Raw genomic sequence first — 72,089 nt, 5'->3', positions numbered from 1 at the left:
TAAGCCAAAAAATGGAGGAACTAGGGCTTAGAAACTTAGGCCTTTGATTGAGGATTTGGAAGACCATTTGTGGTCGGATTTTGAAACTTTTGATATGTATGAACTCGTGGGGAGATAAGAAATCTAATAATGTAAAATTTATCGAATTTCGAGATGTGGGCCCGGGGGGCGGGTTTTGGTAATTACGGGATTTGCATGGTTTTTCGATTATTTCCGAGTGGGCTTTGTCCCTTTAGCATATTTTGATGATTACGTTCTGATTTTTGGTAGATTCGGAGCATCCAGATACCAATTCGAGGGGCAAAAGCATTGCGAGCTAGAATTTGGGCCGGATTGAGGTGAGTAATGATTTTAAATGCTGTCCTGAGGGTATGAAACCCCAAATTACACATCGTTCGGCTATGTTGAGGTGACGCACACGCTAGATGACGAGCGTGGGGTCGTGCACCGTTGGGGATTGTGACTTAGTCCATCCGGAATGACTGTTTTACTGTGTATTTGATAGCTAATTGTTTGATATAATTATGTTTTGGGGTAAATGCCATATTTGGGCTTCGTGCCAACTGTTTGGACCCTTAGGGGATCTTTACTGATATTTTTCCTCACTAATTGATTTCATACTTGTGCTCAGTCACGCCATATTTTACTGTTTTCAAAACTCAACCATGTTACTCTGTTTTAAACACTTTAAATGATATTTTAAAAGATATTTTGAGCTGAGCATCACGTTTACTGTTGCTCGAGGGGCTTATGAGATTCTGACTGAGTAAGGCCGAGGGCCTGTATTGTGAGGTTACTTTTGGGTCGGGCTGCACGTCGCAGCGGTGATATACTGATTATGATAATAAGGCCGAGGGCCTGAGATTGTACGCCACGAGGTGGCTTGTGATTGATATGAGGCCGAGCGCCTGTTTATGATGCCACGAGATGGCTTGATATTGCGCTTGGGCCGCAAGGGGCCCCTCTCGGAGTCTGTACACCCCCAGTGAGCGCGGTACCCATTGTGATATGAGATATAGCCCGAGGGGCTGGTATTATTCTGTGATATTGCCGGAGGGGCTGATTCTGTTATTATTGTGCCCGAGGGGCGGTTCTTATGTGTTTACCTTTTCTAGCTGCATTTCCTTTATTTGTTTAACTGCTTAAAAGGTGTTTTATGAGATTTCACTGTTTAATTGTATTTACTGATTTTATTCTACTTCTTATAGCTTATTGTTGTGTTTAACGTGATTTTATATCGCTCAGCCTTCATTTATTGTTATTACTCACTGAGTTGGAGTACTCACTTTACTCCCTGCACCCCTGTGTGCTGATTCGGGCGCTACAGGTCCTGCTAGCGAGGGTTGAGAGCTGTCCAACAGATTTCCGGAGATTCACTAGGTAGCTGCCCGGCGGTTCGTAGCCCAGTGCATTCTCCCTCTATCTTATTTCCTTTCCGATTCAGTTATGTAGTGGTGGAGTAGACTTTCGAACTTGTAGTATTATTTTAGATGCTCATAACTGGTGACACCCCGATGTCGGGCTGTGTTGGTTTTAATTCTGCAATTTGTATTGTTCTCTGTTTGTTTTGGGATTTTTTATTCATTTAAAGACTTAATATTTATTAGTTTTGGTTGCTTTAAATGAATTGGGAATGTGTCGGCTAGCCTTGTCTTCACGAGAGGCACCATCACGATCGGGTCCGGGTTTAGGGTCGTGACACCTGTATTTGATACCTACTGTGAAAACTACTTAGAGCATGATCAACTCAATTTATCAACAACTTCTCCCTACAATGATGCCAGTGTTTTATGTTTAAGAATGATGCCAGACCTAAAGCAATTTTTACAATGTGGCTACAACTACAAGGGAGACTAGCTACAACACATTTACTGGTGAAGTGGGGATTAGTAGTGGACACTACATGCACGCTATGCCAGAATCAACAGGAAGCAAGAGACCATCGTTTTGCTGAATGTAAATTTACTAAAGCTATATGGAGGAAAATGCAGCAATGGCTACAATGGCTACCAACAAAAGGAATACAAGTGCAGACTTGGAACCAGCACACATAATGGGCTATTCAAAAAGCCAAAGGGAAATCACAGCAAGCCCAAATTTTCAGAATGGTGTATGCTGAGTATATATATGCTATATGGATGGAAAGGAACCATAGAATTTTTGAAAAGAAGTATCGGAGCTGGAAAACAATTGCGCGTGAAGTCACTTACATCTGTCATGTAAGAGCAGCCCCAAGAGTCAAGATTTTGCTACAGAGTTTTATGTTTTAATTTCCAGTTGCGAAATGACTTGTATAGAGTAGAGAGTTACTGATTTGGTAGATTTTAGACAGCTAATTGTGTTTGGTCAGCTATGATTTTGTACAATTTTCAAAGGTGATTAATACAAAAAGTTTAGTTATCAAAAAAAAATAAAAAATAGTGGCAGTTATAGTGGTGGAGGGAAAGAAAATTTAAATTGTGAAAAAATAAATAGAGGGAGGGGTAAAATAGATTAGGGACATTGAGGTGTCATGCCACATGATCCAGGGGCGGCTCAAGCACTTTAGTGGCCGAAAGCCAAAATTTATTTGGAGGCCTTAAATTTTAAAAAAAATTCCAAAAAAAATTACTAGTTCTAAGTTTTTGAGATACAAAATTATTAATAATTTTTTTTTTTTTGCTATCAACTTCGTCTAATAATCCTTTTTCGAATGATAATATAGCCAACTCACTTAATCTTTCTTGAGAAAATTTGATCTTGCGTAAGATTTTATCAAATTTATTTTTAAAAAACTTCTTTCCGCCGAGGCAACTGTTAATATTATTTTATAAGAAATATAAGCATTAGAAAAGAATAAAATATTTTTACTTGATTGAATATGTTGATTAGAGTATTAATTTCCGTTGGTACTATATTTTTAAACAATTTTAATTTGGAATAAGTCTAAACCATCAGTATCATAGTGACTACTGGATATTTTAAGAAACATTCAAGGTTAAGAGAATAATTTTTTAAATTTTCATCATTAATGATCTCAAATTTTACCACTAAATTTTTTGAACTGTTGAACTTTAAATTCATAGGAGAAAGAAAATAAGATAGAAATAAAAGAGAAAATATATAATCTTACGAGAGAAGCAAAAAAGAAAGATTCTGACTTCAAAAATTTATAACTATTAATACATCCCATAATAATAATTCTAATATTGATGGTTTATTCACAAATCTTGCAAAATTATCTTTTCTTTTGTATGATTTTTTTATTTACTAAAAGTACTCAATATATTTTTTCTAAAGAAAACCTATAAATCTATTATTGCTAAAAAATGGGGCCCCCAATATTTGGAGGCCTAAAGCAAGTGCCTTACTTGCTTCACCATAAAGTCGGCACTGGTGACATCCACCTCATCAAATGTCAGTGCTACTTAGGATTGAATGTCGACCTTGAACAAACTTAACGGAAGAAGAACCAATAATATTACGGCAAGCGTATATTTGGACCTAATATAACGAATGATATATTTAAACCTTTTTTCCTAATACAGGGGTATATTTGACCCTTTGCCGTTAATTTTTTTAGCTAAATACACGGAAGAAATATGGGAAAACATATTAAACAGGTTGGGGGCAATAGAGATACCGCTGACTGCACATGAAGTGTGCACTACCTGGAGGCGACTATGCAAGGATTCTTCCATGTAGCATGTCGCTGACATATCGAACTTCTGTGACTTCAACGACTGTGACGTGAGTTATGACTTCAAAGAAATGTGTTGCCACGCGGTTGGTCGCAGCCAATGTGTACTAGTTATCTTCAGCATTGTTTTCTACGCCACAAACAAGTTTCTTGCCTATGTAGCAATGCATAAAGGTAATTTCTGGCTTCTGTAATATGAGTCTTCTGTTTTCACTGTCATTGCGGCATTGTATAAAAATGCCCTTTTTCGAGAAATTTTTATAGGGAGAGTAGCCGGAACAACTTCCTACACCACATGGAACTAGACCGGAAAACCATCAACAAGTTATGGGAAGAGTTCCTTAGCGACACTTCTTTTATAGCAAGGGAGGGGAATTATACGAGGATTTGGCTAGAAAAATGGACAGGAGTTCATACATTGAAGAAAGCTTTTCCAATTATACTCAGAATTGCCGGCCATCGAAATTCATCTATTGCCCAACATAGAGATGGTAGTTTCAGGGATCTAAGACTAAAGAGGGACTTATTGTTTACCGTAAAACAATACAGTTGAATTTATTACGTGGTTTATAGATAAGCAAATTGATTTGATACCAAAACAATAAATTAATTAAAAAAAAAGTAATTGGAATCGAAAAAAATAGCAAGCCTGGTTTCGGACGTAAGGCTTCCGTAAACAGCGACAAAAGCAATATTAGACAAAAAAAATAAAGTTATATTATTCAGCTTGATAGTAAAATGTAGCATAGGTTTTGCCAGAAATTTTATGTGTTACAATGGTTGTTCAAATCTCTTTTTATAGCTATACCTAGGGAATACGATCCTAGAATCAAACCCCTCTTAAATGACAATAATGGGGACCATTGATGAATGTGTAACGACGAACTATGAATGCCAAAAATCTCCTACAATATCTGCATATTTATTACTAAGGAATATTCCTCATTAAATTCCATCTGATGACAAACATTTGTTTGCCTTCGTTGACTGTGTTCCCTTCGGGATCTACCCGATACCAGCCGAAGCCGATGTCCTCAGTCTTGGTTCCCACTTGCTTCACATTCCGTCCGCCTCCGATTTCACGTGTTTGTAATCATTCGAGTATTTAATATAAACTAATTTTATCCTATACAGATAGCCCCCTTGCTTTCTAGTGGCACATTGTTTTATCATCGGGAAGTTGGTGAAGATTCCTTTCTTGGCGAAATTTTTTTTGAACCCTTCTGAAAAGTTCTGATGCTTAATAAGAACGTATCTTCGCATTTAATACCCCGAACATGTGTTACTCCACGATATAACAATATTTTTGTCGGTTCTCAAGGTAATCATTGCCATGATTTTAGGCGCCTATATCTTTACTTATACGCCTCATTCTTCTTCTTTTACTTCTAACAACTTCATAAGCGTTCTTAAATTCTTTACACTTAACTCTCTGCTTCTTTTATCTCTCTTTGTTCTTGTTCAAAAAACTTTATCATCTTCTTATCATTATGGCTTCTTCTAAATTTTTCAAGAACTCTGGTCTTCTCTTCAGTGGGGGCCCAAAGAGGAGAAAAGATAAAGAGGTTGATGTTGATGTCGATCCTCCTATTGTGAGCATCATCATACCTAAACACCTGAACATTGCCAAAAATTTCGAAGAGAAATTCCCTACTTCAAAACCTCGAACTTGGGTTGTTGGTAAATACCTTTCTTCTATTCACCCTTCCCATATCCCTACTGTGAAGGAAGATCGTGACTGCCCCCTAAATATTATTGCTCCTACCTGGTGGAGCGGGTGATCTTCACTAAGAAGGGTTTTATGTATGTTTACATGTATGCCTTCACTTTGAGTTTATTTTATTTGAGCGGGGGACTTGACCCCGTAATTTTAGAGTTGTGCCACCGGTACTAGGTATGTTTGGCTCAGGTGGGCCCTTCGGTGTGGGGAACGATGGCTTGTCTGTAGCGGCTGTGACGCGCCCCCTTTTTCCCTCTTTGTATCGAAAAATCGGGTTTATGACATTTTGGGTATAGGACAACTCATTCCTTTAGGGAACTGGGTTTTGCAATTTTGAAGAGTCGCGACCTAATGATTTAAGGTGCATTAGGACACCTATAAGGTTCACTTCTAAGTTTGTTTGATAACCAGAGATAGGGTAAGGGCTTGAAATTATCTTGGGGTGAAGGTGTTAGGCACCCCTCAGGATCCACTAGTGTGGTTCCCGGCCAGATAGTTATTTGTGAATTTGTGCAATTAACAAGTAAAAAAATAAGGCTCAAATAAGAGGGGATTTTAATACACAAGTGTTTGGAAGTGATGAAAGTAAAACAAAGTTTGCAAAGCAATCATTAAAGGGCTGATTTTGAAAAGAAGTTGCAATTCTATAAATATTTAAAGGAAAAGAAAGAGGAGGGGGAGGTCCTAGGTTTATTTGCAATATAGATCACATCAATGCAATACCCGGTAATCACTCCTCGAGAGAGGGTATACACGTGGTATTAGCGCACCGGTCATCATATCCATATCTACCCTTTCCACCCCGTCGAGGTACTAAAGCGCAAATTGGTCTCGACCACTATTGCATGCTATTACCCGTCCCATTCCTATCAGTCCCGGAGGCACTTAGGACTACTATTCCTAAAGGGGAGGGATATTAGGCTGACTTTGAGGTTTCAAAAGGTGAAAAAGCTAGGGCGACATACAAAACACATAGGATTGCACATTAAGGGGGACCATGTAAACACCAAAAAGGCTCATGTATACCTCCTCAAGCAAAGCACATAAATAGCATGACTTATACACAATCAAGGCCATAATTTAAAGTACTAAGACAGGGGAATTTTAGTTGTTGAAGCAGACCAATTTATTACATAACTCAGATAAGAAGTCCGAATCAGGCCTGCGTGCTGGTTGTAGCAATTATTAATTAACAAAGGCGGATTCAGTTTTATTATTGTTATAACCTAAGGCTTGCCTAGGTGTTTGGGTGAGATCCTATAAACACGATATCTATTACCAATTCAGAACGGGGCAAAGCAGTAACAAATTCTAGAATAAACGATTTTAAATCGTATAAACATGCTTACTAAACCGTATTAATAGGAAGGGAGAGAGTCGTTGAAAATTAGTTCAGAACAGTGAGAGTTAGGCTGATTTTAGACTAGACTGGTTTCAGACGATGACATCTGTTATTGCTGATATTAAATCCTATAGACATGATATCTATTATTGCTGATTTTAATTTCTATAGACATGATATCTAGTTGAACGTGAAATGAAGCAGGCAGGATTTACTTGAAATTCCTATAGGCATGATTTCTATGAAAAGGTACTTATTTTAGATGCCGGATTATAACCAATAGGATCCTAAGAACATGGTGTCTAAGTGTGGTAATAAACATGCAGAACTTAAGACAAATCCTATAGGCATGTTGTCTAAATGCTGAATTTAAAACAGGTCCTATAGACAGGTTCTCTAAATGCAGACAAGTCCAATAGGCATATTACCTAAATACTGAGTTAATCATAAAAAAAAAAAATAGGCCCTAAAGGCATGATCTCTACCCTTCTAATAGTTAAGCATGCACAATTACCCAGCCCTTTTTCACTAACCAACCCCAAATGTTTATTACAAATTATTACAGACCAAAATAATGAATTACATAAAAAAAATGTAAAAAAAAAAGAAGAAGTTACAACCATAGGAAGCCTGATTCTGACTTCCTCTCTGAGTTATGGAACAAAACACCTCAAATGCCAACTTGTTTCCTTTCTCAGACCTGGGTGTGTCAAAGTTCCCAAAGGGTCTCAAGGGACCCCGGGCAGTGCTTACACCCAAGTTTTCATAACCAGATAAAGATGAGTGCCGTTTGGGAGGGCCAACCCTTATGTGTCCAAGTTCAGAAGGAGCTCATGGGTCCCAAGGCAAGGCTCACACAAGAGGGGCAGAACCTAAGTCTACGAATATAATGGAAGTACAGGAACAAAGATTTAAAATTGGGTGGAGAATAGAGAGGGGTAAGGGTGATTGGAAAATAGTAGTAGTACAGCTAACATTACACAGAATCATCACTTTCATTCAAAGGGGTCAAGGGTTTGGGAATTCGTTGCAGGGAGTATATGACCTTAGGAAGGGGCCAGGTTTGGGCATGTACAACAATAGATGGTGCTGCCATGCCCATATGCCAGCCTGAGAACACAACACATAGAGAGGATGTGAAGCATATGACCCTAAGAAGGGGTCATGTTTGGGGTCATGCACAACAATGTATAATGCTGACATGCCCCCAAACCAACCAAGGGATACAAACACATAGGGGATATGGGGGTTTGGGGTTCATAAGTCAGAATAAGTGACTGATAGAGTTCGTACATAAGGAAAGCAGTAATTTAGAAGAGAAAGGGGCAGATTACAGTATGCTCAGTAATGGAAGTTGATTAAACACAAGCAGGAAACAGGCAAGGGTAAAGGAAATAGTAAGGAAACATGTTGTTGTTGATGCTGGAAAATTAATTAGAACATACCAGTAAAGAGGCAAATGCAGAAAGAAAAGTAAGCAAATTCCCCACAGCCTAGCCTTGGCTTTCAGCCGACTAGACAAGGCAGCAACACAAGTAGCAATAGAGAAAAGAGGGAGAGTTTTTAGTGAGGTGTGTGTTCTGAACTCAAGTGTTTCGTTCCTTGTGTTCGTGTGTTTGAAAAAAGAGGGATGCAGGGTATTTATAGCCTTTTTTGAAAACGAGTGAAGGAAGGTAATAAGTAAAGTTTTAATACAAATATAGAAACAATCTCCACTAAGAATCAATTACCCAAGTGACTCCCATTAATTAAGAATAACTGTTTAACGGGTAGTAACAGATTCAAATAAGGAAAGAGATCAGTTTAGAGACAGACTGATTATTGCCATAAAAGGAGTAGTAAAAACATTAAGTAAGCAATCAAGTCTAAGTACAGAAATATGCTTATTTTGGAAATAGATTCAGCAAGGTAAATATACAAATAATGGGAAAAGAATCAATCAATTTTGAACGGGCGAGTGAAATCAGGGTTCATAAAAAGGGAAACTTTAGAAATCAGTCACAAGATGAAGATCAATCAAGGAAAAAACTTCAGCATATAAATAAAGTGAACAAGGTCATCAGACATGCGAGGTCAAGCACATTGGCAAAAGAGATAATCACAAGCATACAGTAGTGGCAGATATAAGCCAGGGTTCAGTAGTAAAGTAAACATTCGAAGCATAGTAATCAAGTAGGTCAAATCGAAAATTTTATGGTTATTTTGATCTTTTAACTTGCACTTTAAATAAATATACCAAATTTGAGAGGTCTATATGCACTCTAAATGGGTGTTATGCATCGAAATGAAATCAGATGAATTGTTAAATACTTAAATTTAGTTCATTATTCATTCATGACTTAAAAGGAAGCACATTTCAAAGCTTATTTTCAATAGGCAATGGAAGATGAAAGCAATTATGAGTGAAAAAGATGCGTTGCATGAAGTCCAAGAGTCACTTTCCATTTATATGGCCATCTAAACGGCTCCCACTTTTCTATTTATTTTAATTTTATTTTTTATTTGCATTAATTTTTTTCTTTTGTTATCTTTTGAAGAATGCTTATTTATATTTTTGCACAAGAAGTTTCTTAAAATAATGCTTGTTTGAAGCATAAAATAGTCTCAAACTTTTAATGTCATTTTGGTCTTCATACTTATAATATAATATAATAATACTTATAATATAATATAATGATATGATGTCTTTAAAGTGGCAAAAAATAGTGTAAAGGTTATTGCTTAGGTAGAAGGTCCTCATTCGGTAAAATTATACATTCTAACTCCTAGAGAAAATTTAAATACCAAATTATTTACTAGTTAGTTTTACATGTCACAATTTCTATTTAAAAAATCATAAAAGAAATTGTTCGACTCTCTATGTAGTCACATAGAATAGGGGACAAATAAAATATTAGGATTAGTGGTGTTTAAGTCGAACCGAAAAAATGCACCAAATAGAAAATTCAAATTAAACCGATAAAAGTTCCGTTTTGGTTTGGTTTAGTTCGGTATTGAATAAAAAAAATCTAAACCATACCGACATAAAATATACAAAATTTATATATGTACTTCTAAAATTTATATAGTATTTTAATTTTTAAAATGTCCAAAATATTTGTGATCCTCTCATAGGATGTTATTTAACAAAGCTATAGTGCATTTATTTTTATTTAATTTAAACAATGTTTGATCCTAACTTGTATCGTCTCTTTCTTATTAAGTGTTATTAAAATATTGCAATTTTTTTCCTACCATATCCATATGTCAAGATCTATCAAATTCTTATATCTTTTTCGAATTTAAGTGGGGAGCCTTGATGGAAGCTAAAGCGCAAGAGTTGGGAGTCAAGCTGTTGACTATGGGGGCTTGGAGGAGTAGTGAGGATTTAAGCGCTATGTGGACCACGACTGCGCAGTGCATTAGGGAAGCCGTGAGAGAGGTATTAGGGGTCTCAAAGGGTTACTCTGGTGGTCATAAGGGAGAATGGTGGTGGAATGGAGAGGTGCAAGGAAAAGTGAAAACCAAAAAAGCAGCATATCTGAAGCTAGCGGAAAGTGTAGGCGAGGAGGAGAAGAGGGTCAATAGGGAGCATTATAAGTTGGCTAAGAAAGAGGATAAGCTAGCAGTTACGCCGGCCAAGACTGCAAGTTTTAGTCATTTCTATGAGGAACTCGAGGGTCGAGGTGGGGATAAGAGGTTGTTCAGGTTAGCCATGGCGCGTGAAAGGAAGGCGCATGACTTGGACCAAGTGAAGTGCATCAAGAACGAAGAAGATAGAGTTTTTTTGGATGAGGGGCTTATCCGTCGGAGATGGAAGACCTACTTCCATAGTCTCTTGAATGAGGAGGGGGACAACAGCATTGTACTGGGTGATTTGGAACTCTACGGGAGTCGTTGTGACTTAGGGTATTGTAGGCAGATTAGAGTTGATGAAGTTGAGGGGGCTATGCGTAAGATGACCAGGGGAAAAGCGACCGGGCCAGATGAAATTCCGGTGGAGTTTTGAAATAGTGCGGACAAGGAAGGCTTGGAATGGCTCACTAAGTTATTTAATGTCATTTTTAGAACGAAAAAGATGCCCGAAAAGTGGAGGTGTGGAGCATGATGGCTCCTGTATATAAGAACAAGGGTGATATCCAAAATTGCAATAACTATCGGGGTATCAAGCTTCTTAGCCATACTATGAAAGTCTGGGAGAGAGTTGTCACGACCTAAAATCCGTTAAAGGTCATGATGGCGCCGGACACGACTATCAGGCGAGCCAACACTAAATAGTTAATTAAGTTCTCATTTTTATATTTTTGAGATCATAAATTTCCTTCAACTTAACTGGTAAAAGATGAACTTTACAAAATAATAATAATATTTTCCAATTTCAATACTGAATATCCCATAATCATCCCAGAACCCGGTGTCACTAGTGCATGAGCATTTACTAGAAATTAAAATAAAATACAATAACTGTCCAGAATATAAATTTGGACAGAAAAGAAAAATACAAGTACTCTGAAGGAGACTTTGCTGGCTGCGGATCATCTCATAAGATACAGCTCACTTAAGTCCCCATATCAACCATGCCGCTGCACCCACATGGCCACTAGACGTACATGTGCATGTACAACAAAATTTACACCAAGTGTAGTATGAGTACGAAAATAATATGTACCCAGTAAGTATTCAGTCTAATCTCGAAGAAGTAGTGATGAGAGGTCGACTCCGACACTTACTATGGCCAACAATAATATACCGATAATATGATAAATTATGAATTCTTTAAGGTGACTGTAAAATCAATAACATGAATCATGTAAGCAATTATTTTCATCTTTTAACAATTTATATCTCCGGCCAATGAGGCCACATCAACTATCAAAAATTTCAAAACAGTCAATTACGTCATGCGGAAATCATGCCGAGGTCGTACGGCCCGACCCAATATAATATTTAAATTGTACACTACCGAGGGTCGAGCGGCACGAACCATAGATGCATTTATTTACCTCGCTCGCAAATCATACATGCGACGCGGTCAAATATAAATTTAAAAAATTACCCCGCTCGCAGATCATACATGCAACGCGGTTAAATTTAAATTTAAGGAGTTTCCCCACTTGCGGATCATATTTGCGACGCGGTCAAATATAAATTTATCATTAAATCATAACCCTTTCTTGATTCTTTTCAAAATAAAGACAATTCAACTTGAAACTTTTAAATCCTTAAAAATCCTCAACTTAGTTCCATTTGATACAATTAATAAATATAATCAAGTAATGGTGTCCACAAAGCATAGTGTAAACCTAAAACTACCCAGACATAAACAGGAATTGTAGCTACGTACGGACTCCTGTCACCTCGTGCGTACGTAGCCCCCCACAAATAGAAGTACAAAATCGAATCATTTCACTTATGGGGTAAATTTCCTCTTACAAGGTTAAAAAGGACACTTACCTCGCTCCGAAGTTCCATAATCGGCTCCAACATCACTCTAACACCTCAAACCGGTGTCCGTCACTCCAAAACTAGTCAAGCAATGTGCAAACAATAAAAATATACTCCCTCCGTTCCAATTTATGTGAACCTGTTTGACTGGGCACAAAGCTTAAGAAAAAATAAAGACTTTTGAAATTTGTGGTCCTAAACAAGTCAAAAAGGGGCCCAGAATATTTGTGTGGTTATAAAAGTTTCTCATTAAGGGTAGAATTATAAGTTTAAGCTAAATTATTTTCAAATTTAGAAAGGAGTCATTCTTTTTTGGAACGGACCAAAAAAGAAATAGGTTCACATAAACTGGAACGGAGGGAGTACTCTAATACTCATAATAAATCAATTTGTAACAACTCCTAACTCCGCTCAAAAAGTCAATAAAGTCAACCCTCGAGCCCGCATGCCCATATTCCAAAAATTATTAAAATTAAATATTATCCATAACTCATATGGTCTATATCCATAAATTTCATCCAATTTCGTCCATGAATCGACCCTCAAATCACGGATTTACCATTTTTCAACTTCGGGGCTCAAAATCCCAATTTCTACAATCCAAACACGGATAAAAATAGAAACCAACAGAAATAATCATGGAGAAACACCAAAATAAAGGTCAGATATTTACACCCCCCCCCCCCCTTTTGAGACGAGAACAACACTACAAAAATCACCTCAAACGGATCTCTAGAACTCAAGATATGCCCAAACTACTAAAATTCTCGGTTTAAAACACTATCCAGGCGATTTTTCTTCATCGCCTTCGCGGGAGACCTTCGCGTTCGCGAAGAGCGATTTTTTGCGTTAACCGGTTAACCCAGAAATCCTTCTTCGCGTTCGCGGAACGTCTCTCGCGTTCGCGAAGAACAAATCTTCGCACGAGAAACCAGCAATTTTGTCCGACACGGAAACGGACATAACTCTCTCATACGATATCAAAATTCGATGATTCTTGTTGCGATGGATCCATAATTAGGATACGAATCTAATGGTTCAATCCAATCACAAATCAAAGGTCTTTTGCTCCAAAGAAACGACGCCAAAACATCAAATAAGAGTGCGATACAACCCAAACACCTCCGAAACACACCCGAGGCCCCCGATATCCCATCTTATCACACAAACCAGCCCTATAACATAACGCGGACCTGCTCGAGGCCTCAAATCACATCAAACAACATCAAAATCATGAATCGCACCCCAATTCAAGCTTAATGAACTTTAGAACTTCCAACTTCCACATTTGATGCCGAAACCTATCAAATCACGTCCGATTGATCTCAAATTTTGCACACAAGTCACATTTGACATCACGGACCTACTCCAACTGCCGGAATCGGAATCCAACCTCGATATAAAAAAGTCCACCCCGGTCAAACTCCTCAAAAACCTTCAAATTTCTAACTTTCGCCAAATGACCCCAAAATGACCTGCGGACCTCCGAATCGACTTTCGGACATGCTTCAACCACCGAATCACCATACGGAGCTATTACTAGACTCGGAATCCCAAACAGACATCGATAACATTGAAATACACTTCAACCCAAATTTATGAAATTCTTCCAAAATGCTAACTTCCACAATAGGTTCCGAAACGCTTCCGAGTCATTCAAAACCCGATCCAGACATACACCCAAGTCCAAAATTATCATACAAACTTGTTGGAACCTTCAAATCCCGATTCTGAGGTCGTTTACTCAAAATCCAACCTTAGTCAGAATCTTCCAACTTAAAGCTTCCGAAATGAGAATTCTCTTTCCAAATCAACTCCGAACTTCTCGAATTTCAATTCCGACCACCCGAAGAAGTCGTAATACCTGAAGTGTAGCTGCTCGTGGCTTGAAACCGCCGAATGACATGCTAGATCTCATAATGACCGGTCGGGTCATTACAAGAGTGGTAGATCTAAGGGTGAGGAGGAGTGTGTCTATTTCCAAGAACCAGTTCGGGTTTATGCCGGGGCGTTCGAATACGAAAGCCACCCACCTTATTAGGAGATTGATGGAGTAGTATAGGCAGAGATCTAGGACTTGCATATGGTGTTCATTGATAATAGGCTAGATTCATGTAGTTTGGCGACTATTTATGCCCCAACTTGACTATGCTTCATTGTTCTAGGAAGGTTAAATGACGATAAAATGGCTCTAATTGTGAATTTTATGTTTTGCAGGAGCAAGTCGTGCTTATAAGGACTTAGGACAGTGTTTGGAGCTAAATTAAAGCAAGAAAAGCCCCTCGGAGTTGAGTACCCGTGAAAGAAGAAAGAAAAGAGGAGATCAAGAGCTGATCCGCTCTAGCATGGGCCAAGCGCGGCCACGCTAGAGCACAAGAATGGGACAGTGTAGACCGCCATATGCGCGGCCCAAGCGCGGTCACGAGAGAGGCCGCGCTAGTCAATCCGAAACACAGAAATTTTAGGGGTAAACTTGGAAGTTTGGGGGCGATTCCACTTAACCTGTAAGAGGTCCAACTCGCCCAAAAAGAGGATATCAAGGTTTTCATAGTTTTGTTCAAGGCAAGAAGAGGCAAGGAGGATAATTTGACATCGAGTTCTACCTTTTTTCCCTTTGTTTTTATCCTTCATGAATTTTCTTGTTGTTATTATGAACACAATTATGAGTAGCTAATTATTTAGTCTAAGGTTTGATGGAACCTGTTGAGGGATTAACTTCTTGTTGTGTTAATATAGTTTGCCCAGTTTAATCTCTATTTGTTCAACTACGTTCTTGTTGTAGTTAATTGATAGGATCCTCAATTAGTTGTGCCTATTTAATATGTATTACTCGGGAGAGAGTGCATATTTAGGTAGTTGTTGAACAACACCACTCCCAAAGTATATGAGGAATCAATAACCGAGGGATTAAAGGTGGGATTAGGGATAACGAAACCTTGGGTGCGATCTAAGTGAGCTGTAATATAAGCCAGCTAGCGTAACTCGGGAGAGTGCGTCTAGTAAATTGTCGTAATTACTCGGGAGAGATTTACGGTAGTAAGAGTGCTCATGATCGATAGAGATGATTAGGCAAATGTATATGAAACATAACAGGAAGGGATTCCATCAATAGGGGAAATCACAACCTTAGATCCTTCTCTTATTTGTTTACAACTCAGTCGTAGTTAGCTTTTAGTTTACTTGATTTTATTCACTTATAGTTAGTAGAAACATCACCAAGTGTTATTCAAAATATCTGGGAAGTTGATTACGGAGAATTCAGTGAGTCTGACAAAAGTAATTGGTAGGTTAATTCCCTGTGGGATTCGACTCTGGGCTAAATACCCGAATTATATTTGTAAAGACCGCTTGTCCTTTTTATAAGGCATAGTTGGGCGTGATCAAATTTTAGCGCCGTTGCCTGGGAGTTAACGGTGTTATCAATTACAGTTGAAATAAATACAAAAATTCTTAGTGTAGTCAATTCTCTTTATCTTCAATCCATACATTGAAATTTTAATGTTTGCTAACTTGGTTGTACAGGTGCATGCCTAGAAACTCATCGAGAACTGGTGAAGTGTTTGAAGCATTATCAGATCCCGAGAAAGTTTTCAGGGCCTTGAATCGGGCCAACCGAAAAAACAAACAACAACAATCAACTGAACACCCTGAACCCGACATGGTAGAGCTGGTAAATAACAGAAACAATAACGGGGATAACGTGGTAGCCAGCTGCGCAAGTAGTGGCGCCTCTTGTGCCAGAGGCCCCTTTATATGACTGGGCGCAACCCACAGCGATAGTAGTCCCGCGGATACAAGCTGACTCTTCTCAAATCACAAACAACATGTTGCACTTGTTGCAAAACAAGGGACTATATTCGGGGTCATACATTGAAGATCCTCAACAGCACTTGAAGAATTTCCTGTCAATCTGCAAAACTCAAAGGCAGCCCAACGTAACTCAGGAAGCAATAAAGTTGTTGTTGTTTCCATTCTCAGTGATAGGAGCTACCCATAGTTGACTAAATTCACTCCCTATTAACTCCATCAAGACTTGGGAGGAGTTAGTCAAGCAATTTGTGAATAAGTTTCATCCACCCAACAAGACAGCTCAGCAAAATTGATGAAATTTTGAGCTTCAGACAGAAACCAATGGAAACATTGCAAGAAATATGGGAACAACTCAAAGGGATGTTGGTTATATGTCCGCACCATGGTATTCTAGAGCAGGTGTTGGGGCAACGGTATTACATGGGTCTGACAGATGGCGTGAAGGCTAATGATGATGCTTCAGCTGGTGGAGCATTCTTGAACAAATCATGGAGAGATAGCCAGATCCTGCTTGACAAGATGGCACAGAATTCGGGGTGGACAACCAGGAATGCACCTATCACTCCAGTAGTTCACTCAGTGGCCTTAGATCCAACCAAAACTCTTGCTGAAAATATGGCCACCTTAATGACAAAAATGAGCATACTTACCAAAAAGGTGGAAGAGTCAGGGCAGAAGCAGTAGGTGCACATTGTAGATACAACCAATGGGGGCTTATGCACTTCTTGCATTAGTCAGCCAATTGGTAGCCAGTGGAATGCGCAAAGTGATCATCATCACTACCCTGAGAACATGAATTATGTGTCTAATTGTGGGGGCCAGAGACAAGGTGGTCAGAATTGGGTCCAACAAAATCAGCCATACAGTCCAGTCCAGCAGCAACACAACAATGGTAATATGGGAGCCATGCGACCTCATGATAATGTGGCGCCCTACCAAAGGCCACAGGGGTACAACAACCAAAATCAGCAGCAGGGTTATCATCCTCCTCAACAACAACATGGTGGGAGATAGGAAGATAGGTTTGCTAGACTCGAGGCAATGATGCAGCAGGTTATTGGGTCAAATGCGAAAATGAGTGAAAGAGTAGATGCACATGAGTCAGCCATAAAGAATATTGAAGTGCAAATAGGCCAGATCTCGATGTCTTTGAACAATCGTCCTCATGGGACATTGCCTGCAGACACTCAGGTAAATCCAAAAGATCAAGGTCCAAAGCAGCTGATGGCAGTGAGTCTACGTAATGGCAGAGACCTAGACTTGGAGCAAGAGAGGGATCGAGAAAGCAGACAGGCTGAGACATTTGTACCAGTGCCCATTGAGCTAGATGATTCAGCAAAACTGACAGAGGTGACAGTACAGCCTGCCCAGGAAGAAACCAACACACAGATTGAGGCTGAGAAAGAAGCTAAGATAGCCCAGGAACCGGTAGTTGAGGTGGTGTCTGACAAAGAGAAAACCCAAATCACTGGGAAGAAGAGACCTCCAGCACCATTTCCATAGAGGTTAGCGAAGTACCAAAAGATGCAAAATACAAAAGATTCTCGGAGATGTGAAACAAATTCAGGTAAATATTCCATTGATTGATGCTTTGAAAGAGATGCCTGGTTATGCAAAAATGATGAAGGATTTGATGTCCCGAAAATTCGACTTCCAAGACTTGGCCACAGTGACTCTAACTCAGACCTGCAGTGCTGTGGTGACTAGACCAGTTGCTGAAAATTTGTCTGATCCAGGGAGTTTCACAATTCCCTGCGCCATTGGTAACTTTGCCTTTGCCAAGGCACTATGTGATTTGGGGGTTAGCATAAATCTTATGCCCCTGGCAATTTATAAGATGTTGGGGATTGGAAGAGCTAGACCCACATCTATGTTGTTGCAGCTGGCTGACAGAACTGTGAAAAGACCCTCGGGTATTTTGGATGACGTGTTGATACAGGTAGGGAAATTTGTGTTCCCTGCAGATTTTGTGATTCTGGATTGCAGAGTGGATGAAGAAATTCCCATAATTTTGGGAAGGCCGTTCTTGGCCACAGGGCGAGCCCTCATTTATTGTGAAACTAGGGAGCTCAAGATGAGGTTGAACGATGAGCAGATAACATTCAACGTGCAGAAATCTATGAGGCGACCAAGTGAATTCGCCAATTGTTCTCTTATTGATGCCGTGGATGTAATCGTGGAAGAGGATGATGAGACATTGACTATTGAGGATCCTCTTGCTGCATGTCTTATGAATTTAGATGAGGTGAATGGGGAAGAATTGGCAGAATGGGTGCTGGCTCTAGAGGGCAGAGGGTTATGGGAGAGATCACTTGAATTCGAGCCCTTGCACTTAGAAAAAAGAGAAACTCCTCCAGCCAAGCCATCCATAGAAGAACCACCAAAGCTGGAGTTGAAGCCACTGCCCGCCCATCTCAGGTATGCGTTCCTAGGACCTAACTCCACATTACCTGTTATTATCTCATCTAGTTTGTTAGATGTGCAGGCACAACAGCTTTTGCAAGTACTCACGAAGTGCAAGACTGCAATTGGGTGGACCATGGCAGACATTAAGGGGATCAGCCCGGCATATTGTATGCATAAAATTCTGCTGGAAGAGGGGCACAAACCTTCCAGGGAGCACCAAAGAAGGCTGAACCCCAACATGAAGGAAGTGGTGAAGAAGGAGATCATTAAGTGGTTGGATGCGGGAATCATTTTCCCCATCTCTGACAGCAACTGGGTTAGCCCGGTGCAATGTGTTCCTAAGAAGGGTGGTATGACGGTGGTAAAAAATGATAACAATGAGCTGATCTCTACAAGAACCGTCACAGGCTGGAGAATTTGCATGGACTATAGGAAATTGAATCTGGCCACCCGGAAGGACCACTTCCCACTTCCCTTCATTGATCAGATGCTTGACAGGCTAGCAGGGAGGTCCCACTTCTGTTTTCTGGATGGGTACTCAGGGTACAACCAAATCTCCATTGCTCCAGAGGACAGAGAGAAGACCTCTTTCACATGTCCATATGGGATCTATGCCTTCCGGAGGATGCCTTTTGGCCTATGCAATGCACCCGCCACATTCCAAAGGTGCATGATGGCCATATTCACCGACATGGTTGAAGACATAATGGAGGTGTTCATGGATGATTTCTCAGTGGTAGGAAACTCATTCGATGAGTGCCTTACAAACCTGACCCGAGTGTTGAAAAGGTGTATCGAGACTAACCTTGTACTTAATTGGGAAAAGTGCCATTTCATGGTACAAGAGGGTATAGTCTTGGGACACCTGGTATCAAGCAAGGGAATCGAGGTGGATCGTGCTAAAGTTGATGTGATAGCAAAGCTGCCACCTCCCACATCAGTCAAGGCAATCAGGAGCTTCCTCGGGCATGCCGGTTTCTACTGGAGATTCATCAAAGACTTCTCAAAAATTGCCAACCCTCTGTGTAAGTTGTTAGAAAAAGATCACCCTTTCGTGTTTTCTGATGATTGCAGGGTAGCATTCGAGGAGTTGAAAAAGAGGCTAGTCACAGCACCCATCATTGTTGCCCCCGACTGGGAGCAACCATTCGAACTCATGTGTGACGCCAGTGACTATGCAGTGGGGGCAGTGCTAGGACAGCGAAAAGACAAGATAATGCACCCAATTTACTACGCCAGTAGAACGTTGAGTGGAGCCCAGCTGAACTACATTGTGACTGAAAAGGAGATGCTGGCTGTGGTGTTCGCATTCGACAAGTTCAGATCATACCTGATTGGCTCTAAGGTAATTGTATATACGGATCATGCTGCTCTCAAGTACTTGATTGAAAAGAAGGAGTCCAAACCACGCCTGATTCGTTGGGTGCTGCTACTGCAAGAGTTCGACCTGGAAATTCGTGATCGTAAGGGCACGGAAAATTAGGTCGTTGATCATCTATTGCGACTTGAAGGAGCTGAAAACTCAATTGAGGCAGAGAATATTCTGGAAACCTTTCCAGATGAGCAGCTACTCGCCACAAGCCTTGAGGAAGTGCCATGGTATGCGGACATTTCAAATTACCTAGCAAGCGGTATAGTTCCCTATGAGCTTTTCTCTGTGCAAAAGAAAAAGTTTTACCATGACTACCGCATGTATTATTAGGATGAACCTTATCTGTTTAGAATTTGTGCTGACAATATGATCCGGAGGTGTGTCCCCGAGATAGAACAATCTTCTGTTTTGCAGGCATGTCACGCATCGGCATATGGCAGACATTTTGGAGGAGTCAGGACAGCAGCAAAAGTTCTAGAAGCCGGGTTCTACTAGCCAACCGTGTTTAAGGATGCACATCAATGGGTGAAGGGCTGTGATGAATGTCAGCGAACCGGGAACATCTCCCGTCGCCATGAGATGCCCATGAACCCAATTCAAGAGGTTGAAGTGTTCGACGTATGGGGGATAGACTTCATGGGCCCCTTTGTCAGCTCCTTTGGCAATAAGTACATACTTGTTGCTGTAGATTATGTGTCCAAATGGGTGGAAGCTGCAGCACTACCCACCAATGATGCAAGGGTGGTGGTAGGGTTTTTGAAGAAGAATATATTCACCCGTTTCGGGATCCCGAGAGCTATTATCAGTGACGGGGGCACTCACTTCTGCAATCGAGCCTTCGAGAAGTTGCTTGCAAAGTACGATGTGCGCCACAAGGTGGCAACCCCATATCATCCTCAGACCAGTGGACATGTTGAAGTATCGAACAGAGAAATAAAAAGTGTGCTGACCAAGACTGTGAACGCCACAAGAACTGATTGGGTGAAAAAGCTAGATGATGCACTCTGGGCCTATAGAATCGCTTTCAAAACACCAATTGGTATGTCACCATACAAGTTGGTGTTCGGGAAGGCATGTCACTTTCCAGTGGAACTAGAACATAGAGCTTGGTGGGCATTGAAACAGCTAAATCTGGATATTGAGGTTGCGAGAACAAATAGAGTTACAGAATTGCATGAGCTAGACGAGTTTCGATTTCTTACTTTCGAGAGCACGAGGTTATACATGGAGAGAATGAAGAGGTTGCACGACAAGAACATTGTTGAGCTCAAGCCCGGAGACATGGTGCTGCTTTATAACTCAAGATTATGGCTATTTTCGGGTAAACTTAGGTCACGATGGTCTGGACCATTTCGGGTGGTCGGAGTGCTCCCTTCAGGTGCCATAGAGATTGCCTCAGAGAAAGATTCCCACACATTTAGAGTCAATGTGCAAAGATTGAAACCATATATGGGCATGGATGAAACCAAGGACGTGTCAGTGATCCATCTGACTGAGGTCGAGCGAGCCTTAAATTCGCTCATCTGCGTCGTGCCACGACGTTAAATCAGGCACTACATGGGAGGCAACCCATTGACTTGTTGTAACTGTCGTGCCACGACATTAACTAAGACGTTGGTTGGGAGGCAACCCAATGCGCAGTGACTTTAGAGTAGTTAGAATTTGTTACTTTTTATTTTAGTAAGTACTAACCAGTGCAGGTGAGCTTGGGCGGGTGATAAATCCATCAGACGCTGAAGGAAGAGGTAAAAAAGTTGAAAAATCTCGAGGCCCAGGAGCGCGGCCGCGCTAAGACCGCGCTAGTGGCTGCGCAAATGGCCAAGTATTCTGCCTCAGCTTTCCGCCCAGGAGCGCGGCCGCGCTAAGACCGCGTATATGGCCAAGTTATCTATTTCAGGGCGCGTTCAGGCCGCGCTACGACCGCGCATATGGCCACATTTTTTTTATTTTGCTAGCGCGGCCGCGCTCGGACCGCGCTTGGACCGCGCTAGTACTGATTAATTAAAAAAAAATTATTTTCTTCTTTTGTATTTTAATTGTAGTAACCCTAAACCCCCCACCCCCCCCTCTTCTCCTACCACGATTAAAACCCCTCTTCTCCCTCCCCCAACTAATCCCCTTCCCTCTCCACTCACACATGCCCCTTTCCTATTCTCTTCACTTCTAAAAAAAAAAAATCCCAACCCTAATCCCCCAAAGGTTCAACGTCAATCCCATCCTCACCAATCTTCTTCACTTCTCACACTCTCCTCCCACTTCAGGTAAGGTTTTTCTTTTTCCAATTTTTGTTGGTTTTCTTTTGAATTCTTGATGGTGTAGTAGTTTTTCTTCTCTCTTCTTAGAAGTAATTTGTAGTGTATATGTAGTGCTTGTGGGTGGTGGTGGTTGTGGAGTTGTATCTCTTACCTTAGTTGGGTGAATTTGGGGGCAATTGTGGTGGTTATTGGGTTAAAACATGATTAGAAAAGGAGTGTTAGAATGATGCCCACAGCGTGTTTGTTAAAATGCCACAGTGAGTGTTAATGGTGATTGTGACCAATTGTGCGGGTGAAGTTTGAGTAACCGCAGTTGAGTCACATCTTTTGTGTTGTGCTAATGCCATTCTTCTTTCAGGTACTATGGCACCTTCCAGGAAATGCTGAACAACAAGTGCTTCATCCAGCGGCCAAGTTGGATCTTCCAGGGCGGGCGCTCCAGCTCCTGCTCGTCCTTTTGATAGTAACAGATTTGTCTCCGTTGCGGCTCAAGACTGTTTTGCTGATAAGGCCTCTAAGAAACCAATACTGGAGTGGGGTATGGATATAGGGTCTCTCCAACTTGGTTGTCCCAACTTGTATAATGTCACGACCCGGATTTCCCACCATCGGGAGTCGTGATGGAGCCTACTGTCGGAGCTAGGCAATAATAAAATAACGAGTTTTTAAATAAATGCGGAAGTCTTTTAGAACATGAATAACTGTAAACCCAAAACGCGGAAGTTCAATATTCTCTACCCAAGACTGGAGTTGCTATCTCACGAACCACTAAAGAGTGCTACAAACAAGTCCGAATAGAAAATACATAATGTCTGTCTCGGTACAATGAAAACAAACAGAAAATATGGAAAGGGACTTCGGCCTGCGAACGCCAGCTAGGCTACCTCGTGAGTCCCTGGACTGAAGTCAGCTCCCGCTCAGTATACTAATGTTGTGGTCCAAAAGCTGCTCCGGTACCGTGATCTGTGCAAAAAGCACAGAAGTGTAGCATCAGCACAACCGATCCCATGTGCTGGTAAGTGCCTGGCCTAACCCCGGCGAAGTAGTGACGAGGCTAGACAGGACCTACCAAAACAACCTGCGCAGATATATTCATACAAAGGCAACGAAAATAACAACAGAAAACATCAAATAAAACTAGGAAGGGACATGCTCGAGGGAATACAGTGAAAACAAATCAACGGATATAACAACGAAACTACCTCAATACTGTGACTCATATAAGTGGTCGGCGCGCCACACGATCCCATTTCATAATTCATAAGTGGACAGCGTGCCACACGATCCCATAGTACATATTTATAAGTGGTCGGCGCGCCACACGATCCCATTTCATAATTCATAAGTGGACGGCGTGCCACACGATCCCATAGTGTATATTTATAAGTGGTTGGCGTGCCACACGATCCCATTTCATAATTCATAAGTGGAAGGCGTGCCACACGATCCCATAGTGTACATTTATAATACATATAATCTTTCTAGAGGAGGCCCCATTAGGGGAATTCAACAACATAACGATTTAACCCGGCAAGGGTACAACTAACAGTCCAAATATCCCGGCATAGGGAGAATACATATAACGCTTAAATCCCGGTAAGGGAGCATTAACAATAATAGACTACGCGTCCCGGCAAGGGAATAATCACAACACTTCCTCTTTTAATCGCTTCTTTCTCAGTTATCAATTTCCAGTTCGAGCCAGTGCTCCAATAATATACCAATCACCTTTCTTCCTCAACCATTCACATTATATGAAACTTATCAATTAAATAAGGAAGATGTATCACAAAAATCCGAATCAACACAATTAGGACTCACGGTCATGCTAGACTCCGGTGCATAGATAACCGTCACCATGCCTATACACCGTACTACACATTTAGCAGATAGCAAATAACATCCTAGTCCTATTCCCTCAAGCCAAAGTTAGAACAAACACTTACCTCAAATGCTCCAAAAATCCACTCAAGCCTCTAGTATAGCTTTACCCCTCGAATCTAGTCACAAATTACTTGAATGCATCAACAAATGCTAATTGAATCAACTTGAATTCGTGAAAATGAATTTCCCAAAGTTTTACTCAAAAATACCCAAAACGCCCTCGGGCCCACGTGGTCAAAACCCGAGGTTCGGACCAAAACCCGGTTACCCATTCTCCCATGAGTTCATATCTATGATTTGTTTTGAAATCGGACCTCAAATTGAGGTCCAAATCCCCAATTTTAAGAAAACCTAGTTCTACACAAAATCCCCATTTTCACCCATGGAAATCCTTGATTTTAAGATAAAACATGTTTAATGATGTTAGAGATTGAAGAAATTAAGTAAAAGTTGACTTACAATTGATTTGGAAGAAGGTTTGTGCTTGAAAAATCGCCTATGGAGTTTGTGTTTTGAAAGAATGAAGAAAATGGGTTTAAAATTCGTCTAAGTATGAAATAACTGAGCCTCAGGTATGGGAATTGCGAAACTGGGTTCGCAATTGCGAACCCCGACCCTGCTATGTTGGGAATTACGAAGAATAGTTCGCATTTGCGAACAACGAGCCTCCGAGCAGACTTCGCATTTGCGAAGAAAGGCGTCGCAATTGCGACTGGGCGGCCCTCGCATATGCGAACAAATTGTCGCATTTGCGACCCAAGAAAAGATTTCCCCTTTTCGCATTTGCGATGGAGGATCCGCAATTACGAGTCTCGCATTTGCGAGAAATCTTTTGCAAATGCGAAAATACCAGACCTGACCTGCAATTTTTTTTTTCCAAAGTTCAAAAATGCAACCCCGCGGCCTATTCAAATCTCACCCGAGCCCTCGGGGCTCCAAACCAAACATGCACACAACCTCAAAAATATCCTACGGACTTACTCGTGCGATCAAATCGCCAAAATAACATCAACATCAATGAATCAAGCCTCAAAATCAACATTTTCATTTCAAACTTCATAAACTTCCAACTTTAGATATTTAGGTCCGAAACACGTCAAATGACGTCCGATTTCGACCAAACTTTACAGAAAGTGCTTAACACGTATTTAAGACTTGTACCGGGCGTCGGAACCAAAATACGAGCCCGATGCCATAGTCTTTTAATCAATTTTCATTTCCATTTTTCCTTAAAAATTCCAGAAAAACAATTTCACCGAAAAATTCTTTTCCTCGGGTTCTAGACCTCGGATTTCGACTCCGGGCACATGCACGAGTCCCATATTTTTCTACGGACCCTTTGGGACCGTCAAATCACGGGTCCGGGTCCGTTTACCAAAAATGTTGATCGAAGTAAACTTTAATCATATTAATATCAAAATTCATCCTTTTTCACACAGAATTCATATTTAAGCCTTCCGGCTACACGCTCGGACTACGCACGCAAATCGAGACAAGTAAAAGTGAGGTTTTTAAGGCCTCGGAAGCGTGGAAAAAGAGAGAAATCCGGTGATGACCCTTTGGGTCGTCACATATAATGAGCTGGTCAGGCGTGGGCTGCAAATCTTCTTTGAAGAACCAGATGATGGGAATGTGATGGTTGTGCGCGAGTTCTATGCTAACATTAAAGAACATGTGAATGGTGTAGTAACAGTGCGCAAGAAGGCTGTGGATACCTCTGTTGAGGCTATTCGGAGGATATATCGGTTTCCCGCACCTGTGACGGAGATGGAGGATTATTATGAATCCTATGGAAGGAAATACACTCAGTGGGAGCTATTCTTTAAAACAATTTGTGTACCTGGCAAGGAAATTGTGTGGATGAAGTATGGAGAGAAGTTCCATTCAGCGGCACTCACCTTTGAAGGGAAGTGCTGGTTGTATGTCATCAACAACCGCCTGCTTTCGTCCTCCAACACCACAGAAGTGAATGCCCCTCGAGCTGCATTAATTTGGTGCTTTATAAATGGTCATAACTTTGACGTAGCCAAGCTTATTCAAGAGGAGATGTTTATACATTATCCGGTGAAGAGGTATGGTTTCTTCTTCCCTTCCTTGGTCACTAGGCTTTGCCGGGCAGCTCGGGTGCCGGAAAATTTAAATGTGGATGGAATAGTGCCGAGAGACGTCAAGTTTCGAGCTGACAAGGTGACTACTGGGAAGGAGCCTGTGGCACCTGGTGGTGGTGATAGTGATAAATCATCTGCATATGAGTAGGGAGAGGATGAGTAGGAGGCAGCGGAGGCCGAACCTCCCACCCAAGCGCCAGTTGCAGAAGCTGCAGGACCATCTGGGGTTGGTCGGGTTACCCGATTAGCAGCCTTAGAGCGGGAGATAGCAGGAATGCGTACCACTATTGCAGACTTGGGGACACGAGTTGATGCTTTGGCCACCCAGAATGCTAAATCTGAGAAGAAAATATTGGGCTGGCTGCGAGCTCTGGGTCGTGCATGTCATCTGGACCCGGGGACGGTCTCCGATCAAGATTGATCCATCAGGGAAGTTCCTTTACCTCACAATCTTTATTTTGTATGCCATGAGGACATGTCTTCTTTTTAAGTGTGGGGTAGGGGATACTTCGGTGTATGTGTCTATATGTAAGAACATGATTGTTTTATGTTTTCTTTTCTTTTGTGGCTTTGAGTAGCAGTAGAATTAGGTGAGTTGACTTGTCCCGACGACGGATCTCATTCGGTGGGGTTCTTGAGGGTCTAAGTCGACGTTTAATTAATCTCAAAAAAAAACTAGAAATATGTTTGACTCTTCCTGATGATGGTGGTTTGGTTTTTGAGTGGAACCAATGAAATAGAGAAAAAGGTGCAGTATTTTGAAAAATGAAAGAATAAGAGCAATTTTAAAAAAAAAAAGAAAAAAAAAAGAAAAGAACATAAATAAATGTAGTCCTTGATAAGTGGTGACTTGATACAATTGCACCTAAAGGAGTTTGGGGTATTATAAATAGAAGTGTGGTGAAATGTCTGGTCTGACACAAGTATAGTTTTGAATGCGAAAGTGATTGCATTAAAAGTGCTTAGGGAGGTTAGTCACTATATCCAAATATATCCTACCCGTCCCGTAGTCTACATTACAACCAAGTAAAGTCCTAATTGATCTGAAACTGAATGAGCTCGATTAGTAGAGTAGTACACTATGGGCAAGCCTATGGTGCATCTTTGTGGCATATGAATGTTCTTTCTGAGAGTGAGTGAATTTTGTCTATCTGAGTTCCTAATTGTTCTTAATGTTATTACTTGTGGAACTACTCTCTTGTGCGATGTGAGGGCATGTGATTTACGAAGAAAAGGTAAGTCCTGACCTCTGTATAGAGTAATTTGAGTAAGTATGAATATTGCACGGCACGTGAGAGTCGACTCTTGAGGCAAAGACGTTGCATTACTAGATGCAACTTTGGTGATATGTTCTTGGTGTGATACATTAGGGAAAAGCTTAGTGAAGGAACCTTTGTAGAGTATGGTGGATTGCTCGGGGACTAGCAATGATTTAAGTGTGGGGTGTTGATAATAGGCTAGATTCATGTAGTTTGGCGACTATTTATGCCCCAACTTGACTATGCTTCACTGTTCTAGGAAGGTTAAATGACGATAAAATGGCTCTAATTGTGAATTTTATGTTTTGCAGGAGCAAGTCGTGCTTATGAGGACTTAGGACAGTGTTTGGAGCTAAATTAAAGAAAGGAGAACCCCTCGGAGTTGAGTATGCGTGAAAGAAGAAAGAAAAGAGGAGATCAAGAGCTGATCCACTCTAGCGTGGGCCAAGCGCAGCCTTAGCGCGGCCACGCTAGAGAAGAAGAACGGGACAGTGTAGAACGCGATATGCGCGGCCCAAGCGCGGTCACGAGAGTGGCCGTGCTAGTCAATCCGAAACGCAAAAATTTCAGGGGTAAACTTGGAAGTTTGGGGGCAATTCCACTTAACCTATAAGAGGTCCAGCTCGCCCAAAAAGAGGATATCAAGGTTTTCATAGTTTTGATCAAGGCAAGAAGAGGCAAGGAGGATAATTCGATATCGAGTTCTACCTTTCTTCCCTTTGTTTTTATCCTTCATGAATTTTGTTGTTGTTATTATGAACACAATTATGAGTAGCTAATTATTTAGTCTAAGGTTTGATGGAACCTATTGAGGGATGAACTTCTTGTTGTGTTAACATAGTTTGCCCAGTTTAATCTCTATTTGTTCAACTACGTTCTTGTTGTAGTTAATTGATAGGATCATCAATTAGTTGTGCCTATTTAATATGTATTACTCGGGAGAGAGTGCATATTTAGGTAGTTGTTGAACAACACCACTCCCAAAGTATATGAGGAATCAATAACCGAGGGTTTAAAGGTGGGATTAGGGATAACGAAACCTTGGGTGCGATCTAAGTGAGCTGTAATATAAGCCAGCTAGCATAACTCGGGAGAGTGTGTCTAGTAAATTGTCGTAATTACTCGAGAGAGATTTACGGTAGTAAGAGTGCTCATGATCGATAGAGATGATTAGGCAAATCTATATGAAACATAACAGGAAGAGATTCCATTAATGAGGGAAATCATAACCTTAGATCCTTCTCTTATTTGTTTACAACTCAGTCGTAGTTAGCTTTTAGTTTACTTGATTTTATTCAGTTATAGTTAGTAGAAATATCACCAAGTGTTATTCGAAATATTTGGGAAGTTGATTACGGAGAATTCAGTGAGTCTGACAAAAGTAATTGGTAGGTTAATTCCCTGTGGGATTCAACTCTGGGCTAAATATCCGGATTATATTTGCAACGACCGCTTGTCCTTCTTATAAGGCATAGTTGGCGTGATCATTCATCGACTTAGAAAAAGCATACGATAAAATTTTGAGGGAGGTTTTGTGGAGATGTTTGGTGGCTAGAGGTGTACTTGTTGCCTACATTAGGTTGATTAAGGACATGTATGATGGAGAAAAGACCCGAGTGAGGACGGTGGGTGGGGACTCGGACCGTTTTACGGTTATGATGGGTTGCATCAGGGGTCGGCACTCAGCCTTTTTTTGTTTGCTCCGGCGATGGACGTATTGACGCGCCACATCCATGGGGAGGTGCCATGGTACATGCTATTTGCAGATGATATTGTATTGATTGACAAGAAGCGAGATGGTATGAACACGCAATTAGAGGTATGGAGGTAGACACTGGAGTCTAAAGGTTCCAAGTTGAGCAGGACCAAGATAGAATACTTGGAGTGTAAGTTCAGTGGAGAGACTCAAGGAGGGAAAGGGGAGGTGAGGCTGGAATCACAGGTCATCCTTAGGAGAGCAAGTTTTAAGTACCTTGGGTCTATTATTCAGGGGGTGGGGAGATTGATGGAGATGTCACACATTGTATTGGGGCGGGATGGATAAAATGGAGACTCGCTTCCAGTGTTTTGTGTGACAAAAGGTGTCACCGAAACTTAAAGGTAAGTTCTACAGAGTTGTGGTCAGAACAAAGATGTTGTATGGGGCTGAGTGTTGGCCAGTCACTACTACAAAAAAGGCCTTTGGTGGCAATTATTTAGCGGCAATAAGGCAATGGTCACTAATAAATTCTTTAAGCTTAAATATTAGCGGCATATGACCATTAGCCAGTAAAAGATATCCTTTTACTGGCAATAAAAAATAATAGCCACTAAAAATTACTAATTAAAATTAATCTTTTATTATTTTAGCTATCAGTGAAAATCTTTCCCTCCAATTTTTTTGAATACCTTTTATGTTTGCCTCCCCCAATTAAAAAACAATAGAACGAAAAACCTCACTCCCCAGCTGAACGAAAAACAATAATACAATCCTAAATCGCTGCTGAAAAAACCTAACAGGCTGCTGCGTCAACGGTAGTGTGATTTACAGTGTGTCAACGGCAGCGCGAGTGCGTCAACGGCAGCCCATCTTTTTCCCAGGTAAATTCTCTTCTCTTCGATTTACAATCGATTTACAGTAGAATCGATTTCCCTCTCGAATCGACTTTGCTGCCGGAAAAACCTAACTCGCTGATGCGTCAACGGCAGTGTTGTGCAAGTGCGTCAATGGCAGCCCATCTTTTTCCCAGGTAAATTCTCTTCTCTTCGATTTACAATCGATTTACAGTAGAATCGATTTACAGTAAATTAACTTCTCTTCTTCCAATCGATTTACATTAGCTTTTGTATTGATGCTGGTCGATTGATCTACAGTAAATCAGTTTCTATCTCGCTGTTCAACAGCCTGCCGTAGTGCCCGTCCATCTTCTTCCCCCGTTAACTTCTCTTTTTCCCCTATTAAATCAGGCGCTTGCAATCGATTTACAGTAGATTTTTGGATTGATTCATGTCGATTGATTTACAGTAGATTCTGTGTACATTAATCTGATAAAAGTCATGTTATTATTTGGATTTAGAAAATCCTGGCTCCGCCACTGTTTGATGGTCCTCTTCAGAGAAGTGGACGTCTTGTTTCATTTATTTTTCTCTTTTGACCGGTAGAGGTGAAGTATTTTTAGGTTCTTTATTTAGTTCAATTATTCTAAGAATTTGTTGGTAACTGAGATAATAATGTTTGGAGAGAAAAAGGTATGGCTTCCTGGAATGATCAATTGGGCATCAATGTTCCAAGAATAGAAACATCCAAGCTGTACGCTATTAAAGTCAAATAGAAAAAACTAGTTGAACGTAACTAGCATAATTAGGGTCTTTCCATTCTTTGCTCATCGATCAATTGTTTGGTTTGTTATGTAGGTAGTTGAAGACGACGTATTCCCAGACAAACCATACCAAGTAAGTGTGTTATCAACAAAATGGAACTTTGTCTAACTTGAAACTGTTTCTTCTCTCACTTGTGCTACTGACGTTAACGATAATTACATTGACATTAAGAAGTGAAAACAAAGATACTCATATTTGGCTCACTCGTGATAGATGGATAGATGAACAAAAGAAACTAGCCAACGTCTCTCCTGAATCTCCAGTGTAAGTATTCTACAACTTTAGTAGTATAATAAATTATTAGTTTGTCTAAGATTTAACTTTAAATCCTTTGAACTTGATAAAGATGAATAGACCAATTCAACATGATCAATATTTACTAAAGTAGTTTTTTTTTTTTTGGCAATCCACTAGGCATTCGCCCAGGGCTAGTTTTTTATATATAAATCAAAAAAGTGAAAAATTACAACAGTTACATAGATTCAGGATGTCTTAAACGATGAAAGAAGTAAAAGATGAGTGCTACATATATCCTATTACCAATGTTTAGCAAAATACTTAACATTGATAGTACAATTTGCATACTAAAAAAGCACCTACTGTGATGATGTATAATCTTTTGAATTATACTTTTTAGGCTCAGTCCTGCTACATAGTACGTGATGTACGCATTGATGAAAGTTGATATCACATATGAAGTGATGTACGCATTGATGAAAAAGTATAGCACATGCATCAGATTAGCATGTGAGTCGAACTTCAAAATTTGCATACTGCACATATAGCCTTGTGTCCTTGTAGCCACTGCCCAGATATTGATTTTGTAGCAGCCTTGAATTTGAATTGTTGCTTCTGCCCCTTTTTGTTGATGGTATTTGCAGCAGATAGCCATTTCCCAGTTCTTTCCGTTATAGCCCCCTTCTTTCATTTTGTGTCGACTTTGTACTTGTTCGTTGATAGTTCTTGCCCAGCTCTCTTTTAACCACGTCAGTAGTATCTTTCTCTGTATGTGAACTGACTTGTTACAGTATGTTACCTGCATAAAACACTGCTCCTGTATGATCCCATGTCCTTGCCATATGAGGGTTTTAGTCCAAATTGTCCCAGTCTTGTCCGTGTAAGGTTGTACAGAAGGACTTGCTGAATTTGCATCCAAACCAGCGATGTTGTTTCTAGTTGCTTTTGCGTGTGTTGTCCTTCTGCTATGTGCTGATTTCCTTACCTTCTGTGATTGCCCTTGTTGAGATTTGTATTGCTTCTCTAAGGATTTGTACCATTTGTGCTTCAACCTTCTCGAAATCCATTGCCAAACATAGCATCTGATTCTACATTTTCTCCATGAATGCTTTATCATGCTTATGCATGTCACCTTTCCTTCCTTAAGGGAATGAGCACATGGTGCTAATACCACCCATAGAGGTCGTAATGAGTGAAAAGGCATGATTACAGAAATGTTCCCTGCAAAATAACAAACCATGTTAGTAGAAAGTGTCCTCACCATGCCCTCCTCGTTAACGGTTTTAGTATGGTATTTGACTGGATGATTTCCTTCAGAACCAAAGTGTTCTATTTTTATTTGTGGTTTGCTCCTTCTGTAAGAGTTTTTTTTAATATTGTGCCTTGTCGTTGTCCTCAAACTAGTTGAAACCATAGAATCCATACTTGTAGCCAAAAAACTGTGTTTGATCTTGTCGCTGTCATTCCAATTGTTCTCTGAACTGATCCACTTTAAGGCGTGGCCTGCACCTTTGCAGCATTTGTGCGTGTAGTTACAGCATTTGAGTTGTGCTCTATTTGTGAATGAGTATCTATGTATCCTAGATCCCATCTCTTCATATGTCCGTGTTCTCAATTGCCTATTGTATGTGCATACAACAGAAAACTTATGCAGCAGAGTACTCAAGTAAGTATGCACATTCAGTGTGCACGTGAATGAAAATCCTTGCCTTTCCTGCTCGTCAGCCCCCATGAGTTTTAGTGACTGTACACCAATTTTTGAGGTTACCCTTTGAAAATCAAAGAGTGAGCAACACACTTTCTTTACATGACGCATTTCATATTCGAGGTAGCATATTATCCCAGATTGCATTTAAAGCCTTTCTTTCCCTCGTGTTGAAATTAATGTGTCCGCATCCTTCATTTCTTTATGTGACCAGTGTAGATGCCCAAAGATGTTATTCCAAGTTACCATGCTTGTGGTCATTTGTGATATCCTTTCATGGGATTGAGCAGAAATTGCTAATTCCTCCCATGGAGTTTCAATCACTAACTGGAGCATGGTGAAAGGATCATTCCTTGCAAAACAAACAAAGTTAGTTAACAGTGTATTTCTCCTTTCAAACTGCAGCACTCTACTCCACCTTGCTACTTCCTCTCCTTCTAGTTTCTCGCCACTTTTATTCTTAGTTTGGACATTGGAGTTTATCCAGATTCACAATCCTCCTACTTTGTATATCAAGTTCCCAGAATCCATTAGCCTCGATGAATTTGAACATGGTCTGTCCTTGTAACATCTGTGGTTGACGTATGGGAATTGGCTCAACTGGAGACTGTTTTGACGTATTTCCTTGGACTGTAGCATTGATCGCTGCTGGTTTTAATAGATTTGAGTAATCTAATGGTTTGGATATTGATGTAACATTGTTGGGAATGGTAGGGGATGTTTGAGAGGGCTGACCAGCCGTTGGACGAGGCTGGTCACCGGCCAGCAACGTCATGGCGCTGTTCACAAGCAGGGTACTGTTTTTCTCTGCTCGATCTGTATTTTCTGTTGCACAAACAAAAGCAGTGCTAGAAGATACATCCAAGAAGTTTTTCAACACTTCATTGAAGTGAAAGAAATACTTCACCCTACAGAATGCAGTATCGATGAATATATTAGAGAAAGAAGAGTTGGCGTGCTACAGTAACCCCGTTTTTAAAAAATAAGATCTGGACAAAATGGTTATGAATTTGAAGATGAAACCAATTGGGGATTGTGCGCAAAGAGTAGATGTTTCTTTTGATACCAAATTTGCGACAATCCACCGCCGGATTCCGGAGTTATGGCTCGTGAATAGTGACGGAATTACTATTCACCTTCTTCCTACTAAAGTAGTTGAATTATATATCATGGCACAAAAAATTCTCCATGGCAAATACTTAATCAGTTTTAGCTGGCCTCTCGCCCAACCAAATCTATTATTCTAGTTTATAAAATCTTCTGCTAGTTGCAAACTAACTCACTGGAATATATTCAAAAAAAGAAAAAAGAAAGAGATGTTTCCTCTAAAACTGATTATGTAATAAGGATTGTATATGTAATAGGATAATAGTCCCTTATACTAGTTTCCTTTCTAGTTTTACCAAGTGCTAGTAAGAGTTGCCTAATTGGGTGGGATGCTATTACTACTTTAAACCAGTGTGGTAAGTTTTCTCAAGTGTTGCATTTGTCCGATCCTTTCCCATCCCTTTTCAGACAAGTAGGCACTAAATTGGTTGGTAACATATTCCAGCTTGAAGCCACATTAGGTATTACATAGCAATAACTCAATATTTTTGAGTCAGATATTTGGGGTCCATGACAAAATTTGTCTGGTACTGGGGCGTTAGCTTTTTAATGTTTCACATCGACAGTAAGTGGAAGACGGAAGAGCAGAACTGTTGGTTATACAGTTTATTTTTGTTACTTTTTTTTCCTTTCCAGTCTTTAATTACAGGTTTGAACCTTAACAGGTTGATAATATTTCTGCAAATGTTGTTACCTTTAGCAGTGGTAACCTGTTGGCCATTTTTAATGATGTCATTCAGACGTTGTGTCAGCCTTTATGTGTTACTTGGCTGGAAGAGGAACTCTCTTTGAGAAATGACAATACTAACAAGGTATGACTTTAAATATATACTTGAATTTTAGAAAGAACATAGGCTCAAGTCTGTTTATATTTAGATCTTTCTTCTTCCTATTACATTGTCAGGAATGTCTTTCTTCACTGGTTAATAACTTAAACGGATATGGAGTCCTGACAAACATCAGAAAGTCGGGGAAGGAGCATCTATTTGCTGAATTAATCTGTGTTCTTAGATTTGGTTCTGTCAGGTAAGAAAACCAGCCCTTGCTTCTCTTAGTCATATGAATATAGAATGAACAATAATTCTTTTGTTTATTTCTTCTATTCGTTTACCCTTTCTTTGAGTAAAGAACTAGTGATTAAGCCTGCTGTCAACAATATTCCTGCTATATTCATGTATGTGTACTTTTAGCAGAATGAATTGCCTTGATTCTTTCATTCTGAACTGTATGTAGGAGCTTTTGTTGTTTTGAAAAAGGCTTATGTTTTTCCCGGTTATTTCTTTGAACAATTTTCATTTTAACTTCACTAGAAAATCCTTTTTCAACCCTTACCCGTAAAGCAAACTGTTTTATTCGACTATACTTGACAAATTGTCGCATGTTTGATAAGACGGAAATGTCCAGTGGAATCTCAGATGCATCACCTCCTTCGCGGACCCATGGATGCGCTGAAATGTTTGAGCATATCAGTTTGAAACACGTAGTTTTTTTGTATCAACAATTTAAGGCGATGAACACCAGTAACATCTAATTGAATAAAAAAAAACCTGTGAAAATAAGTATATCTGAAAGTTGTTCAATAAGTAATCAAATATGGAAGCTATTTAGCCAAAACTGACAGCTATAATGGACATCCAATACCGAACATTGCTGATGAAGAAGTAGGTTACTCAAAACTGACAAAATTAGTGTATGAATCTTTGGACCTTGAGCTGCTTCTCTGATGAATCATGTTTTGTCATAGTAAAACTTAAATAGCACTTAAAAAGTTGTGCTAGATCAGAATGCTATCACTTACATAGGGCCTTGGCAGCAGTAAGTCTAGCGCGAGGATCCTTCACCAGTAATTTCTTTACAAAATCTTTAGCACTGTTGCTTATAGTTGGCCACTGCTTGCGACGAAAATCAGGCTTGTTTCTTAGTACCTTAGCTTAGTAGAACCACAGTTAGGAACAACAGTAAATCAGCTAAAGCACAATTTACTAAACATGAGAAAGAACAAGTTAAACTTCTCAAAGGAATAAATAACACTTTTGAATAGGATTGTCTTTAAGCACAATCTGGCAAGTTGTCATCTTTAGATGTTGCTGTTGTTTAGATGTTGCTGTCATTTTGATGCTGCTGTTGTTATTTGGATATGAGGCTTTCCTCTTCCTTATTGTGGCTGGGGCAATCTACATATGCTGTTGTCGTTTAGTTGCACTTTGCAAAGCATTTGCTTAATTCTTGTTTTCAGTTTTGCTTCTTGATTGAATTTTGGTTTGAATTGAGTGTTGGTTCGACTATCTGCCGCTAAGAAGATTGCTGGATTGAAGGATCAAACTGTTTTTACTAAGCTTCAGTAGGTAGTTGTTGAAGTTTGGGTTCTAATCAATTTGATTGGAATGTTCATATTTTAGCTTAGTTGTTTTTGCTTATAGATGTTAGGTGAGGGAATTGACTACTCTAATAGTGATGAAATGTTCGAGATGTTTTTTTTCACATTATACTTTATCTTTTGACACAATTATTTTATAATTTCAGGTCATACCGTCTGATGTTGGATAATTTAGCGGGTGAAAGATTTCAAAATGATGAAAAGTTGCGGAAATCATTTGAAGACCATCATTCGTCTGGATTAGTTATATTATGACATTAGCTATTTAGTCTAAACAATATATTTTTATGTTTTAAATACTGTGATATTAATGTTTTTGATTAGTACTTCCTTTTGTTTGTTAAGATTAATGAGATACATTTTGTTTTTTGAATTAATATTAATATATTTTATTATTTGAGTCATATTTTGTACGAATATAGTAACTATTATTAATTATGGCTAAACTATTTATAATTGATGTAAACAATTATCGTTAAAGATATTGACTTTTAGCGACAATGTTAAACATATTAGCCATTAGAATGAAAGCTAAAAGGGCAAACTAAGATGTTTTCAGAAGGGATATTATGGCCATTTTAATTGCCACAAAATAATTGTCATTAAAGATGCGAACTTTTAGTGGCAATTATTTTTAATTTAGCGGCTATGAAAAATAGATGCTAAAGAAGTATAAATTAGTTGTTTGGATTGGATTTAGTAGCCATTATAATTGCCACAAACAATTGCCCTTATAGATGCGATTTTTAGCGGCAATTATTTTGGATGTAGCGGCTATAATAATGGACGCTAAAGAAGTATAATTAGCCATTTTTGATTGAATTAGCCGTTAAAGATAATAACTTTTAGCGGCAATAAAATATACCGTTTACTAGCTTTTGCGAGAATAGCCGCTAAAGGCTTTGCCGACCCAAGTTTCAGCGGCAAAAGACTAATGGCCGGTAAAAAATATAACGGCTATTATTATTGCCGCTAAAGCCATTTTGTATTGCCGCTAAAGGTCTTATTTGTAGTAGTGAGTCAAGATCGCTCATGTCTAGAAGATGAAGGTAACAGAGATGAGGATATTGAGATGGATATGGGGGCACACCAGGTTAGATAGGATCAGAAATAAGGTTATTCGCGACTAGGTGGGTGTGGCCCCTATTGAGGACAAGATGCGGGAAGCATGGCTTAGGTGGTTTGGTTATGTGAGGAGGAGGAGCACAGACGCACCGGTGAGGAGGTATGAGAGGTTGACATTGGAGGGCTTACGGCGAGGTAGAGGTAGGCCAAAGAAGAGGTTGGGAGAGGTGATTAGGCAAGACATCGCGCAGCTTCAGCTGACCGAGGACATGACCCTTAATAGGAAGGTATGGAGGTCAAGGATTAGGGTCGTAGAGTAGGTAGTCTAGGGTGTTCATAATAGTAGTATTGGCACGCAGTCTCACTTTATGTTGGTAGTAGGTTTTTATGACTAACCGTTGGTTTCTTTCTTTGTTGATCACCTTACTATCTTGTTGTTTTTATTCTGCTTTTATATGGGTTTTTGGTACTGTCCTTTCTTGTCTATATTTTCATTAATGTGGTGCTTATGCTTTCTTGAGCCGAGGGTCTATTGGAAACAGCCTCCCTATCCTCACAAGGTAGGGGTAAGGTCTGCGTACACACTACCCTCCCCAGACCCCATGGTGTGGGATAATACTGGGTATGTTGTTGTTGTTGTATCTTTTTCGAATTTAAAATTGGGTTTTGATCAGTAATTTTTAAAATTAAATAGAATATATCATTATGCAGGATCCATATTAATTCTATGTTTAATTATTAAAATTTAGTTATACTTGAAACGTACGTAAACAAAAAATTATTCTTAGATTAAAAAATAACTATCATATGTTACCCCAATTTATGACAGGAGAAAAACTACTTTAAGTTTTTCTTTTAGTCTCAATTGGTATTTAAATCTCAGTTTTGGCAGGCATCTTCCCACTTAATTGTCCAATAGCCCCCATAATTAGGCGTTTGTCCATAAAAAAATTCTTTTTTTCGATTTTCTTTTTCAAAAATGTGTTTATTCATAAAATTTTGTAATTTTTTTGGAGATTTTTCGGAAAAAAAAAGTTTTCTAAAAACCAATTTCAAATTTTTCAATGAACTTTTTTTCCCCGCTCACAAAACAGCAACAATTTTTCAAGTGAAATGCATGTCCAAACATAATTTCAAATTTCAAATATTATTTTTCGACTATACTCCAAATACTACTTTTTTGGGAAAATTACGTGACGCATCAAACATTTACACCCTATTTATCATTCGTAGCTGTACTTTCAACAAATTTGCCATTTGTAGCTATATTTGAACTTTATAGCAAATCCATGAAATAAGTGATTAATTGTTTTGAATTGAAATAGGAGAGCAACAAGCTCTCATATTAGTTGGCGCGCCTGCTTAGGTAGTGAAGTCTTAAGTTTGAATCTCAACAAGAACATCTTATTTTTCTGTATTTCTGTATTTCGTCTTAATTGTTGTATTTGTTGCGTGTTTAAATAGAAATGATACAAATTAGTAATAATTGAACAGCAGCAACGAATAGTAATTAGGCAAATTATAGTTAATAGCCTCTAAACTATAGAGGTTTAGAGGCTGCGTACATCCACCCCCCCCCCCCCAGACCCTACTTGTGAGAATATACTGTGAAAATAGCGAAAGCCAATTTTCGGACTCGTAATCGAAAAATAGACAGCGTTTGCAAAGTCACTCAAAAATAGCTACTATTTTGTTACAACACGGAAAGTTCCAGCATAATATGTTGGAGATTGGTGCACCTGTGTATGAACTTCCAGCATATTTTGCTAGAACTCCAACACACGAAAAGTTCCTGCATAATATACTGGAGATTGAAGCACCTGTGTATGAACTTCCAATATATTATGTTGGACCAGTATATTATACTGGACTAGTATAATATACTTGAGATTCGATTACTTTTGAAACTGTGACAATTTTTCAATTATCACTTGTAAATCTGGTTATTTTTGAATTTCTCCCGAGTATACTAGATGTTGTTGTTGTTGTACCCTCTAAACTATAGAGGTTTGCGAAAATTCCTTTTTTTTTAAAAAAAAAAACACAATTTTTATGTCGAAACGCCTGCTTGGATGCATATTATCCCACACTTTAATGCACATATGTCATATGGATGGAGCATAGGGAGTAAGTGGTATGCTACAACTAATACTCAAAATTTGCATACTTTACCGGATAGTAACCTGTATCATGTAAGTTTACAGTCATTTAATGTAGCAGCGACAACAGCTTATACTGGTTACCAGTCCTCCATTCCTGCGTTTTAAAGGTCAAAAATCTTATTTTCATTTCCTTCCATGTTACAACAGACTGTCTCAAAACAACAGAGACAAGAATGGATACGTTTATGCTACGATACAACACTCAGCAACATTCCAGCAATTTTCAATTCTTCAAACAAATTACAGAAATGGCAACTTCTATCGACTACAGATGCATCTGCCCAAATGATCATTTGCTAAGCTCGACGAAGCCTCCTCATAAATTTAAACAGCAGCAGGAGTTTTGCTGTTAATAGACTTGAGCACTTCTTCACCCATTTCCTTGCACCCCACCAATTTCTGAAGACAAGTGTTTCAGCTCATTCAGCAAGTTAGATATGAAAACAATTAGTTAGTAAAACTAAATTTCAGCATTCACGTTATTTGGTCCAACCTATGATAAAGGTGAGAAATATTAACTTATTTTTTGCTTTTATGTTTGCCGCATGTCCAAATGTCTTTTAAGTGCAAGATCAGACAGATGAAAATTCACAACCAAGAAGCACTGAGATCTTAATGACCTACCCCCCCCCCCCCCCCCCACCACACACACAAAAATCCCAAGGAGTAGTTGGAAATTTAGCTATCTAATATACTAGATAAAACTCACATGTCCTGCTGAGTGAATGTCACCAGTACGAAATCCTCGATTTAAGGCGTCTAAAACAGCTGCTTCAATTCTCTGAGCAGCCTTCTCCTCACCTAGGCCATATTTCAAAAGCATAGCAGCGCTGAGCACTGTAGCTAAGGGGTTTGCTTTATCCTGCATGTTAAAGTTAGTGTGTAAACATAAATATATACCCAATTTCGAAGAACACAAGAAGTTTGCTACTGTAATAGTTATACAGCAGGAAAAGGAGGAAGAAAAAAAGAGAAAAAAAAGGAAGACCGTAACCGACCTGCCCAGCAATATCAGGAGCAGAACCATGTATAGGTTCAAATAATCCAGGTCCCTAGAGGCAACAGGTGCCCAAAAGTAAAAGGAGATTAAAGTAAAGAATTTGTAGTGAGAAGGGGCAAAAATAATACTTCCAAAGAAAGGAGATCATCTGGCAATACCGTTTCACCAAGACTGGCAGAAGGAAGCATCCCGATACTTCCTGTAATCATCGATGCTTCATCGGACAGGATATCACCAAATATGTTGTTTGTCACAATTGTATCAAACTGCATTATGATTGTTTAGAGGATCAACTCCATGGACTAGTGTGTCATCAGTGTGCTAAGACCAAACTTGAGAAACAAGAGTTGAAAAATATATTCCAAAGATAAATGGAAACCTGCTTCGGGTTGCGTACAAGTTGCATGGCTGCATTATCAACATACATGTGAGAGAGCTCTACATCAGGATACTCTGAGGCAAGTGCTGTAACTGTCTTCCTCCAAAGCATAGAGGCCTGGCCAATATCTCAAAATCATGAACTCTATCACTTGCTTGCACACTATTTCTTTTTTAATGTTTAATACAGAAACTTCAAATTTGAGCATATCCTACTTTGCAGACATGTGTCAATTGTATGCTCCCTCTAAAATCATTTAAAAAGACCAGGACCATCAGAGAATCAGATTGCGGTGTAACTCTTGAAATCACAATGGGTTACTTTGGCTAAGATAGATTTGCTAAACGTTCTAATCAGAATTAATGGAGTAAAGCATAATCGATAGCATCCAAGTAAAGACTCAACGCACACATAAAAAAAGAGAGGAAAGTGTCCTATGAGCATAATGTTGAATGCAGATATATAGGGGAAGAAAAGAAGGGTTGAGGACCGTGGAGAGAAAGAGTTAGCCTTTACCTCCAAAACATTTGCTTTATCCACGCTACAGAGTTTTCCTCGACGTTTCCTTGCAGTTTCAAATGCAATACGTGCAATTCTTTCGATCTGAAAAGAAATTAAGCCGAATACTAGTAATGTAAAATTCAGGGACAAAGTTCAGGTAAAAATTTTGATCTCAATAAGTCTGATATCTATCCTACTTTTAGTGACAGAATGACCTTACTGGATTTAGTTTCTTTGTAAAACTTTAACAGTGATTGTACGACAATGGAAGAAGTTAAGTTAGATAAGCAAAACTAATAACTTGAAATTTTGCATACACAATGATGCTTTAGCAAGCACAGCAGGAGGCATTTTTTAAGCAAAATACCTCATATGCTGCATACACTTCAGTGTTGAAACCTATTTCCTGGCCATTTTCATTAGTGCTGATACCTCTAGGTTCACCAAAATAAATACCTATTAACATGAAGAAAAAACAGCAAGCTGTGATCAAGGAGAGAGCCATCCATAGAAAGAAAAGTCAAGAAACAACTTAAAGATGGCGGAATTTGATTTGAATATAAATGGCTGCGACCAATTCCATACTAACCTCCTGTAAGTTCCCTAACAACCATTAGGTCTACACCTTCAGCAACTTCTTTCTTCAAAGTTGAAGCATCTACTAACTGCATTAAGTGAGGAATATGAATATGAAGGAATTCCATGTAAACTCATGTGTGATTTACACATACAATGATTTCAAAGACAAGTTCATCAAGAGTATATTTCCTGTTTGGCAATAAATAATAGTGAATGATGACCTTGTAGAAGAGAGACTAAATTTACACAACTGTAGAGGTCAGATGTCTTGCAAGCAAGAAAAAAAGTAACCAAAAACGCTCATGTCTTCAAGAGCACATGCAGGCCAAACTGGAAAAGATAAATATTAGTAAAAGATAAAAATAGTTAACCTCATGAATAAGCAGCATAGAAGTATCCAATACTTGTTAATAGACAATCCACTTCTAGCATATTTTGCCACATGTAACTCATAATGGTTTCAAGTAAAACATTTGATCCTCACAATTATAAAAAAAGCGAACAAAAGCAAAAAGTCTTGAGGCAAAGATGGAATACGGAGGATTCTTGGCAGAGAGAAAGAGAGACAGACAGGACAAGACTTTTGGATGCCTTCGGGCAATCACACAAGGGGCAGTACAGGAATATTCACCTGTTGTCCATCGACTATGCCTTTCGGCCTGATCTTAGGCCCTGACTCACCCTCCGTGGCCATATTTATGCATTACCACTTCTCTGGTTATCATAATATGAAGGATATATCCACTACATTAACAAATTTGCCAACTTTAAAATGGGAATACACTACATCTCTGCTTATTATGATCTTTCTTATTTTTCTTTCCCCCCTTTTTTTTGTTTTTGAGTAAGGAACATAATTGATTCTTGTAACAAAAGTTAAAAATAGGAGTAAAAAGAAGACAGAGGTGGAGGCAGTCTAAATCTGGACCAAATCCTACAATTAAAGAAACATGCACTGATCCTACAATTAAAGAAAAATGCACTGAGGACAATAGACAACATATAAGGGAAAACACCCATTTGGTTCTTGTTTTATCAGTCCCATGCTAGGTATTTAAGAACGTCCTCTCCCCCAAAATGCAAAAAGAAACAAGATCACTCTATCAAATTTCTCTTTCTCTGTACCACTCAATGACAACCGGTCCGGACAGCTCTACTATCCTCCAAACCCTTTAGCTCTCACTAGCATGGGCCATGGAGCCATTGCCTTTTCACCACATTCATGCACCACTTACTAGCTTCAAAGAATAATCTTAGGTTTATTGTACCCGACTCGCAGCTAATGTTTAAAAGGGAATGTCCAAACTCGCCCGAGATTCACCTTGAGGCGAGACAGCCTCTAAAAGCCTCCAAACGCCCTGGGGCAATCATTGAGGTCTAAAGTCTCATGAGGTATGCTAGGATAAGTGGGGCATTCACATGCACTTTACCCTTGTGTTCTTCACTTGATATGCTCCAAGCACGCCTAGTAAAATACTCCATGCCTTGAATCGTCCGCCCAATACACGTCAAAAATTTTGGTCTTAAATCTTCTTTTATGTATTTTACCATAACTAATTCTATAATTAGCACTTAGGTAACTTACAATCTACAAACGTTATTATACTCATATAGAAAATTAATTTTTGTACATATTTTTCTATAGAATTTTATGACATTTTAAAAACATTTTCTATAGATTTTTATATTTTAATCTATTTTCTTAGCATTTGTCGGACTAACTCCCCTTTAAGAATAACCGGGGCTTCTGCCTCTTTCCCGGCACTTACTCCCTTTCACATGATACATTACACACCTTGTCATGTGCCTCTGCGCCTCCAACAACAAAAATCACTAACATACTTCCACACTCACTAGACTGCTCATGCTCATTACCACTAGAACTCTCTACTCAGACAAATCCTCCAAAATTACTTACTTTCTGATCAACTGTATGGTGTTGAAACAGAGGTAGGTGGAATAAACAAAGGTAGTGGTACTAGGAGTAGTCTTGTTTTGCCAATCATGTTAGCTTGCTCAAGAAGTACCAGCAGTTAATTTCTGCTGGAGGATCTAAGAGAACATAGGGCATGGATTTGTAGGAGGTAGTGTTCCAGGAGGCTGTTCGTGTCCAAAAGTACAGGGAGATGTATGTGCTCTCTATGTGAACCTTTCTATTCAGTTTTTGATTTCATGTTTCGGTATCTCTGAGTAATTGATGCAGAAACCTTTTTTATTAAAATCCAAATAGGTGTATCAAAAGAATCCAATCCAAAATTCACTTGGACGATCTTCCTCTTTAGGCTAATCATAAAGAGTCTTAAGCAACTGAAAGCAAAAATTGATAGCAGTTGAGAAATACTCTCAAATTTTTTGATAGGTAATAATGATATGACAGTCTTAAGCAACTGAAAGCAAAAAATACCTGTGGTAAAACAGTGGCTGGCCTCAAGTTAGCAAACACCTTCAAGGCTCCACGAAGGTGAAGCAATGCCATCTCAGGCCTCAAATGTCTTTCATTATTGTCCCATTTATATCTTTGAATTTAGATGCAAGAAAAAACCAACAAAAGAAACTACAAATATGAGATTTCGGAAGAAAAAAGAACCTATGAAATATAAGAAAATATTCAGAAAGACCCTATCGTGTAGTTACCCTCCAATTGCTCCAAGAAGAATAGCATCAGATTTCTTTGCAGAATTGAGAGTCTCATCAGGCAATGGCACTCCTACAGCATCCAAGGCAGCCCCTCCCACATGCATCTCTTCGAACCCAATATTAAATCCTGTTACGTTTACAAGAGTTAAAGCCTTAACCCCAAAAAAATAAAACATTCAAATGAAGCGTGAAAATCACCACATATAAATTACTCCTTCTGTCCCAAGAAAATTGGAGCGGGCAACCAATCTAATTTCCAATATGAACTTTTATTCCTACACAATTGGTGCCTAGGCCAGCTTGCGTGCTAATTAGTATGAACTTGGACATTATCATCAACGTCTCAACTATGCCTCAGTCCCAAGCAAGCTGGAGTCCACTATATGAATCCTCATCGACCATATTACTCCATTTAAACTAGTCTCATGACAATATTATACAAAATAAAAATAAAGTACTAGAAATTATTTCTATTTTCTACTGAATGATGTATAAGACCTTGGACATTAAGTTACAATGTTTATACTAGTTAAACTTAGAAATTGGAGCAACTTTACATCATTTCGATTTCCTAACCATGTTCTTAAAATTTCCAGGTCAACAAGATAAAACAAAACTAAAAAATTTAGTTCACTAGAAAATCAAATAAGAATTTAGCACAAATAAGTCAAAGTTATCCACTCAAATAGCTGGAAAAATACATAACCAAGAACATACCAGTCCAAAACACAGCATGGAGAAACAAAATGCGAGAAATCATGGAGATCGAAAATAAAACCGAACTCAAAAAAAAAATCAATCTTGCATTGAACCCAGTTGCCCAAAGAATTCGCGAAAATCCAAGCAATGCTTCAAAATTACAACAGAGAAGCACCCCCACCACCCCTCTTCACCCAACATTATCCCAGAAAACACATTCCTAATTCAATAAAGAACATTCATAGTTAATTGAAGAGGAGAGGAATTAATTCCAGAATTATAATTACTCATTTCAGAATTATCTAATGAAGAGTGATTATCCTGAGATATACCAGTAAAAGGGGGAGCCAGGACTTGAAGTTAATGTGTTTAGAGTTGTGGGTTCTAAATTACTTTCACAGTCTAATTTATGTGATACTCTTTTTTTTTCTATATTTAGTAATTATCTATGGCTCATTTTATACCACAAGTTCCAAAATTCTTCCTTTTATTCCTTTAAACTCCAAAACACCATCAAATATGTTGGGACGGAGGGAGTAATAATTTGCACATATACAGTAAGACAAATATGGCATTTGGACCAAAGCTACCAAACCCGTAACCAAAGAGCTAGTCCGTCCTTGCCAGTAATTACCTCATAAATGACCTGATTGTGTAAATATTTTGTAAATAAAATTACTTACACAATTATAAGCATATATTAGCAACACTACATTACAATTACTATCAGCAAATTTGTTTATAAATGCAGTAAAAGTAAGTCAAACACATTCGAATCTTTAATTTACATACCTTCAAGGGAAGCGACGAGTTGGAGGGCATTTTTGGCAACAGAAATAACTTCAGGTCCAATCCCATCGCCGGGGAGAAGAGTGATGTTGTAGCTTTTGGTGGGTGGCGCCGCGGAACAGCGAATAGTACTCCATTTAGCGGCGTGTTTGGGCAGCGTTTTTGAATGAAATTGGAGTTGGTTGAGTGGTGTTGCAGTGAATTGTAACGAAGCCGCCATTGTTGAGACTCTGATACAGAAAGCTTCGAAGTTAGCACGTGGGGAGGGTGAGGATTTTGAGTGGAAGTCGAATCGGTCCAGTTATTTTATACGAGTTTTGGCCCAATTGGTCCATTCCATTGGCACCTATTTATTACTATCCTAATTCTAAAAGAATTTAATTCTATACCAAAAACAAGAATCTATAATCAACTCTATATACTACTCATGGTGGGTTTAATAAACATTTTTTTATATTATATTAATTAATTTTATGTCGATGAAAAAGAAAAATGCATTGACAAAAGTGGGTTGATTTAAAAAATATATCATATTTTTAATAAATATTTATCATAATAAATTTCTGGTTTTATCTTTAAGTAATTTCTGTAAATACATTACAATTATAATGGATAAAACTTAAACTTGTTATACAAATAATATGTTACTCTCTCGCTATCCGATTTTTGCGATATTATTTAAGAAGTTGATTTAACAATATAGTAGTTATAGTTGAAAAAACTACTCTATTATATTAGCTCATTTAATCAAACTAGATGAGGGAAGGCCTGTATACGGGCCCAACATTGTAATCTTAAAATTGTTGTTTGTCGGTGCTCAATTAATATTTTGATAAATAAATCTATCATTGTTATATCCATTTAATAACTGATAGAGAATGATATTGGGGATCACAATTTATAATTAATTTATTTTAATAATTTACAAAAAATTAAACTATAAATTATAACCTGCTTAAGTTGCTCCAGTTATTAACATAAAAAGACTATGTGCTATAATACTCATTTTAACATCAATGTCAAATATAAACATCAAATTGTAAAATTGATTGAATGGTATTATTTCCCCACTATATTTAAATTTTTAACAAGATAATACATTAAAGGTACAAGTGTAATTTATATTAACAATTTTTCTACAATAAAAAACTTACCGATCTATTTGTAAACTAATTTTGAATACATCCATTTGGTCTTGCAAGTGTTTCAATAGTGGGAACAATCAACTACCTTATAAAAGTTAAAACGAACAACATCATTCTTTACAATACGAGAAAAATTGAAAAAAAAAAACTTATGATTTTACTTTATGTCTTGTATACAACAAAATCAAGAGAATTTCTTAGTACAGTCAACAAAGAGAACTTCCAAGGAGACTTACATCCCTAAAGAAGCAATTTACTACTTCAAACAAAGAGAACCAACTGCACTAAACAAATATTAACATGATATAAATTATAGTAATTCAATATAGTAGTTCAAATTATATTTTATTATAACTCGTTTAAAATGATGCTACTGTTGATAAGATAATAAATATCTGATAGAAGTCTATATAAATTATAGGGAGTTTTTTTTTTAATTAAGGATATAAGAGAAATGTTTTTATTTTTTCTATAGATTTATCATATGTTAATTTTTATAATGAAATAATATAAAATATTTTAAGACAATTTATAGATTGTTGAAAACTTATCATGGAAGAATGGAGTTCAAATCATATAAATTAAATTTTCACATCAATTAAGTACATAAGAGATAACCCCCTAGAATAGATGAACAAATATCATCACTTAAATTAACTTTTAAGGTTTAAGAAACTATAGTTTTTAAAATTACTTTTGAATATAAAACTTTTAGGTTTGAAATCGCCTTCGAATATGTGAATACATGAAAACCTTTTAATTTTATTTTTTAAATTGTGTCAAAATAGTATGGGTAAATATGAAAATCTTGTAAATATTTATTTATATTTCTTTTTGTTGCTTTATTATTTAAAAATTAAATTTACTTTTTCTGTGAAAACTTTTAGCTGACTAAAACAAAAATTAATAATTTTATCAAATGAGAAAAAACATTCGAAATGAGTATCCGCATGAAGTAACTCTGCAAAAGTAGTCTAATCAACAGTTCATTTAAACTTTTAAAGGAGTGTTGTGGTCAAAAAAATGTGGGGTCCACGTATATTAAGGAGGACACAATTTGCATTTAAGAAATGCAAGCAATACAATAATTTTTTTCGAAATGTTACATATATGCCCTAGGTTGACCATCTTTCCTTTTCTATATAATAGAAATTTCTACAATCTATTTATTTTGAAAAGTATCTTTTTGTCAAAAGTATCCGTCAACAAATATTTTTGAAGATAGCAACTTGTGTTTGGCTAATAGCTTGTTTGGCAGCCTGTTTGGCCAAGCTTCTAAATAGCCTGTTTGGCCAAGCTTTATTTGGGCCAAAAGTGTTTTTGGCCTAAAATTGAGGGGTTTGGCCAAACTTTTAAAGAAAAAAAGTACTTTTGAGGAGAACCAGAAGTAGTTTTTGAGAAGCAGAAAAAAATAGATTTTCTCCAAAAGTACTTTTCTGAGAAACACTTTTAAGACACTTAGAAGCAATTTTCAAAAGCTTGGTCAAACACTAAGTACTGCTCAAAAGTATTTTTCAAATTAATTAGCCAAACATAAAATGTTTCTCACCAAAAACACTTTTTTAAAAAGTACTTTTGAGAAAAGCACTTCTCAAAGTAAGCTGATTTTAGAAGCTTGGTCAAACAAGCTAAAAACCAGTTTATTTTTATAAGTACTTTTTTAAAAATACTTTTAAAGTACTTCGGTGAGATAGAGTTTGTGCTTGGCTAATTAATTTGAAAAATACTTTTCTGTTATAAAATCTTTAGTAAATGTGGATATCTACTTCCACTACTTTCACCCATGATGTAAATAACCTCCCACTACTCATCATCATTATGATTGTAACTCCTACACCTCCATAACCCCTCCCCATGATCTTCCTCCATGATCTCAATTGTTAATGTCATGTTTAAGACAATCATTTTGTAACCTTCATATGTAATAGTATAAATAGAGGCATGAAATGTGAGATGGAACATACTTGAACACTTGATGAAATAAGAAAGTTATCTCTTCTTCTCTTATTCTACTTATCTTCTTGTTTTATATTGTTGCTTTGAGCTACATTTCTTAAAACGTTATCAGCAGGAAGTCTCTAACCTCAAGATTGAATCCACTTGCAAAGGTATATATAAATTAATTAGTATTTGGCCAAACTTTTAAAAAGTGCTTCTAATTATTTTAAAGTACTTTTCAAAAAAGTATTTTTAGGAAGAAGCTACTTTATTCTACTTCTCAAAAATTACTTTTACTTCTACTCAAAATTACTTTTTTTCCTTCCAAAAGCTTTGACCAAATACCTCGTAATTCATTGAAACACAATTTTGCCAATGTTAGAGCAATAATTTTGTACTTGACCTAGGTTCCAAACATGCTTTTGGAGAAAAATACTTTTTTCAGCCTCTAAAATATAACTTCTACTACTTTTAAAAAGTACTTACTCCATCTCTTTCCCAAAAGCTTAACCAAACATTACAACTCGATGAAAGCTTAGATATTTTTTTTAAAATTAAAAATAAGCACTTTTGGCTTTCCAAATAGAAGATACTACACTCTGAAAAAAATACAATCTAACGAAATTGAACTATTAAAACTGGGAGAAATTCAAAAATAGCCAGATTTACAAGGTAGTTCAAAAATAACCCAGTTTCAAAAGTAATCAAAATTTAGCCACTTTTAATGTAAAGATAAAGCTGAGCGAAAACACTGTTCAAAACCCGAAAAATACGTCGGTATATTATGCTGGAGTTCCAGCATAAGTATACTTGAACTCCAGCATATTATACTAGAGTTCCAGGATAAGTATGCTGGAACTCCAGCATAATATGATGGAGTTCCAACATAAGTACACTAGAACTCCAGCATAATATACCGGAGTTCCAGCAAAGTATATCGGTCCAGTATAATATGCTGGAAGTTCACACACAAGTGCTCGAATCTCCAGTATATTATGCTGGACCGGTCTCTGTTACAGCAAAATAGTGGCTATTTTTCATTGACTTGGTAAACGCTGGCTATTTTTGAATGACCAATCCCAAAAATGGCTAGACCGTGCTATTTTTACATTAAAACTCGTAGAAAAAACAGTGCCGTTAATTGTCAAACATTTTGAAACTAGTAAAGGATGGCCCATGCTTAGCATGGGCCCAAACACTAATACACTATATTGCATATTGAGGTTTTTTCTAAATCCTTATATAAAAAGTGGATTGAATTCACAATTTACTTTTTTTAGCTGGTATAAATAGATTATACATGATTTATATATATATACTGGTTATTTTTAGTTTAATCGGTTGGGTGGGCCATTAGGATCAAATTTTGAAAATTTAAAAAGCAAAAAATTAGAGAGTAATCATAAGATATTAAAATTTTTAATGTTACACAAAATCATATAAACAATATTGAATAGTTGAAACGGTGCACGGCTCATATTATTCTTTTTTATTTTTATGGTATTTTAAACTTTCAGTTTAATTTGGTGCTTTCTGTTATAATTTTATTCTTTTCTGCTTAAGTATATTTACAAGTTGTAATGCATGGTTATAATAGTGGAATTAAACCATCCAATGTACCTTAGAATTATGGAATATAATTCTCTTTTATTTAATTTGCAAATGCACAATAAAAATTCCTTTCTTTTAATGTAGTATTTAGAATGTAATTTTTGATAATTTTCTTGAACTCTAACATGGCATCTAGCATATGCATGATAATTTTCTTTTTAACTAAAGATCAAATATTAGATAACCCACTATTAGTAACAACTGATATTTAGCATGGAAGAACAAATATTATATGCTACAATTATTGTTGTATTATGAAATAAACTATGTTAATTTAAAATAAAAATAAATAAATTTTCGTTTTTGAAGTACTATGGCTGATGGTAACTTTTCATTGAATTGTTAAAGTTATGTTAAACAATGAAAATCAGTTTGCAACTCTGAGTTCCTTTAAAAAGTTGAGTCTTTTCCATTTTAAATGTAGAGATAGATTTAATCTTTAGTTTTAGATTCTAGCCTTTCCTATGGTTCAACTGGTTTATCAGTACTATATAATTTGTTATAACATCTTGTATCTTGTTTTATGGGATTTTTTCCTTCCTATACCATATATGAAACTTTATTACAAAAAATGTGCATAATTTGTTAATTACCCACCCAGTCCACACTTTAACTACAATTTATATACCAATCGATAATTAGGCAGATTCTGCCATTTAAAACGCGCGAAAAAAAGGCACAAAATCTGCGTTTGATTCTTTCCACATTAAATTCGAAATTTGAAACGGAAAGAGATCTGATTGCTGCGTAATTCTTTCTTGCACTACAATTCGAAAACAACGCAGAGCTTCAGAAGCTTCAACAACGCAATACAAATTGTAGAATTCAAAATTGTTCTTCATCGTCCTCAGTACTCAAATTGTCGAACCTATATCTGTTCTTCATCTTTTTTCTCTCAACTACACGAAATCATGTCAAAAATCCCAATAATGCTAAAATTGAATGGGAATTGGGATAACTATGGCAGATTTAGAGATTTTGAAGTTGATGCCATTGTGGTAGATGAGAATGCAGGTTTGTGTAGTTCGAAAATGCTTAGAATTTTAGTTTTATGATATTATCTACAAATTTACTACATATATCTACAATTTGACTACAAGTTCTTTATTTGGTGCAGGAAAAAAATATTTTAATATACAATGTCTCTAGATTGTAGATAAATTGTAGGCAAATTGTAGTTTACTTGTAGTTTATAGTTAATTTGTGGATAAAATGTAGATATATTGTAGATACTATATTTTTAATATTGTAATTTTTTTTTTGTGTTTGTTCTGAAAATGTAGGTGAGGGCTTCAACAGATCATATACATACTGCGTTGGATGGTGTGAAGCGGTACATTGTGTGTCTAGAAAACAAGAAATGTAGTTGTGGCCAATTCCAACTTGAAGAACTTCCGTGTGTAAATTGTTTCCAGATTGTAGTTATAATGTAGGTTAAATGTAGTTAATTTGTAGTTTTTGTAAAATTTTGTAGACAGTTTACAGATTAATTGTGGATAACACATTTCTACGATTGGAGTATTTATTTCTTATTTTTTGTTGTGTAATTTATATTCAACTGACAATTATATACAAATATTACATAGAACTTGGAGGTAAACATCTAAAAATTACCTACAGTTTAAGTACCTAATATAAGAATAACTACAATTAATCGTGAAATGTTCTACATAAAGTACAAACTAACTACAATTACACTACAAACAGTAAATCTAGGTGAGGACTTCAACAGATCATATCCATTACACTAAATCTACAATTACACTACAATTACACTGTAATTACACTACAAAATACACGACAAACAGTAAATCTAGGTGAGGGCTTCAACAGTCAGTATTTCTAAGTCGTTTGGAGAAGTTGTCGGCAGCTTTTCATATTAGTCTCTTTACCAATAAATTTCTCATTTTTGACTTTTCCAGAAGAGGGAATTTTGTTTGGTACCCAAAAACAATTGTTGCAGAGGAAATTGGCACGACATTCAAATATAATGAGATTTCGCTGGCTAATGCATCTCAAGGACATCTTTCGTTGATTGATCTTGCAAGTGGATGAAGAACAAGAAAGAATGTGGGGTATGGGTAAAAACGTGGGTGAGGGGGTGAGGGGTAAGGAGAGAGAAACGTGAGATATATGGATACCTTTAATTAATGAGTAAAAACTGCCCATTAATTAGATATGGATACCTTTAATTAAGGAGTAAAAACAGCCCATTAATTAGACCCTTAATTAAGCATGGTATAGGATTGATAATTTGGTATACTAAGTGTAATTTACTCAAACCTTAAACATGTAGGGTAAAAAGGTTTCCTATGTGGCATAGGAATATAAAAATTCCTTGTTTTATTTATTTAAAGTAGAGGTAAAAAGCATGAATTCTTGTGTAGAGTATCCCTGCAATTTTAAAAAGATAAAACTAAGAAGAATACATTGGTCCGTCAAAAAGTAGAATTATGGAGATCGGGGGAAAGAGAGAGAAAATATGTCAGGTGTCTCTCACCATATCTATTACTTTTTAGAATATGAATTGTGCCCAAACTTTGCCAAAATTACTACTCCTTCCGGTCCAAAATAAGTGATTTTTTGGCTTTTTTTTTGTGGTCCAAAATAAGTGATTTTTCCAGATTTCAAGAATGAATTAATTATTTTTTCCTATATTGTCCTTGGAGTAAATAGTGTTGGAATATGTGTTAGAAGTATATATGTGAGATAGTAAAGGTTAATATGGTCAATTCCATTGCTAATTAATGCTAAAAAGTGAATTTCTTAATCTGTATGAAAACATCCAAAAAATCACTTATTTTGGACCGGAGGGAGTATAACGCATACAAGCAAATATGTAATAAAGGATGAAAACAGGGGTAAAAATGAAACTTCAAAAAGTGGTACAAGGGATGGGCTGATGGTTGATGAGGTAAGCAAGGGTAATTTCGTCAGGGCACTGAAAACTTTATATAGCAACTACAGAACAATTACTTTTCGACCAATGATATTGCTCACTTTTCATGAAGTTACTGAAACACCCTCAGTTATGCCAAGCAGGCATGTTGACCTCCTGTGTGCTTATTCCCTCTTATTCAATCAAAACTTAGAGGCACTTTAAATGATCAAACAATTATAAAAGAGCCTTGGTCGGCAAGCTGGCAAGACGACGGCCAGCGCTTCCAAGGCTCTTCTATATATTAGAAAATATTATTAATAGTAGATATCTCACAAATGAAGCAGTCGCATATCGATTGGTTTAGAGGAGTTCTACTACATTAGCTTGGGATTTTCTATTATATTATAGTATAGATTAATACTTCTTTTTAGAGAAAGATTTAGGGAATTTGAGTAGTTTTGACTTATAGATTTAGCCAAATTCAGTAGCTTTGGTTCACACTATGTATTTGTATTAGGAAATTCTTTGAGTATGTACGAATTATTAATTTAAAATTTAATACAACAACGACAACATACCCAATATTATCCCACCCAGTGGGGTCTGGGGAGGGTAGTGTGTACGCAGATCTTACCCCTACCTTGTGAGGATAGAGAGGTCGTTTCCAATAGACCCTCGGCTCAGAAAATCATAAGCGCCACATTAATGAAAATATAGACAAGAAGGGACAACACCAAAAAGCCATATAAAAGCATAATAAAAACATCAAGATAGTAAGGTGATCAACAATGAAAGAAAATAACGGTTAGTCATAAAAACATACTGCCAACAGAAGGCGAGACTGCGTGCCAATACTACTGTTATGAACACTCTAGACTACCTACTCTACTACCCTAATTCTCGACCTCCATATCTTCCTATCAAGGGTCATGTCCTCGTTCAACTGAAGTTGTACCATGTCTTGCTTAATCACCTCTCCCCACCTCTTCTTTGCCTACCTCTACCTCTCTGTAGTCCCTTCAATGTCAACCTCTCACACCTCCTCACCGGGGTGTCTGTGCTCCTCCTCCTCACATGAACAAACCACCAAAGTCGCGCTTCCCGCATCTTGTCCTCCTTGTCGCGAATAACCTTATTTCTAATCCTATCTAACCTGGTGTGTCCGCACATCCATCTCAGCATCCTCATCTCTGCTATCTTTATCTTCTGTACATGAGCGATCTTAACTGACCAACACTCATCCCCATATAACATCGTCGGTCTGACCACCATTCTGTAGAATTTACCTTTAAGTTTCGGTGGCACTTTCCTGTCACACAAAAACCAGAAGCGAGTCTCTATTTCATCCATCCTGCCCCAATACGATGTGTGACATCTTCATCAATCTCCGTTCTCCTCTGAATAATAGACTCAAGGTACTTAAAACTTTCTCTCATAGGGATGACCTGCGAGTCCAGCCTCACACATTTCCTTCCCCCCTTGAGTCTCATCAATGAACTTACACTCCAAGTATTCTGTCTTGGTCCTACTCAACTTGAAACATGTAGACTCCAGGGTCTGCCTCCATACCTCTAACAACGCGGTCACACCACCTCGCGGCTCGTCAATCAATACCATATCATCTTCAAATAGCATGCACCATGGCACCTCACCTTGCGCGTCAGTACGTCCATCGCCAGGGCAAACAAAAAAGACTGAGTGCCGACCCCTGACACAACCCCATCATAATCGAAAAATGGTCTGAGTCCCCACCCACCGTCCTCACTCGGGTATTTGCTCCATCATACATGTCCTTAATCACCCTAACATAGGCAACAGGTACACCTCTAGCCTCCAAATATCTCCACAAAACTTCCCTCGAAACTTTATCGTACGCTTTTTCTAAGTAGATGAACACCATATGCAAGTCCTTCTTCCTCTCCCTATACTGCTCCATCAATCTCCTAACAAGGTGGATGGCTTCTGTAGTCAAACACCCCGGCATGAACCCGAACTGGTTCTCGGAAATAGACACACTCCTCCTCACCCTTAGCTCTACCACTCTCTCCCAAACTTTCATAGTATGGCTAAGCAGCTTGATACCCCGATAACTGATGCATTTTTGGATATCACCCTTGTTCTTGCATATAGGAACCATAATGCTCCACCTCCATTCTTCGGGCATCTTCTTCGTTCTAAAAATAACATTAAATAACCTAGTGATCCACTCCAAGCTTGCCTTGCCGCACTCTTCCAAAACTCCACCGGAATTTCATCCGACCTGGTCGTTTTGCCCCTGCTCATCTTACGCATAGCCTCATCCACTTCATCAGCTCTAATCTGCCTACAATACCCAAAGTCACAACAACTCCCAGGGAGTTCCAAATCACCCTATACAATGCTCATGTCCCCCTCCTCGTTCAAGAGACTATGAAAGTAGGTCTGCCATCTCCGACGGATAAGCCCCTCATCCAACAAAACTCTACTTTCTTCGTCCTTGATGCATTTCACTTGGTCCAAGTCATGAGCCTTCCTTTCTCGTACCTTGGCTAACCTGAACAACCTCTTATCCCCACCTCGGCCCTCGAGTTCCTCATACAAACAACTAAAAGCTGCAGTCTTGGCCGCCATAACTGCAACTTATATTGCTCCATATTCACCCTCTTCTCCTTCTCATCTACACTTTCCACTAGCTTCAATAATTTTAAAAAATTAGAATTTTGAACCACATGTTTCAAATTCTAACTTCGCCTCTGATTAAAAAATTAGAAGTCTTAAGTTTAACAATAATTAGATAGAAAATTATTTAGGTCATGCTAATTAGGCAAAATATAATTGTAGCCGCCAATGACATAACTCTTTTACGCCGCATCATCAATTACTAGAAAGAGGGCTAAATAAGTCTCTCGGAGGCGTAACTTAGGGTTTGGCACAATTTTCATATTTATTAAATAAGCCTGCCTATAAATATAAAGTTACTTCACCAATTTTAATGGTGGAAAATACATGCTAAAAAGCATACATTTATTGACATAAAACAGCGTCATTATTTCTGCTAATAGTATAATTAAAACCGATGGTTTTTTTTTTTTTTTACCAAAAAGGAAATATTTAGCACCTTTTTATTACTAGTAATTGCGTGTATATCCCGAATGCTTCATTTAAAAAAAAAATATTTACTTTCTTTAAACTTACATATAGTATTCTAAAGAACATATAAGTTTAGATGTGGGAAGTATTTTATTGTTTACAGAGTAGTATTTAATTAAGAAAAAGCTATAAAAATCCTAACATGATTCCTTAGGGCAATTAACCGAACGAATGAAGTTAATTTAAGGAGACAACTCCGTTTTATATATTGTCTTAGACTTTCGGATTGAAGATTTCGCAAAGTTTTTCAAAGATTTTATTTTTCTGCTAATTAAGTAGTATATTTCTTTTGAAAGTTATCAGATACTTTTTTTTTTCTTTTTTTGGTTAAAGTCTTCTATGGGAAAAGTTTCAAAAGAGCATGTAGAAAGAAAATATACGGCATTTGTTTTGCACAAATATTTCAATCATCCTAAGAATTTTAAAAAGAAATGGAAAAAGAAAAGAAGTTTATCCTTAGAGCAAAGAGGCCTTTCATGTCCGTAGCTAGAATGTTTTTCGCTATTTAAAGTTTGTTTTAGAATACTGAACCCTCGATTTCTAGTCTTTGTGGCATTTCAAATCTTATATACAATTCAAATAAGAAAAGTATAATTAAACTTAAAATTAATTAAATTGAATTTAAAATTCCTAAATAGGAGTTTCTATATAGTTTAAAGTTTTAAATATTAAGTAAATAATTAAATAGCTATTTTATCTAGTGTTAAATTTATTTTTAAAAGATAAAATAAGTATTAGATTTAGGGTAAGCATATTGAGCGTGTCTCTCGTAGTAATGATAATAAACCTTTGAAAACAATATAAATATTGTTCAAAAATATGCTTGCATTATAATATTAAAACTAAAAAACATTGGAAGCTCTAAAATGATATTCGTGTTAATCATGTTTAGGGAGTAGATCTACTCTAGTAATTTTTCTTATGTTCGTGCTAGTACTTGCTTCATTGTACAAAAGTATCATAGGAGAAGCATTTGATTGAATGGTAAACGATCGTTTAACTTTACCTGAACACTTAGGTAGTTGTTTTGCATGCATATTTCTAGTTATTATTAAACATGTGTATGTTATATTACCAACAATTAAAAGTTCTTTATACACATTTTACTTATTTTATGAAAGTGCTAAAACTAGTGTCGTAACTTCCACATATTATTAACAAATTATTAACAAATATAAAAAACTGCTAACCCTAAAAAGTGTTCAACACTTTCCTTATGTGATTTTGCATTATATTTTTAAGCTGGTATATTTATAAGTTATTCCTTTTTTAATTAGTCTAGTACAGTCATGAGTTATCGCCTTTTTTAATCTTGTTTATCTTGAAAATACGAGTAATAATTAAATTTGATTTGTGGTCTTAAAAATATGTAATTTAGTTCAATACCAATTAATAATCAAGGAATATGAAGTAGAAGTGAAAGAAATAAGTGAATCAAACCAATGTAACTCAGCAGCAATGACCTCGAGCTTAGTGACCTCGAGCTTAGTGACCTCGAGGTGGGTTTAGAACAATAAGAACAATTAAGCAAGAAAAGTAAAGTAAGAGCAATAGAGCTAAAGGACAATTCTGATGAACAATAGGCAAAACGTAGAGAGTATATTCTTTGCTCAATGATTAGATGGATCTTACAAATGATTGGGGTCCCCTTTATATAATAGGGGAACCTTAAATAAGATATATTTCTATTTATAGTAAGGAATATTCTTGGTACAGCTGTCTCACCGCCTAGTACGGAATAGTACGATCCTACTACGGGATTTGCGCCATGATTTTGGGGACGTGGCAGGAATCTAGCTCATTCTGTTGTAAATCCATAACGGTACAATTTCGGGGTCGAGCATACTCAGCCTTGGAACTCTTCGTACTCCTATCTCTCGAGCATTGTATTCTGTCTTCGAACTCGAATCTGGTCCACCGGGCTCGAACTCGACCTCGTCGGACTTGGGCCTAGGATGGACCCTTGAGCCTATAAATCGGAGCCTGATGATTTTGACCGCATACAGATAGTCCCCGCATTTCTTAGAGTAAGATGATAAGAAACGATTTGATCCTCCTTTTCCCGGAGTCTTTAGCGATGACGTCATTTTCGTGACGTAGGCGCTCGAAGCAACTGAAATGTCCCGTCGGTTCACTTCCCCAAAACATTGAATGCACGCCAGTATTGGTCAGCCACTAACGCCGCCGAACCGCTGCTGCCCTTCTATAAATATGTGGCTATTCCTTTGAGTAAAGAACTTTACTCTTTTATTATATCTTTCCCTTCTTCATCGCTTTCTCTAATTATCTGTTTCCACCAACTCTTTAAGCGCCGGAAAATGCCACTCTTGTAAAAATACCACATTCTGACACAGTCTGTATCCTTTAGCTTGAAATCATGGCTAAAACTTTCAAAACGGTCCCCAAAAAAGATAAAGCGTCGACTTCGTCTACCTCTCAGCCGGCCAAACCGGTGGTGCCGCCGACTCTTGAAGAAATCACCCCCGACCCTTGTGTAATTAAAAAAAACTTTGGTATTGAAAATCCCCCTGATCTCCCGGGCCGATGCGAGCATGCGTCTCGATATCTTAGTTTGATATCGGAGAAGAACTTCAAAGCAATGAAGAGGGACTGCGGCTGGGGCAACGAGGTCTTGGTTCAGATACCGAGCCCCGAGGAAAGCATTACTACCCACATGGAGGGTTTTTTAAGTGTTTACACTTACCCCTTCACACCGGACCCCCCTTGATCCGGTGGTGATCGACTTCTGCAAAACATACGAAGTCACCCTCGACCAAATTCACCCTCTTTTTGGCGTATCGTGATCATGTTGCGCTACTTTTCCGAAAAGGCCGAGGGGTTGGAATTCACCCTTAACCACCTGATTCGATTGCATCGGCCCCAGCTGTTTCGAGGGCTTATCAAGCTGCAACGCCGAACAACGAAAGCCTTCTTTCACAGTAATGACGAAACCAAAGATCGAGGTTGGATGAGCCGGTTCGTCAGAGTAAGGACTTCGGATGTCATCCTCAGGGATAAAATGTCGTTCCCGGAGAGGTGGAACTTTAATCGAAAGTGGAGTTCTTCTTCCCAGTATTTATTCATATTCAACTTTCATGTCTTACAATGCCTTCACCCTTTCTGTAGCCACTGCCTGGGCACCTCACGCGGTCCCCAACCTCGAGGATTGGGTTTGAAAATTAGCTGCCACCTCCTCCTACGATGAGCGCAAATGGCGTGATTTATCGAGGGGCAAGTGGGAGGCCAAACATCATGGTAAATTCTCTTCCCAAGTTTCAGATATTTTTTATTTGCTGGTAGAGTCAACTTATTTAGTTCACTTGTGCAAGCATCAGAGATGTATCCAAAATGAGGCCGGCTCCGCCCGGGGAAAGGACCAAGTCTTGGGCCAGAAATCGGGGAAGGACAACAGAAGAAAGAGGGTTTCGAAGCCTAAAGACCCTCAAGACAAGAAAGCCCCTACTCATAGGCTACGAAAAAGATTTGCTCATGTGGATGCAGATTTGGCCCATGATTCCCCGGATGATGAGGAAAATGATGGTGAAGAGTCGGTGTTAATGCTTCGAACCAGGAAACCAATCGAGGTCGCCAAGCCCTCCGATCTAGAGACCTCATCCCGTGGTGAGGGAACCCCAAAGAAGGATTTGGGCAAGGCCCCCGTGTCCCTAGAGAGTGAGATCGTTCCTCCCCCTTCAACAGATATACCCAAAGGGGAGAGTGCGGAAACCCTCGATGCCAATCAGAACGCCCCGAGTGAAGAGCTCGGGGCCATGACAATAGGTCACTCCCTTTCTTTACCATATTATTTCGAGGAGGCAATCGAAGTATGCCCGATCCGAGCAAGGTCCTCGAGGAAGATCCCTTTCATGGTTGCTATGCTGGGATTGAGGATATTACCGGCCTCAATGATACATCCACCATTTTCGAAGAGGCTCAACGTCTCCTTTCTCAGGCAATATATTAACTTTCATTGCTGTAACTTTTCTTTCTTTCCTTTCCTTTGACTGGCATATTTTCACTTCATGTATAGGCCATCGTCAAGTTTAGAGCCGACTGAGCCAATGTGAGGCCGAGCTCAGGAAAGTTTCGGGCAAAGAGAAGGCCCTGAGGCTCCTCTGTAACCAAAAGGAAGAAGAGCTTAAGGACCTCTGGCTGAAATGGCCAAAGCTTAGAAAAATGAGGCCGAGCTAGATGAGCATGTACTATGATATTAATAGGGTGTGGTCTTCTTGGCCCTACTTCGGAGGCTAACACTTCGATATCTCAGCTGCAGCAAAAGTTGGAGATGATCGGGCAGCTCCGAAGCGAGGTTGATCAAGTTAAAGTTGATTGCCATAGGTGGAAAAAGAACATGGATCAGCTCGCTGCCGATAAGGAAGCTATTACAGTCCAACTGACCTTGGCCGAAACTCAACTCCGAGGCATTAAAGCGAAGGTTCTGGCCCATGCCAGGAAAATCGAGGAGTTAGAGGCAGAGCTTGCTGGAGCCCGGGCTAAAGCTGCACAATCTGAGGCTGAAGTTGAGAAGACGAAGGTCACGACTAATTAGACCATTGCCATGTACTTAAGAGATACCGCAACTGTTCAAGCGGAGCTGAGCGAGGCCTCCGACCGGGAAAAACGGAGCAATGAATTGACCAAGTGGCAAGCCCGGAAGGAGACTCTTAAAGAAATCCACGCCTGAGGGTTCGACCTCACTGAGGAGATAGCCGAAGCAAAGGCGCAGGAAACCGATGCCAGGTTTCTTGTCTCTTCAAATGACGAAGATGTTGTGAGTGGCTCCGAGGGTGGGGAAGGTGTTACCGAGGAGGAGGAGACTCTCGAAAATATGACCCCCGAGGGTGCGATTCCCGAGAAAGGTTCTTCCGGGGACGTAACCCCAAAATAGATTAGGTTCTCTTTTTCTTTTTTGTGTAACCCTTATGGGTGTTGTAAATATACCTTTTGTAAAACATTCTCTGTGAATACAAAGAACCTTTGAGTTTCATTTTGTTTTGTGTAATATTTTGATGGTATAGTTCAAATGATCATTTCGAGTACTGGTTTGGGCCCATAACATAATAAACCCTTAGGTTTTTATTGATCAATATAATACCCCTTAAGGCTTCGTTAATCCTCGAGCTAAGTTTGATTTGATATGAGCTCAAGACGTCGGGACTCTTGAGTCCGAGTTGAGTTAAGAGCAGTGTCTCGAACTTTATGTATTTCGGCCCTTAGGCTTTTTTTAGATCGACCCTTAGGCTCTTTTAGATCGGCCGTTAGGCTCTTTTAGATCGGGCCAATTTGGCCTCTAAGATGGCTATATAATTTTTCCCTCTTTTCGGCTAAAAGACTTAGTGAAAATTTTAATCATGCCTTAGCATTTGTTTTTTGTAACCATTGGGTTTTTCGAAGGTTCAATGGATCGGAACCTTATTAATAGTTTGTTTGTGTAAACATAATTGAATACCTCTTGAGGTTTTTTCGAAGGCTGATGTTATCGAAGCCTTTATATTATTTGAGGGCTGAATTTATCGAAACCCCTTTTTCTTTTGTCGAGGGTAGCCTGATTTAACCGGTTTTTTCAAAGTATTTGAAGGCCTTTAACTTATAGCGGAAGTCGGACGTCTCCGAGCCGCATTGTTTAGGCCGTAGCCTTTTTTCATGAGCTTAGTCTTTAATATGGCCGTAGCCTTTTTTCATGAGCGTAGTCTTTAATATGGCCGTAGCCTTCGGGTATGTCATTTGGACTCGTTTCCCGATAACTTTTCAAACTTGTTCGAAAAGTTAGTCCCCGAGTGTATTGGCCTTGGCTTTTATTTTGAGGGGATGCCTCTTTGAGGTCTTATGAGTCAGAGTTTTTGATGGCTTGGACGAGCTGACTATCGATGACAGTCCCCAAGTGTCTCGGGGTTATATTCGTGCTTTGGACCTTGAGCCGTTTCCCGTAGAATTGTAAGTGTAGAGCTCGTATTATAGTAGACTTATTTGAGACACAAAGTGTTTTTGATAAACATGATGCTTCTTCAAATAATTGATATATGCGTACATGTTTCGCCGTCGGGGCTCGGCTATTCTATATGGACACGGTTAATTTGACTGTTTGGCCCATTACAAAATTTTCCTATCGAGGCCCTCTTAGGCGCGAAGTATTTTCCTCGAAAATATGACCTCCGAGGGTAACGCCCCCCAGTATTCGAGGTTGATTGAAAAGAAGCCTACTGTTAAGTTCTCCTTAGGTAGCATATAGTTGTTGCCTCGTTAAAAACCTCGCCGGTAAAACCCATTTGGGACAAAATCCGATCTAAGGGAAAAAGAGTGCAACGCATGCTTTAAAACCTAAGGCCTTCGTGCAGAAAAGGTGTCTTCGATAGCTTCGATTGAAAATCTGCAATGAGTTAGTTTTAAACTCAAATAGACAAGAAGAATAAATCCATACCTTAGCAGTAGTATCGTTGAGTAGTGATACGTTCCAATTGTTTGCACTTGTTCACCTTTCATCGTGCTAAGTTTGTAAAATCCTTTTCCGACAACTCCGAGGACTCGGTACGGTCCTTCTCAATTCGGGCCTAGCTTCCCTTCATTTGGGTCTCGAGTATTGAGGGTAACTTTCTGTAGAACTAGGTCCCCGACTCCGAAGTGTCGGAAGTTGGTCCTTCTATTGTAGTATCTTTCGATCGTTTGCTTTGGCGCGACCATTCAAAATAGTGCTGCTTCTCATTTTTTATCTAGTAGCTCGAGGCTAGCATTCATGGCCTCGTGATTCGACTCTTCCGACGCATGTCGAAACCTGGCGGTGGGCTCTCTGACTTCGACAGGGATGAGGGCCTCGGAGCCATAAACTAAAGAGAACGGAGTATCCCCCGTGCTAGACTTTGATGTTGTTCGATATGCCCATAGGACCTCGGGTAGAACTTCTCTCCATTTTCTCTTCTCATCGTCCAACCTTTTCTTTAGGTTTTGAATTATCGTTTTGTTTGTGGAATCGGCCTGTCCATTTCCAGTTGGATGCTATGGTGTCGATAAAATTCTCTTTATCTTGTGGGCCTCAAGGAACTCCGTCACCTTGCTTTCGATAAATTGTTTTCCATTGTCACATACAATCTCGACAGGTATCTCGAACCGGCATATGATGTGGTCCCAAATGAAGTTAATAACTTCTTCTTCTCTGACCTTCTCGAAGGCCTGTGCTTCCACCCACTTATAAAAATAATTAGTCATAAACAAAATAAATTTAGCTTTACATGGGGCCGTTGGTAGAGGGCCGACTATACCCATTCCCCATTTCATAAAAGGCCACGGGGATAAAACTGAATGGAGTTGTTCTCCGGGCTGACGGATCATCGGTGCAAATCGTTGACACTTATCACATTTTTTGACAAATTCCTTAGTATCTTTTTCCATGCTATCCCAATGGTAACCTGCTCTGATAATTTTGCGGACCAAAGATTTAGCACCGGAATGGTTCCCACAGGTGCCTTCGTGAATTTCTCGTAGAACATAATCGGTGTCCCTTGGCCCCAAGCATACCACCAACGGTCCATCGAATGTTCTTCGGTACAATGTTCCATCTTCATTTAATGCAAACCTCGCAGCCTTGGCTCATAGGGCCCTCGATTCTTTGTGGTTCGATGGGAGTTTTCCACTCTTCAAATAGTCGATATACTTATTCCTCCAGTCCCACGTTAAACTTGTTGAATTTATCTCGGCATGACCCTCTTCAACCACAAACCTTGATAATTGGACGACAGTCCCCGGGACGATGTCGTCTTCTTCGATCGAGGATCCCAGATTAGCAAGTGCACCGGCGTTGCTATTTTGTTCCCGAGGCACATGATCCAGCGTCCATTCCTTGAAGCGGTGCAAAGTTACCTGTAGCTTATCCAAGTACTGTTGCATTCTATCCTCTCGAACCTCGAAACTGTTGTTTACTTGGTTCACCACCAATAGAGAATCACACTTGGCCTTGATGACTTCTGCTCCCAATCTTTTTAGCTAGCTCGAGACCTGCAAACATGGCCTCATACTCAGCCTCATTGTTAGTCAATCTAGAAGTTTTAATAGATTGTCTAGTGGTATCACCCATGGGTGTCTTCAAGACAATGCCAAGTCCAGACCCCTTTACATTCGAGGCACCATCTTTAAAAAGGGTCCATACCCCCGATGATGTACCCGAGCTTAGCAGGAGTTCTTTCTCCACTTCGGGTATGAGGGCCGGCGTAAAATCGGCCACGGAGTCAGCTAAGATCTGAGACTTGTTTGTCGTTCGGGGTTGATATTCGATATCGTACCCGCTAAGTTCGATGGCCCATTTGGCCAATCAGCCCGATAGCTCGGGCTTATGCAAAATATTTCAAAGTGGGTAAGTGGTTAATACACATATAGGATGACATTAAAAGTATGGTTTTAGCTTCTGAGATGCGCTTATTAATTCAAGTGCTAATTTTTCTAAGTGAGGGTACCTTGTTTCAACATCTCCTAGAGTTCGGCTCACGTAATAAACGGGAAATTGTGAACGTTGCTCTTCTCGAACTAGTACCCCACTTACCGCTATCGCTGACATAGCCAAATATAGGTAAAGCATTTCATCTACCTTTGGAGGTATGAAGCAAAGGCGGGCTTGATAGGTATCAGTTTAATTCCTCAAGGGCTCATTGACATTCCGGGGTCCATGCAAAATCCTTTTTCTTTTTGAGCAAGGAAAATAAAAAGTAACTTTGATCTGACGACCTCGAAATGAACCGACCCAAAGCATCTATTCGCCTCGTTAGCCTTTGCACAACTTTCACGCTATCCACGACCATGATATCCTCAGTGGCCTTGATCTTATCGGGTTAATCTCAATACCCCGACTTGACACCATGAAGCCGAGGAATTTACCCGAACCGACTCCGAAGGCAGACTTCTCCGGGTTAAGCTTCATGTTGTATTTCCTCAAGATTTCAAATGTTTTCTGCAAATGAGCTAAATGGTCCTCTGTGTGCAGGGACTTAAACAACTTATCATCAATATAGACTTCCATTGTTTTACCTATTTATTCTTCGAACATTTTGTTAACTAAGTGTTGGTATGTAGCTCCTGCATTTTTAAGCCCGAAAGGCATTGCGTTGTAAAAATAAGTTCCAAATTTAGTAATAAATGAAGTCTTTTCCTGGTCCTCCGGGTTCATCTGAATTTGATTGTGCTCGGAGTAGGCATCAAGAAAAGTTAGGGTCTCGTGGCCAGCCGTGGCATCGATCATTCGATCGATATTTGGAAATGGGAAAGAATCTTTCGGACATGCTTTGTTCAAGTCCTTATAGCCTACACACATTTTAAGCTTGTTTCCTTTTTTAGGAACTACAACTATGTTGGTTAACCACTCAGGGTACTTTACCTCACGAATGGATCCTATTTTAAGAAGTTTGGTTACCTCGTCTTTTATGAAGGCATGTTTTACCTCGGACTGAGGCCTCCTCTTTTGCTTCACTGCTTTGAACTTGGGATCGGTACTTAGCCGATGCGTGGTGACTTCCGGTGGAATCCCTGTCATATCTAAGTGGGACCAAGCAAAGCCATCCATATTATCGATAAGAAATTGAATGAGTGTTTTCCTAAGTTCGGGGGTCAATCCCGTTCCAGGTATACCTTTCTCTCAGGCAAGTATTCCATAAGTATGACCTGCTCCAGTTCCTCGATAGTTGACTTGGTTGCATCGGACTCTTCGGGAACGACGAAGGTTCGAGGAGTAAGGAAATCCTCTTCTTCGTCTTTGTTTACTTGTCGCTCCGACTCCATCGAGGCCGGGGGCTGTGACTGCTATTTAGCCACCTACTTACCCTTGGTGCTCGATTTCTCTGAGGTCAAAGGCTCTGGGACCAGTACCACTTCCTCGATTGCAAATATTTCTTTTGCAGCATGTTGCTCTCCGTAGACCATTTTCACTCCTTCATCTGTTGGGAACTTTATCATCTGGTGAAGCGTTGAAGGCACTGCCCTCATGTTGTGTATCCATTGTCTCCCAAGGAGTGAGTTATATCTCATGTCACCTTCGATGACATGGAATTTGGTGTCCTGTGTGGTCCCGACTATTTACCGGCAAGATAATTTCCCCCTTTGTTGTTTCGCTTGCCATGTTGAAGCCATTTAGGACGCGGGATACAGGTACAATCTGATCTTGTAGGCCGAGTTGCTCTACGACCCTTGATCTGATTATGTTTGCTGAGCTACCTGGATCCACCAAAACACGTTTAATTTGAATTTTATTTAAAATGATAGAGACTACCAGGGCGTCGATATGAGGCTGAATTTTATTTATAATTGCAATAACATGTGCGTACCATTCCGGCATGAAATGGCATACTATTGATGAATGCAACACTCTGAAAGACAAGATTCAAACCCTGATTGATACCAAAGTCATACAAGCGAAGAAAGCCGCTCTAAATGTCCGCAACAATCCCCTCCCAGATCATAGGGGCGAAGGAGTAAATGTGATAGAAACTGATGAAGAATGGGATCCTGAGGGGTCGATTGGGCTTATTCGGGAAGGTGATGACCCTAAACATGCAGTCACACTCAGTCCTATTGTAGTACAGGTACAGCCGCCAGTCGAAGTTGAAGTGGCCGCACCAATGCCGTTTGAAATTGAAGTAGAAGCACCTGCAACTACACCAGCTCCATTTGAAGTAGAAATATCCACACCCTTCACTATGACAGAGCACCCACAAAGTCATCATTCACTATCATTGCAAAGTTATTGCAATTATAGCCTAAATATACAAAATATAATTATGCATAAAATGATTAAAGCTTAATATAAATATAAATGATAAAAATCAAGTAATAATTCATTATAAAATTATTTGTGATGCAATTAGTAATTATTTAGATAATAAAATGTTGGAATAAATTAATTAAAATCCTTTTAAAATTACAGAAAATTATGGAAAAATACTGGTTGATGCTCATGCACTATTTTGAAAGTATATATGCATTTTTAAAAAAATATATGAGGGAAAAATTAGGTATCAACAATGGTGAACTACCAACTAAATTATTCATTTTATTAATTTTGGCATTCTGAATTATTAGATAAAGAAATTAACGCATTAAAAATCGTAGAGACATACAATTTGACTAAAATATAGTATACAAGTGTGCCAATGTTAAGAAAAACCATAACAAATTCTTGAACATCCCCAAAACCCGGTATCACAAGTGCATGAGCGTCTGCTAAAGAGTTTAATAATAATACAACATTATTCTGGGATATAAATAGAAAGGATAAAGCAAATAAATAGGATGGATACTTTGAGGGCTGTTGTGCGTAGCATAGAAAGTAGCTCACCATAAGCCCCTCAACAGTTGCGCCTACGCACCAGGATGACCACCAAGTGAACCTGCCAAATCCTGCACATGTAGTGCACAAGTGTACCATAAGTATGTAAATCAACGCGTACCCAGTAAGTATCGAGCCTAACCCCAGAGAAGTAGTGATGAGGGGTCAACATCGACATTTACTAATGCTCTAATAAATGAAATACAGGAATCATGGGCAGGCATGAAATACAATAGGATCAATAGGATAAGGAACAGTAGATAACCAAATCCGTTAACAAATATTATCAGTGTAAATGTCCTTAAGTGCCTTAGAGGAGCCCCCAGCAGCTCCTGCCGGAGGGCCGGCACGGGGATTCCTATTGCTACTCCAGCCCTCCAGGAGACTTTAGCTCAGTTCATGAGCATGTTCAGCACTCTAGCTCAGGCTGGACTACTTCCGATAGCTCTCGCTACATCTTAGGCCGGGGGAGGGGCACAGACTCTCGCAGCCCGCACTCCTGAGCAGAGGGTCCAGGTTGATCAGGCCCCAGAGTATATTCCTATGCCCCCAGTGGCTCCGGTTCAGCATGAGACCAGGGTAGCTGCTTTTGAGGCAGAGCAGCTCAGACTTGGGAAGTACAAGAAGTATCACCCACCTACTTTCAGCGGACTAGCTTCATATAATGCTCTGGGTTTTCTTGAGGAGTGTCATCGTATTCTCCGCACTATGGGCATTGTGGATACGAGCGTGGTTTCTTTCACCGCTTTCTCGTTGAAGGGAGCGACATACCAGTGGTGGCCTGCCTATGCGCCGAGTAGTCCAGACGGGGCAGCCTCACTCACTTGGACTTAGTTCTTAGAGATGTTATTGCATGAGTATATTCCTCAGAGCCTCAGGGATGCTTGGCGCGCAGAGTTTGAGAAGCTACGCTAGGGTGTTATGACTGTGTCAAAGTATGCAGTCCGTTTCAGTGAGTTAGTTCGACATGCACTGGCTTTGGTCGCTACAGTCAGGGAGAGGGTTTGTCGCTTCATTGAAGGACTCCACCCCAGTATTCCGACCTGTATGGCCAGGGAGTTGGAGATGGATATCATTTATCAGCAGGCAGTGAGTATTTCCAGGAGAGTTGAGGACATGTTTGCCCGGGACAGAGAGGAGAGAGAGGCCAAGAGGTCTCAAGAGACTGATCATTATTCAGGAGCTCGTGCACCAGCAGCACGCCATGGTAGGGGTTTTATGAGTCGCCCTGTTCATTCAGCTCTTCCAGTAGCCACCGGTGTTCCAGCTCCTCCTAGACCTCAGGATCCTTATTATGCACCGCTAGTATCCAGTGTGCCTTCTGCTCGAGGTGCTTTTACCGGCCAGTCCACCAGGTCATGTCCAAGTCAATCTCAACCGCCGCATCCTCCAAGGGGTTTTTATTAGTGTGGTAACGCTCGTCACATGGTTAGGGATTGCCTCAGAGTCAGGAGGGGTGCACCTCCAAAGACTTATCAGCCTCCACGTGCTCCACCGAGTCCTCCGGCCATTCTTCTAGCCCCAGCTGTTGCTCTGCCTACTCACGTTGCTCGAGGTGGATGTCGGAGAGGTTGAGGTTGCCCCAGAGGGGGAGGCCAGGCCAGGTACTATGCCCTTCCAGCCCATTCAGAGGTTGTCGCTTTAGATTCAGTCATCACAGGTGTTGTCCCTGTCTGTCATAGGGATGCATCAATATTATTTGACCCAGGCTCTACGTATTCGTATGTGTCTTCTTATTTTGCTCCACATTTGGGGGTATCTCGGGATTCTTTGAGTTCCCCTATTTATGTATCTACTTATGTGGGAGATTCTCTTGTTGTGGACCGTGTATATCGGTCGTGTTTGATTGCTCTTAGTGGTTTTGAGATCAGAGCCGATTTGTTATTACTCAGTATGGTAGATTTTGATGTTATCTTGGGCATGGACTGGTTGTCGCCCCATTATGTTATTCTTGATTATCATGCTAAGACCGTGACGCTGGCTATGCCAAACTTACCGCGACTAGAGTGGAGAGGTACCTTAGATTATACTACCCGCAAGGTCATTTCATTTCTTAAGGCTCAGCGAATGGTTGAGAAGGGTTGTGATGCGTATTTGGCCTATGTAAGAGATGTCAGTATTGACACCCCTACTGTTGAGTCAGTTCCAGTAGTGAGGGACTTCCCTGATGTGTTTCAAACTGATCTTCCGGGCATGCCGCTCGATAGATATATTGATTTTGGCATTGATTTGTTGCTAGGCACTCAGCCCATTTATATTCCTCCTTACCGTATGGCTCCTCCTGAGTTGAAGGATTTGAAGGAGCAGTTGCACTAGTTGCTTGATAAGGGTTTCATCAGGGATAGTGTATCACCTTGGGGTGCCTCGATCTTGTTTGTGAAGAAAAAGGACGGTTCTATGTGTATGTGTATTGGCTATTGGCAGTTGCACAAGGTTACAGTGAAGAACATGTATCCTTTGCCTCGCATCAATGATTTATTTGATCAGTTACAGGGTGCCAGGGTGTTCTCCAAGATTGAATTGCGATCTGGCTATCATCAAATGAAGATTCGAGAGCGGATATCCCGAAGACGTCTTTCAGGACCAGGTATGGTCATTATGAGTTTCTTGTCATGACATTTGGGCTGACCAATGCCCCGGCAGCCTTTATGCATTTGATGCACAGCGTGTTCAGGCCTTATCTTAACTCTTTCGTCATTGTATTTATTGACGACATTCTGGTATATTCTCGGTCTTAGGAAGATCATGAGCAGCACCCGAGGACCGTGCTTCAGACTTTGAGGGAGAAGAGATGTATGCAAAATTTTCTAAGTGTGAATTCTGGCTTGATTTAGTGGCATTCTTGGGCCACGTGGTGTCTTGTGATGGGATCAAGGTAGATTCGAAGAAGGTGGAGGCAGTGCAGAGTTGGCCGAGACCATCATCAGCTACGGAGATCCGTAGTTTCCTTGGGTTGGCGGGGTACTACCTTCGCTTTGTTGAGGGATTTTCATCTACTGCAGCACCTATGACCAGGCTGACCCAGAAGGGTGCTCCGTTCAGGTGGATCGAGGAGTGTGAGGAGAGCTTTCAGAGGCTCAAGGCAGCTTTGACTACAGCCCCCGTATTAGTATTGCCTATAGGTTCGGGGTTTTACGCTGTCTATTGTGATGCCTCATGGATTGGCCTTAGAGAGGTATTGATATAAGACGGTAGGGTGATTGCCTACGCATCTAGACAGTTGAAGGTGCATGAGAAGAATTATCCTGTCCATGATCTCGAGTTAACAGCTATTGTTCACGCCTTGAAGATCTAGCGTCACTCTTTGTATGGTGTCCCTTGTAAGATCTATATGAATCATCGGAGTTTGCAACACCTGTTCAAGCAAACGGACCTTAATTTGCATCAGCGGAGGTGGTTGGAGCTACTTAAGGACTATTATATCACTATATTGTACCACCCGGGAAAGGCTAATGTAGTGGCCGATGCCTTGAGTCGCCGGGCAAAGAGTTTGGGGAGCTTGGCATATCTTCCAGCAGTTGAGAGACCCTTAGCATTGGATGTTCAGGCCTTAGCCAGTCAGTTCGTGAGATTGGATATTTCAGAGCTTAGTCGAGTATTGGCTTGCGTGGTCTCCAGGTCTTCTCTTTACGACTGTATCAGGGAGCGTCAGTATGATGACCCTCACTTGCTCGTTCTTCAGGACAGGTTCCGTCGAGGTGATGCTAGGGATGTGACCATTAGTGATGACTGCGTGTTGAGGATGCAGGGCCGGATATGCGTGCCTAATGTAGATGGTCTTCAGGAGCTGATTCTTGAGGAGGCCCAAAGATCGCGGTATTCCATCCATCCAGGCGCCACGAAGATGTACCAGGATTTGAGGCAGTGCTATTGGTGGAGGTGGATGAAGAAGGATATAGTTGGGTTTGTAGCTCGGTGTCTCAACTGTCAGCAGGTTAAGTATGAGCATCAGAGGCCAGGTGGATTGCTTCAGAGATTAGATATTCCGGAGTGGAAGTGGGAGAGGATCACCATGGACTTTGTAGTTGGGCTCCCATGGACTTCGAGGAAGTTCGATGCTATTTGGGTTATTGTGGATCGGCTGACCAAGTCCGTGCACTTCATTCCTATTGGTACTACTTACACTTCAGAGCGGTTAGCTGAGCTTTATATTCGAGAGATTGTTCGCCTGCATGGTGTCCCGGTTTCAATCATTTCTGATAGAGGTACTTAATTCACGTCGTAGTTTTG

General features: G+C 39.2%; 1 protein-coding gene across 2 annotated transcripts; it reads right to left on the bottom strand.

Moving 5' to 3' along the window:
* On the bottom strand, nucleotides 39,248-46,179 carry LOC109232991 (3-isopropylmalate dehydrogenase 2, chloroplastic-like). 2 transcript variants are annotated; one of them, XM_019398703.1, is made up of 11 exons: nucleotides 45,860-46,179; nucleotides 44,366-44,495; nucleotides 44,136-44,247; nucleotides 41,742-41,817; nucleotides 41,520-41,608; nucleotides 41,168-41,254; nucleotides 40,670-40,768; nucleotides 40,431-40,538; nucleotides 40,271-40,324; nucleotides 39,982-40,134; nucleotides 39,248-39,671 (listed from the first exon to the last, which is right to left on the bottom strand). In XM_019398703.1, the coding sequence occupies exons 1-11, from the start codon at nucleotides 46,074-46,076 to the stop codon at nucleotides 39,597-39,599; spliced, it is 1,200 nt and encodes a 399-aa protein (XP_019254248.1). In that variant the 5' UTR covers nucleotides 46,077-46,179; the 3' UTR covers nucleotides 39,248-39,596. The 2 variants fall into 2 exon arrangements, with proteins under 2 accessions (XP_019254248.1, XP_019254247.1); XM_019398702.1 differs by having other exon boundaries at nucleotides 40,652-40,768; nucleotides 45,860-46,178.

Source organism: Nicotiana attenuata, chromosome 10, assembly GCF_001879085.1.
Source record: "Nicotiana attenuata strain UT chromosome 10, NIATTr2, whole genome shotgun sequence".
In the NCBI taxonomy this organism is placed as follows: Eukaryota; Viridiplantae; Streptophyta; class Magnoliopsida; order Solanales; family Solanaceae; genus Nicotiana; species Nicotiana attenuata.
Note: the sequence above shows the minus strand (reverse complement) of the source record. Positions and strands in the feature narration are given on the sequence as shown.

Coding starts and splice junctions, on each gene's coding strand:
- LOC109232991 (XM_019398702.1), bottom strand. CDS start 46,076: ATGGCGGCTTCGTTACAATTCACTGCAACACCACTCAACCAACTCCAA. Junction 41,609..41,741: donor TGTTAGGGAACTTACAGGAG/GTTAGTATGGAA, acceptor TCATGTTAATAG/GTATTTATTTTGGTGAACCT. Junction 41,255..41,519: donor AAGTGTATGCAGCATATGAG/GTATTTTGCTTA, acceptor ATTTCTTTTCAG/ATCGAAAGAATTGCACGTAT.